At 37.4% G+C, this 61853-nt stretch overlaps 3 protein-coding genes across 3 annotated transcripts; 2 read left to right on the top strand and 1 right to left on the bottom strand.

Moving 5' to 3' along the window:
- The first annotated feature begins 34182 nt into the window (after window positions 1-34182).
- LOC127086064 (uncharacterized) lies at window positions 34183-36812 on the top strand. Its single transcript, XM_051026751.1, has 4 exons — window positions 34183-34365; window positions 35140-35279; window positions 35723-35860; window positions 36468-36812. Exons 2-4 carry the CDS (start codon window positions 35151-35153, stop codon window positions 36660-36662), a joined length of 462 nt encoding a protein of 153 aa, XP_050882708.1. The 5' UTR covers window positions 34183-34365; window positions 35140-35150; the 3' UTR covers window positions 36663-36812.
- A 1674-nt stretch (window positions 36813-38486) lies between these two features.
- LOC127086063 (uncharacterized) lies at window positions 38487-45797 on the top strand. The gene is made up of 9 exons (XM_051026750.1): window positions 38487-38640; window positions 38821-38882; window positions 38974-39083; window positions 39501-39541; window positions 39650-39726; window positions 40365-40473; window positions 40890-40903; window positions 41007-41108; window positions 45492-45797. The coding sequence occupies exons 2-9, from the start codon at window positions 38838-38840 to the stop codon at window positions 45606-45608; spliced, it is 615 nt and encodes a 204-aa protein (XP_050882707.1). The 5' UTR covers window positions 38487-38640; window positions 38821-38837; the 3' UTR covers window positions 45609-45797.
- Window positions 45798-51251: 5454 nt separating this feature from the next.
- LOC127081812 (uncharacterized) lies at window positions 51252-52130 on the bottom strand. Its single transcript, XM_051022038.1, has one exon. It carries the CDS (start codon window positions 52128-52130, stop codon window positions 51252-51254), a length of 879 nt encoding a protein of 292 aa, XP_050877995.1.
- Between the last annotated feature and the right edge of the window lie 9723 nt (window positions 52131-61853).

Raw genomic sequence — 61853 nt, 5'->3', positions numbered from 1 at the left:
ACGGACGGAAACACGCATCCAGAGGGAGAAACACAGAAACCCTGCTGATCCAAAGAGTTAAGAAGGCGGAAACCCTGAAGGCCGCTTACCCGCTCCGAAGCTACCGTCGCCCAACTCAATCCGGCTCGCCAATTCAAGGTTGCAACTCGATTTGCAAACAGGTTTGCATCACTATTATCGCTTTAGTTTCTTACTTGGCATATGATTTAGGATTCTTAATCGGCATGTGATCATCACTTTAGGTTCTTATTTTGCATGTGGTACCGCTTTAGTGTCTTAATTTGCATGTGATGTCGTTTTGTGCTCTCATTTGGCATATGGTACCACTTCATGTTCTTAATTTGTGGAGGATATTATAATTGAATTCATAAACATTTTGAAGTTTTGCATGAGAATTTAAATGTGCTTGAATATTGTGAAACTGAACCATATAATTATGTGTTGGATGCCATAAGCCATGCTGCAGGTTGAGGTCATAATGTTCTCAAATTTCAAACCCGTGGCCGCTCGCTAGCTCATCGCTAGGCGAGCCCGCAGCGAGCCTTCGCTGAGCCTTCGCTAGGCGAAGCAGAGGCGACCGGACCAGGGGCTGCTTTGCCTTTTTGCTGCCCATTTCATGTTTACCTGATGATGATTCTGCATTATTTGGCTTAAATTTCTGACTGTTATATTTATTTTATGGGGCAATTTCCAATTGTATTTTGCCTCAATGCTCTAATCCGTGTGTTGCATGATGTAAAGGCCAGCATACTTCCAAAGAAATAACCGGCTAGGCATGCCGCTTTAGGTGTGGACATTCTTGAGGAGATGGCTTTTGGATGACCTAAGTTTAATATGGAGATTCATCTTGAATCACCAAGCTTGATTTTTAATGTATTGATTTCATTGATTTCCGGTGGACCTAATTACCTAACTGATTACGGCTATTTAATTAATTGTTAAAATCCGGACTTTAAATAAATGATATCGGACCTCTCTTTATTACCCCACGATTACGTAATACGGTCATGTCCCGCGAATATGGGGATATCCTTAGCAAAGACCCTTCGGTTAAATCATCATAGTCCCTCGGATGTTGCCTTCGGAAATACGACTTTGTCCCTCGATGACCCTTCGGTGTAGCCTACGGTTAAATGATGATAGTCCCTTCGAATGCTAAGGTATCCTCACAACTGTTGCCTTCAATGACCAATCGATGACCCTACGATGACCCTTCTACATCCCAAGGATAAAACTACTTACTTCTCAATAGTAAGGACAGTTTTACCCTCATAAGGATAGGAAACGCCCGGAAAGACCTCGGACAGGTATAACCTTAATTGCTCATTCATAACCAAAAAATATACTTTTCACCTCACACCTTTCAAACATCTTTTTGGAAAATCACCACTTAGCATACATCCGCACTAGGATCATTGCCGAGTTATATTTTTCTAAACTATTTTCTAAATTAAAACGAGATAACCACTTTGTACACATTCATGCAAGAATCATTACAAAGTTAAATTCTCATTTTGCAAAACATTTTTCACACCTTTCTCAACCACCTTTTTCAAACTAGAAAACATAAATGATTGAGCAATTAAGAGCCCATGGATAACCATGGATACAAAGGGTGCTAATACCTTCCCTTTGTATAAAGTACCTCCCGAACCTAAGAATTTAAAATTAAGGTCTTTCCTGTTCTTTTCCACCTTTCCTTATGGGATAAAAGAAAAGTCGGTGGCGACTCTTGCTAACCGCGACATTGCGATTACAAATCCAATAAAGTCCAGTTCACCGTATGACAGAACTGGCGACTCTGCTGGGGACATACAAAGAGAGGTCCATCTTAAAAAAAAAAAAAAAAAAAAAATCATTTATGTTTTATTGTTCCTTCTTTTAAGGGGGCTTTGAGTGAAAGATCCTACACCCGGATCTAGTGTACCTTAGGTAAGTAGCAATAGATCATCGCGACTATCCGGCGTATACTGGAATGGTTAAAATGATAGCTACGGTTAATGTGACACTTTGGTTGTCCTGATGTTCCTCATGTTACTTGAGGAAAAATTTGGCTTCCGCGTGGTGTCATCAAAGCATTAACCAGACCTTTAGAACCCTAATTGACTCATCCTAGCCATTAGAAAGTAGTGAGATAACTAGCTTCGGTTCCGACTGAGGTTGGTTGATACTCGATACTACGCTCTTTGAGATTGGACTTTAGGGAAGCTTCGGTCAACCACTTGGCGTTGCACTGAAGTGGACTTAAAGAAAGGTCGATGATCTGAGATCCTTCTAGAACCCGGTTACTATTCTAGGACAGGTTGAACCAACCAAACTTCAGTGGGGAGGGTACTTACCTATGGAACTCATGCAAGCCTTAAAACCTAGGAATAATTGCTGTGTGACATGCTTGCGCTTGCATAACATCATAACATCATAACATCATAACATCATGGCATCATACTAACCATTTCAAGGACTTAGGATTTTAGCTTTGCTCTGTTGAACAGGTTATGGCTTCCAGGAAGACTATCCGGATCAATCTTGTAACGATCTCTCCTCAACTCAAGGATTTGGTGTTAGAACTTCCCGATCATGCTCAGTTCAACAAGAAACATGGTCATCTTCTCAACTTAGTTACCACTGGTTTCAAAGAAGATATGATGAGAGTCCTATTCCAGTTCTTCGATCCTAAACATCATTGCTTCACTTTCCCAGATTATCAGTTGGTACCCACATTAGAAGAATTCTCCCAGCTGCTCGGGATACCTATCCTGGACCAAATACCTTTCAGTGGTTTAGAAAAGATGCCAAAGTCTGAAGAAGTTGCCGCAGCTTTATGCATGACAAAATCTGACATTGAGACCAATTGGGTAACAAGGAGTGGAACGAAAGGTTTACTTGCCAAATTTCTGATAAGTAAGGCCCGAGAATTCCTAAAAGTTGTGAATGTCCATGCTTTTGAAGATGTTTTAGCATTGCTAATCTATGGTTTGGTGCTATTCCCTAATCCGGACCAATTCATAGATGTGAATGCTATTAAGATATTCCTCACACATAATCCTGTGCCTACCTTGCTTGGAGATGTCTTGCATTCCCTTCACACTCGTACTATGAGGAGGCAAGGGACTCTCATGTGCTGCGTACCTTTGTTGTCTAGGTGGTTTATTTCGCACCTCCCTCAATCAGTCTTGAAGAATGATCAAAATCTGAAATGGTCTCAAAGGACAATGGCACTCTCCCATTCAGACATCCGTTGGTGTTCCAATCTCAGAGAAAACGTCACCCTCATCGACCGTTGTGGAGAATTCCCTAATGTACCACTCCTGGGGATAAGGGGAGGTATTACTTATAATCCTGCCTTAGCCCTACGTCAGTTTGGGCATGCTCGAAGAGATGGTCCACATGAAATGATTATTCAAGGTACAGTGTTTGACTATGACAATGACTCTCAAGGTCTCCGCCAAAGGTTTGTACGAGCTTGGGGCATGGTGAAAAGAAGCAATTTAGGAAAGAAAAATTCTATTCCTATGGAGCCTTATCTCAGATGGGTGCGCGCCAGAGCTCGCGAACTTGTCATGCCATATCTTGCAGTCGGACCATTGACTGTTGAATCAGAGGCCGAAGGAGCTACTTCCCAGATCATTCCTTATCCAGATATGCCTACTGATGTTGAGGAATTGAAAAGATCCTGGACCCAGTTGAGAGAAGAGAGAGATACTTTCGAAGCTCAGTTCAATGCAGAAAGGAAGAAAGTGTTAGAGCTCACCAGTCAGCTTAATGAGGAACGAAGACTCAATGCATATCTTCGCCCGAAAAGAAGTCGCCCCTGGGAGACTTGAGCTTTGTATTTTTACTATTATTCCTTTTGTAATGAACATTGCATCGCATAACATAACATTGCATAACAGGTGTTCTAAAGGACCATATTCTCACGGTCTGCCTCTTAAACAGAAAAATGGATCTCGAACAGACTGTCAAAGATCTCCAGACTCAGAATGCTCAATTCAAGGAGATGATGCTAAGCTTGTCCAAGGGGCAGGAGGAGCTGAAGGCTCTTTTGGCTGAAAAGAAGAAGGACAAGAAAGCTGTGAGCTTCATTAACCTGGGCAGAAGGCGTAAAGGACAGGCTACGGGAATCAAATTTGGAATCCCGAATGGCCCAGAAGAGGGGGCGGAAAATGATTCAGAGGAGGAGAATGTTGATTTCTCTAACCCTGAGGATGATGATGAGGAGTATGAAAATGAACAGTACTCTCCAAGAGATGATAAGTACAAATTGCTGGAAGAACGCATGCTAGCCATGGAGGGTCAGAAGACACCTGGTCTGGATTTCGAAAGTTTGGGTCTGGTCTCCGATGTGACCATTCCTCGCAAATTCAAAATCCCCACTTTCAATAAGTACGATGGTGCGTCTTGTCCTCAGATGCATCTAAGGGCTTATGTGAGAAAGATCCAGCCGCATACCACTGATAAGAAACTGTGGATCCATTTCTTCCAAGAGAGTCTATCTGGCACTCAGTTGGAATGGTATTATCAGCTCGAGAGCTCTGACATCCGCACCTGGACTGATCTAGCAACGGCTTTCTACAAGCAGTACCAGTACATTTCTGAATTAGCACCTACTCGGCTACAGTTGCAGAATATGGCCATGGGATCTAAAGAAAGCTTCAAAGAGTATGCTCAGAAATGGAGAGATTTGGCCGGCAGGGTCAAACCCCCTATGACTGACCGAGAATTAGTAGACCTGTTCATGGGTACTCTGACTGGCCCATTCTACAGCCACCTACTGGGGAGTTCTTCATCAGGTTTCACTGAACTTATACTGACAGGTGAACGGGTGGAGAGCGGCATTCGAAGTGGAAAATTACAGGCAGTTACTTCTACAAGCAGTAAAAAGTCCTACCATGGGAAGAATGAATCGAATGCTGTGTATGGTCAAAAGAATCATAATAAGAAAATCGGTGACCATGCCATCGGAGCAGTGGCGATCGCAGCCCCGCCAGCTCAAAACTTCCAGCAAAGACAAGACAGACCAAGAAGGCAGTTTACCAAGCTCAATATGACTTTAGCACAAGCACTGCAAAGTATGCTGAAGGTAAACCTAATCACTCTCAGAGGTCCTCCTGCAAATGTCAACACTGCTTCGCCTCGTTATAATCCCAATGCCAGGTGTGCATATCACTCCGATAGCCCCGGGCATGATACAAATGATTGTTGGCTGTTGAAGAATAAGATTCAGGACATGATCGATGCTGGGGAAATTGAGTTCGAGCCTCCGGAGACTCCTAATGTCATCAATGCACCTATGCCTAATCATGACAAGGCTGTTAATGCTCTCAATGACGATTCTCTCATCACTACTGTAGCGGACTTAACATCTCCTCTCCCGATCATAAAGCGGAATTTATCGCAAGCTGGTTTATTTCCAGGTTGTACTGAAGATTGCAATCTCTGCACACTTTGGCCCGAGGACTGCTTGAAATTGAAAAATGGCATTCAACGGCTGATGGACGACCGTACAATTCTCTTTGAAAGGGTTTCTAAAACGGAAAACCCTATTGAAGAAATATCTATGATTGCAAGGTCCAAAGTTCCGGTTAAGATTACCGCTCCCAGGGTACCTGTGAAGATCATTGCTGAGCCCAAGGTAGCTCCCCTGATCATTACTGCACCTGGCCCAATACCGTACTCCTCAAGCAAGGCCATTCCGTGGAATTATGGAGGTGAGGTTTACATCCATGGCGTAAAGCAAGTTGGTGACTCTGCTAATCCTAATGACATTGTTGGGACTAGTAAAGTTACTCGAAGTGGAAGGATCTTCTCTCCAGAAATCTCACCCCCAGCTCCTGAGACTCGAGGAAAGGAACCAGTCAATCCTTCTCAGTCAGAGACACCTGTCGAAGATACTACTGAAGACGTTGCCAAACGAGAAATGGAAGAAGTGTTGAAAATCATCCGCAAGAGTGATTTTGATGTGGTAGAGCAGTTGGGGCACACTCCTTCCAAAATCTCGATGTTGTCCTTGTTGTTGTCTTCTGAATCTCATGCCAATGCCTTGATAAAATTCCTGAAGACTGCCCATGTACCTCAGGAGACCTCCGTCGATCAGTTCGAAAATTATGTTGCTAATCTGACTGTCGACGGTGGCCTAGGTTTTTCCAATGCTGACCTGACACCAGCGGGAAAGGACCATAATAAGGCTCTGCATATCTCCATTGAGTGTAAAGGGATCACCCTATCTCATGTGCTGATCGATAATGGCTCTTCTTTGAATGTGTTACCAAAAACCGTGCTCGAGAAACTTGACTGCAAGAGCGTTGAACTGAAGCCTAGTGACATTGTGGTGCGGGCTTACGATGGTGCAAAGAGTGTTGTCCACGGTGAAGTTGTTCTCCCTATCAAGATAGGACCTCAAGTTTTCAACACTACCTTTTATGTAATGAACATTCGACCTGCCTACTCCTGCCTACTGGGGCGCCCTTGGATTCATGAGGCAGGTGCCGTGGCTTCGTCCCTCCATCAAAAGCTGAGGTATCCAATAGAGGGCAAGATCGTCACTGTGTGTGGGGAGGAAGAATACATTGTCAGTAGTGTGCATACCTTCAGATACGTTGAGATGGATGGTGAATTCTTCGAGACTCCAACTCAGTCATTTGAAGTGGTTTCTCCGCCCGATCCTGTCCTTAAGCCAACTCCCTGTGTGCCCAAGGTTACTCGTGCTCCTCCTGCTATGATTTCTCTGAAAGATGCTCAAGCTGTGGTTGAAGATGGTGGCTGTACTGGCTGGGGTCAACTGATCAACGTACCGTACAAGTCTGACAAAGCTGGTCTGGGATTCAACTCTGAGAAGACGGTCAAAGATCAAATCAATGTTGTAGAAGATGCTGACAGTGATTGCGACCTGGATAGTTGGATCTACCCAACAATTGGCGACGGACTCAATAATTGGAAGGCTGAAGACACTATCCCGATCTCCTTTAGTCAGGAGTAATTGTTATTGTCTATTTAGCATTGCAAATTCTAATTGAACTTCTTAAAGCATTGTGTCTATACCCGGGGCACAATAGCTAATTTGTTAAGGGTTTTGTCATTTCATAAGCATATTTTCATATTCAATAAATCAATGGACATTTTCGCATTCAAATGTTGCGCTCTTTATTTTTCCTGTCGTCTTTCAAACAAGCTATGCTTTCTTACACACACTCACGTAACAAATTGCAGATCCGTACTCACTCTGGATCCTATTGATAATAATTCCGCTACTGTTCATTATGACTTTGAAAATCCAATCTACCAAGCCGAAGATGGAAGTGAGGAAGATTGTGAAGTCCCTGGAGAGCTTGCCAGATTGTTACTGCAAGAGGAAAGGACTATACAGCCGCATGAAGAGTCCCTCGAAATTGTAAATCTGGGTACTGAGGTAGACAGAAAAGAAGTCAAAATAGGAGCAGGATTGGAAAGCAGTGTCAAGGAAAGATTGGTTCGGATGTTGCATGACTATGTAGAGGTTTTCGCCTGGTCTTATGAAGACATGCCTGGGTTGGATACTAATATAGTGGTGCATCGGCTGCCTACGAAGGAAGACTGCCGTCCTGTCAAGCAAAAGGTTCGCCGCATGCGTCCCGAAATGTCTGAGAAAATCAAAGCCGAGGTTATGAAACAATTCAATGCCGGTTTCCTAGCCGTTACTTCCTATCCTCAATGGGTTGCTAATGTGGTGTCAGTGCCAAAGAAGGATGGTAAGGTGCGAATGTGCGTAGATTACCGAGACCTGAATAAAGCAAGTCCCAAAGACGACTTTCCACTCCCGCACATTGATGTTCTGGTAGATAACACCGCTCAACACAAAGTATTCTCATTCATGGATGGATTCTCGGGTTATAACCAGATTAAGATGGCACCTGAGGACATGGAGAAAACTACGTTTGTGACGCAATGGGGCACTTTCTGTTACAAAGTAATGCCGTTCGGTCTAAAGAACGCCGGGGCAACATACCAGCGTGCTATGGTGGTTTTGTTCCATGATATGATTCATCATGAGATAGAGGTATATGTGGATGACATGATAGCTAGATCTCATACTGAAGAAGAGCATCTCGATCATTTATACAAACTGTTCGAGAGGCTGAAGAAGTACAAGTTGAGATTGAATCCGAACAAATGCACTTTTGGAGTAAGATACGGTAAACTCTTAGGCTTTATTGTCAGTGGTAAAGGAATTGAGGTTGACCCGGCTAAAGTGAGAGCTATTCAAGAAATGCCAGTTCCCCGTACGGAGAAAGAAGTCAGAGGTTTCTTGGGACGCTTGAACTACATTGCTCGATTTATCTCCCACTTGACCGCTACCTGCAAACCCATCTTCAAATTACTGAGGAAAAATCAAGAGATGACATGGAATGATGAATGCCAAGAAGCTTTTGACAAAATCAAGAACTACCTCCAGGAACCTCCAATTCTGATACCACCAGTTGAAGGAAGACCTCTAATCATGTATTTGACCGTGTTAGAAAATTCAATGGGGTGCGTATTGGGGCAACATGACGAGTCTGGTCGAAAAGAGCATGCCATATACTACCTGAGCAAAAAGTTTACCGACTGTGAAACAAGATACTCACTGCTCGAGAGAACTTGCTGTGCTTTGGCCTGGGCTGCTCGCCGACTAAGACAGTATATGTTGAATCATACCACTTTGTTGATTTCTAGGATGGATCCCATCAAATACATGTTCGAGAAGCCCGCTCTCTCCGGAAGAATAGCGAGATGGCAGATGATCTTAACAGAGTACGATATCCAGTACACTTCCCATAAAGCAATCAAAGGAAGCGTGCTGGCTGATCATTTGGCTCATCAAGCGGTGGATGATTACCAATCTATGAATTTTGAGTTCCCAGATGAGGATGTCATGTTTGTTGCTGATAATGAAAAACCTAAACCAGATGAAGGACCCGAATGGGGATCCCGATGGACTATGGTCTTTGATGGATCTTCTAATGCATTGGGCCATGGTGTTGGGGTTGTACTCATTTCTCCTGGAGGTTACCATACGCCTCTCACTGCTAGACTATGTTTTCATTGTACCAATAATATGGCTGAGTATGAAGCATGTATTTTTGGACTCAAAGCTGCTATAGATTGGCGAATCAAGCTTTTTGAGTGTGTACGGAGATTCGGCCTTGGTAATCAGTCAGATCAACGGAGAATGGGAGACTAAACATCCAAATCTCATCCCTTATCGAGAGCGGATGATGACATTAATCCCATACTTTGAAGAGATTACATTTGAACATATTCCACGAGAGGAGAATCAGTTGGCAGACGCATTAGCTACCATGTCATCTATGTTCAGAGTCAGATGGGACGGTGAAGCTCCCATGGTTACCATTGGACGGTTATATGAACCAGCATACTGTTATGGACTTAACACTGAGAAGGTACAGGAGAAACCTTGGTTCCACGACGTAAGAAGATATTTAGAGACTCAGGAATACCCTGAAGGGGCATCCATCAAGGACAGAAAATTCCTGAGGAAGTTCTCCGCTAAATTCTTTCTGAGTAATGGAGTATTGTACAAACGTAATCATGATTCAACTTTGCTTCGCTGTGTGGATAAAAAGGAAGCGGAAAAGATTATGGAAGACATGCATGACGGTATTTTTGGGACTCATCCTAATGGACATACCATGGCCAAGAAGATTCTGAGATCAGGGTATTATTGGTCTACCATGGAAGCTGATTGCCACCATCACTCCAGAACCTGCCACAAGTGTCAGATCTATGCGGATAAAGTACATGTACCTCCTGCTCCATTGAACGTGTTAACAGCGCCTTGGCCCTTTGCAATGTGGGGCATCGATATGATTGGAGAGATTAAACCTACGGCTTCTAATGGACATCGCTTCATTCTCGTCGCTATTGATTACTTCACGAAGTGGGTAGAGGCAGCCTCCTTCGCTTCTGTCACCAAGAATGTGGTGGCACGGTTCATCAAGAATAGCCTTATTTGTCGATATGGCATCCCTGAAAGAATTATCACTGACAATGGTACCAATTTGAATAACAAGATGATTACTGAACTCTGCACGCAGTTCAAAATAAAGCATCATAATTCTTCTCCGTACCGGCCAAAGATGAATGGCGCCGTGGAGGCTGCTAATAAGAACATCAAGAAGATCATACAAAAGATGACGGTAACGTACAAAGACTGGCATGAGATGTTACCATTTGCTCTCCATGGTTATCGCACTTCAGTACGCACTTCGACAGGGGTAACTCCTTTCTCTTTAGTCTACGGAGCGGAAGCTGTTTTACCAGTGGAAGTCCAGATTCCTTCTATAAGAATCATGAAAGAGGCGGGCTTAGACGAGGATGAATGGATTCAGACTCGGCTCGACCAAATAAACTTGATTGATGAGAAGAGACTTGCGGCTGTTTGTCACGGGCAGATATACCAGAAGCGCATGACCCAAGCATTTAACAAAAGGGTCAAGAGACAGGTGTATCAGGTAGGCGACTTGGTGATCAAGCGTATCACTCTACCACAAGGTGACCCCAGAGGCAAGTGGACTCCCACATACGAAGGACCATTTGTGGTTAAGAAGGTATTCTCCGGTGGAGCCATGATACTTGCTACAATGGATGGCGAGGACTTCCCGCATCCTGTGAACGCGGACATAGTTAAAAAATACTACGCATAAAAGAGATCCGCTAGGTCGACGTACCTAGGCAAAAGTAAGGGCATCCCGGCGAACCAAAAGGGTTCGGGCAAAAGTTAGGGATAAATATATAAAGACGTATACCCGACAAGTCGAAAACCTGAAAAGGCGGCTTGGGCAAAAAAGGGTATCCCGGTGGACTGAAAACCTGAAAAGGCGGTCCAGGCAAAAATTAGGGATTAAAGCGTATGACTATGTCCCGTTCTCTGCCACCTTCACCCAAGTTCAAGGGGCTGAACAAGCCAATCACCTCTATCCGACAGCAGGAGATGAGATGCTTGAAGACATAATGACAGTAATGGAGTCAAAATCAATAGGGCTTATTCTGCATAGCTTTCTTTTTGTTGTCTTGACAACTTCCTCTTACTAGGATTTCTGTCTCCTTGTACACAAATTGCCTGTTTATAGGCCCTCTTTCAAAATCAATACAATTTCATTTCCAAAAAGATGCTTTTGTTTTTACCTTTTCTGTTTTGTTTGCGTAAACGTCCATTAATTTAACTTGAATTGACTTATGCACTTGAATATGACCCATGTTTACAAAAATGCATGCCTAAAATAGCAATAGCAATTACGACACGACTTCAGGATCGAGGAGAAGGTCTAACCACGCTTTCCAAGGAGGCTGTTACTAATTCGATTCCCCGGCAACGCCAATTATTCCCCAGAAGAGGTCGGCATCGCCCTACCGAAAGGTCATCCCTTCTATCCCCAGCCAGGCCCCGTTGGACAGAACCCGAATCCCCAGCTAAGGAAGGGCCATCAATACCAATGTCTCCGACCAGCAGACTGGGATCTATCTCCCCAGTAGAGTCCCCTGGAAGAATGTTTCAGACGCCTAATGCATTCATTACATCATTTCATACCTGCATACAACGCTCACATTTACTTCATTCCGCGTCATACACTTTACATCATTTCATGATATATACATGCATACACATGCATACCAGGTTCGCGAGCATAAAACATCTCATGCATCATGACAGTGCATAAAACTAACTTTATTTTTCAGGTCAATTATCCTCCTGACATAGCCAAAACAAAGGTCCATTCAGACGGACATCCTCATCAATTACATTCAAAATTCAACTATATCCCTCAGATACTGCCTAGCGTACGGTATATTCCGAGGTGTAGTCTAGCCCCATCCCAGATATTCATTGCAAATACAGCATACACAAATACAACCCAACGTACGGCTCATTCTGCAACTCCAATACGGTCTAACGTACGACCCATTTGGACCTCCAGCTCAGATAGGATCTAGCGTACGATCCCTTCTGATCTTCAACAACTCAAGTATGGTTTAATGTACGACCAAGTTAAACCTCCATCTTCTCAGGTGCTACCTTCGGACAGGTACATTCCTGAATGGTAGTCTAGTATACGGCTACTCCCTTTCTCAGGTGCTACCTTCGGACAGGTACATTCCTGAATGGTAGTCTAGTATACGGCTACTCCCTTTCTCAGGTGCTACCTTCGGACAGGTACATTCCTGAATGGTAGTCTAGTATACGGCTACTCCCTTTCTCAGGTGCTACCTTCGGACAGGTACATTCCTGAATGGTAGTCTAGTATACGGCTACTCCCTTGCTCAGGTGCTACCTTCGGACAGGTACATTCCTGAATGGTAGTTTAGTATACGGCTACTCCCTTTCTCAGGTGCTACCTTCGGACAGGTACATTCCTGAATGGTAGTCTAGTATACGGCTACTCCCTTTCTCAGGTGCTACCTTCGGACAGGTAATTCCTGAATGGTAGTCTAGTATACGGCTACTCCCTTTCTCAGGTGCTACCTTCGGACAGGTACATTCCTGAATGGTAGTCTAGTATACGGCTACTCCCTTGCTCAGGTGCTACCTTCGGACAGGTACATTCCTGAATGGTAGTCTAGTATACGGCTACTCCCTTGCTCATGTGCTACCTTCGGACAGGTACATTCCTGAATGGTAGTCTAGTATACGGCTACTCCCTTTCTCAGGTGCTACCTTCGGACAGGTACATTCCTGAATGGTGGTCTGGCATACGACTACTCCCTTTTCAGCAGATTCAGCCTAACGGACGGCCCATTCTGCAACTCAGAGACGATCTAGCATACGATCCATTCTGATCTTTCATCCCCATCAAAGTCATCCGCCTAACAAACAACTCACTCTGGTATCCAGACACGGTCTAACATACGATCCATGCTGATCCCATATCCCCAGCAGTATATAGCATACTCTGACTCCCCAGCGAAGTCGACGGCATAATGGATGACTCACCATACGGTCGGATGTATGACCCGATGTGACACCCATGTCTCTAGATATCGTCTAACGTACGACACCATCTGGAAATCTCCTCGGCAAGTTTCTTGGATGGCATCTCTAAGCCCATCTCCGTCAAGACTGATGGACAAGCGCAAATTTTCGGGGCATTCTAGTGTTCAATAATCTTTCACCTCCAGACCACGAACGGCACATACCATTCTACTCTCTCGGTTCAAGAGTATTGAACAGGGGCAGCTGTCATACCCCAAAATTTGCCCGTTGATATTACAAAGCATTTTCCAAGACCCTCTGACTTGTTCTGCAAGGCACTGATATCAAATGGACAAAAGCCCACTCACAACAGGCCCAATCCACAGGCGGCCCAAAATAACTGGCTCGCTAGGCGAGCAGCTCCTTCGCCTAGCGAACATTGCCTCATGCCACTCGCCCAGCGAAGAGTTGGACCCAGGAAAAAGCCCAGACCTAGTTTGCTCGCTAGGCGAGCAATTCCTTCGCCTAGCGAAGCTCGCGAAAGTTTGAAGTTTTGGACCTCATTCTAAGCCCATTAGGTCACCACTACCACTACTATAAATACCTACTCCTCTGCCACGAAAAAGAACGGACAGAGACGGACGAAGACGGACGGAAACACGCATCCAGAGGGAGAAACACAGAAACCCTGCTGATCCAAAGAGTTAAGAAGGCGGAAACCCTGAAGGCCGCTTACCCGCTCCGAAGCTACCGTCGCCCAACTCAATCCGGCTCGCCAATTCAAGGTTGCAACTCGATTTGCAAACAGGTTTGCATCACTATTATCGCTTTAGTTTCTTACTTGGCATATGATTTAGGATTCTTAATCGGCATGTGATCATCACTTTAGGTTCTTATTTTGCATGTGGTACCGCTTTAGTGTCTTAATTTGCATGTGATGTCGTTTTGTGCTCTCATTTGGCATATGGTACCACTTCATGTTCTTAATTTGTGGAGGATATTATAATTGAATTCATAAACATTTTGAAGTTTTGCATGAGAATTTAAATGTGCTTGAATATTGTGAAACTGAACCATATAATTATGTGTTGGATGCCATAAGCCATGCTGCAGGTTGAGGTCATAATGTTCTCAAATTTCAAACCCGTGGCCGCTCGCTAGCTCATCGCTAGGCGAGCTCGCAGCGAGCCTTCGCTGAGCCTTCGCTAGGCGAAGCAGAGGCGACCGGACCAGGGGCTGCTTTGCCTTTTTGCTGCCCATTTCATGTTTACCTGATGATGATTCTGCATTATTTGGCTTAAATTTCTGACTGTTATATTTATTTTATGGGGCAATTTCCAATTGTATTTTGCCTCAATGCTCTAATCCGTGTGTTGCATGATGTAAAGGCCAGCATACTTCCAAAGAAATAACCGGCTAGGCATGCCGCTTTAGGTGTGGACATTCTTGAGGAGATGGCTTTTGGATGACCTAAGTTTAATATGGAGATTCATCTTGAATCACCAAGCTTGATTTTTAATGTATTGATTTCATTGATTTCCGGTGGACCTAATTACCTAACTGATTACGGCTATTTAATTAATTGTTAAAATCCGGACTTTAAATAAATGATATCGGACCTCTCTTTATTACCCCACGATTACGTAATACGGTCATGTCCCGCGAATATGGGGATATCCTTAGCAAAGACCCTTCGGTTAAATCATCATAGTCCCTCGGATGTTGCCTTCGGAAATACGACTTTGTCCCTCGATGACCCTTCGGTGTAGCCTACGGTTAAATGATGATAGTCCCTTCGAATGCTAAGGTATCCTCACAACTGTTGCCTTCAATGACCAATCGATGACCCTACGATGACCCTTCTACATCCCAAGGATAAAACTACTTACTTCTCAATAGTAAGGACAGTTTTACCCTCATAAGGATAGGAAACGCCCGGAAAGACCTCGGACAGGTATAACCTTAATTGCTCATTCATAACCAAAAAATATACTTTTCACCTCACACCTTTCAAACATCTTTTTGGAAAATCACCACTTAGCATACATCCGCACTAGGATCATTGCCGAGTTATATTTTTCTAAACTATTTTCTAAATTAAAACGAGATAACCACTTTGTACACATTCATGCAAGAATCATTACAAAGTTAAATTCTCATTTTGCAAAACATTTTTCACACCTTTCTCAACCACCTTTTTCAAACTAGAAAACATAAATGATTGAGCAATTAAGAGCCCATGGATAACCATGGATACAAAGGGTGCTAATACCTTCCCTTTGTATAAAGTACCTCCCGAACCTAAGAATTTAAAATTAAGGTCTTTCCTGTTCTTTTCCACCTTTCCTTATGGGATAAAAGAAAAGTCGGTGGCGACTCTTGCTAACCGCGACATTGCGATTACAAATCCAATAAAGTCCAGTTCACCGTATGACAGAACTGGCGACTCTGCTGGGGACATACAAAGAGAGGTCCATCTTAAAAAAAAAAAAAAAAAAAAAAATCATTTATGTTTTATTGTTCCTTCTTTTAAGGGGGCTTTGAGTGAAAGATCCTACACCCGGATCTAGTGTACCTTAGGTAAGTAGCAATAGATCATCGCGACTATCCGGCGTATACTGGAATGGTTAAAATGATAGCTACGGTTAATGTGACACTTTGGTTGTCCTGATGTTCCTCATGTTACTTGAGGAAAAATTTGGCTTCCGCGTGGTGTCATCAAAGCATTAACCAGACCTTTAGAACCCTAATTGACTCATCCTAGCCATTAGAAAGTAGTGAGATAACTGGCTTCGGTTCCGACTGAGGTTGGTTGATACTCGATACTACGCTCTTTGAGATTGGACTTTAGGGAAGCTTCGGTCAACCACTTGGCGTTGCACTGAAGTGGACTTAAAGAAAGGTCGATGATCTGAGATCCTTCTAGAACCCGGTTACTATTCTAGGACAGGTTGAACCAACCAAACTTCAGTGGGGAGGGTACTTACCTATGGAACTCATGCAAGCCTTAAAACCTAGGAATAATTGCTGTGTGACATGCTTGCGCTTGCATAACATCATAACATCATAACATCATAACATCATGGCATCATACTAACCATTTCAAGGACTTAGGATTTTAGCTTTGCTCTGTTGAACAGGTTATGGCTTCCAGGTTATAGCTTTTTTTAATTATTTTGTATTAAATTGCATTCAGTATTTGAGTTATCATTATGACATTGTTTTGTTTCTTCCATTATCTCCTCAGATCTTATTGGAATGGTTGCCAACATTAGTTACACTCAAATACAAACTGGGAACAAAAAACAACATATACATTTGGTCTTGAAGGATTTGGAGTATGTCTATAACAAACCTGCATCAGATATAATTTGATTTTCATTGTTATGTTGTTTTAACTTTTCTAAACTTTCTTGATTTTTATGTGTGTAGTAACAACATCATAAATTGTACCTTGTGGGACGGTTACACATTACAATTTCATGAATACATTAAACATAGGAAGAATTTCTCTTTACCAATAATTATTCTTTTGCAATTCGCCAAGGTCCAAGAGGAAGGTCAATAGTCTATCTTAATATATAACTTTTTCTTACCATCTTTTTTCGTTATTTTGGTACACCATATTTGATCAATATTTTAAACTATTATGTAGGAAAGTATCCATTATGTGTTTCAAACACATTTATTGTAACTAAGTTGTACATCAATGATAAATTACCTGAGATTATAGATTTTCTAAATAGGTACTCCATTCCTACAAATACTATGCTTTCTATTTAACTTAATATACATATCTTTTACATTTCATTCACCATACTCATCCCTTTGTATTTCTTTTGACTTAGTATCCTAAAAATGTCTTTCATCGAAGGTTTAAGTCAAACGATTCACAATCATAAAACTGGTCTCAAATTTTTGATAGTTCTCAGCTAAGCCCTTATGGCAAATTCATGTATAATTCTTCCTCTCAGTCGGATTATAAAACTTAGATATAACAACTAATATTCTTATCTCATTTTTCTTACTATTCATTGGCATGTCATGAGAATAACCATGGAATCATTAATTTTCTGTCGTCTTTCCCTACAGATCACTAAATGTGTTACTATAGCTAAAACCGACAAACTAAAAGAGTTGCACGAAGGTTGGCATTAACAGGCATGTCATGAGTGTCTAAGGGTTGCTAAGGGACATCAAACTTCCGGTTCATTATAATATTTACCTTTGCATAAATTCCTTATTATAGATGACTACTCTTCTTACCTCGATAGGTATAAAATTATAATTGAAGTTGTAAGTAATGGATGTCGTGCCAGATTTGTTCTATAGGACCGTGAATGTTCACAACTCTTGAAACTTTTAGTTGCTCAAATGTGCAACAACGTTCTTGAGGTCGGTTTATATGTTTTGATCTATATGTATACATTTTCATGGTGTTATACTTGATTACAATGTACATACTAATATTTTTGTTAACCAATTGTAAATAGGTTGGAGTGACTGAACCCTTAGAATATCCTTTAGCACTTGAACCTTTGGTGGGTGTGACGATGGAGTTTAAGGTCAAGTGGAAACCATCACGGGAGAATGCATTTGTTGTCTTCTATCTTTACTTACTTAAATCGGTTATCAACTAAGTCAACAACATTGAAATGGACAATTCCATCTCATACTGAAAACTATTTTCATATTATATCATTTTAATTTTATTATTTAATTTAATTAAACATTTGTTTTTCCACATGAACATAAACATACAATGGAGTAAGCATATCAATATTTCACAATAATATTTGCAAAATTATTCATGTCTTACATGGATTCCTCGTACTTTTCAATACTACCTTCCAACCTTCAGCATCATTACAACATGAGGTTAGTCATGTTTTCACCTTCAATCAACAATAGCAACAACATGAAATTATCAAATGCATGTTTGTAACATATTTGAAACACATTATATTCTTTCTTCATCTTCATTAAATAATACTGCATCAATATTTGTTATGAAATTTGGTAATACTTATTTTATGAAAACCCATCACTTACCAGTCTACAGTTTACAAATATGGTAACACATTCATCCATTTTTTATATCTGTTGTACTAACCATCATTATGCTTGATGAGTATGAAAAATAAATCTATATAAGGAAACAAAGAAAATGTTAACCCCCCTCAGCCATTTTAATTCAACATATAACTCCCATTGCAACCTGTCGTTCTCAAAAAGTTACACCTCTTACAACAAATTTAACAAATATAATTCACACTGCTTCACTTGATCATCATCACTACGAAAGAAACACTTTAAAGAGAGAAAGATATCATATGCATCATGGAGCTAATCTTATCAACATCTTAAATGCGGTCGCACCTTCTCATAAGAGCAATTTGGATGAACCTCAATTACAGATGTCTGCTATAACATCTTCATTTAATGATAACATTATATCTGGAAATTATGACAATATTAACAATGTGACATACTCATATAATGACACATCCAACAATTAGGAATCATACAACGCTTTTGATCATAATTATTGGGAGATATTGGATCGAACTCTAGTATGGTCGAAGGGTAACTTCTTGGTTTGATAAATTGACAAGACCTTAGCATGTTGTCGAAGTCTGCTCACATGTTATAGTCAAAGTATCCTAGGATTGTTAGCATGTTGAATTAGGCTTGTTTGTTATGCTCAATTGTTTAAGTTAGCTTGTTTTCTAAGTTAGCTTGTGTAATGGATTTGTGTGTAAAAACTCATTACGTTAGTGTGTTAGTTTTCTTACAAATAGCATACTAGTCTCTTATCATTGCATAAGAAAAATCCTAATTAGGGTGTGAGAGGTTATTTGCTATTCTATAACACTTATAATCTTGTTTCAAAGAGAAACTAAAGAATAACATTTTATAACCAATTTCATTGTGTTCTTATTGTTTTTCTTCTTTCTACCTGTGTGGGTTTCTTACTGATCAAGAAACCAACTATACTTTGTAATTCCGGCATCTTCTTCACGCTCACCATATCAAACGGTACCAAATTAGTCTGTCCATGTTGAATTGCGTATCTCAAATCAAGTTGAAGAAGAAGCACAAGATGTTGTAGATACTGAGGAAGATGAGGAAACTGTCGATGACTACCTGTTGGCAATAGATAGACCGAGAAGAGTCATCAAGTCACCTGTAAGACTTGGGTATGCAAATCTTATAAATTATGCCTTAATCTTTGCAAGTGAGGTTCTAAATGAATAACCTAGAGATGTAAGGAAGTTATGAGGAGTTGAAATAAGACTGAATGGATGAAGGCCATGGATGATGAAAGGAAGTCTCTTCATGATAAACACACTTGGGAACTGATCAAGAAATCTGTTGGAGCCGGGTTAGTCAGCTGTAAGTGGATTTTTAAAGTTAAGGAAGGAATTGAAAAAGTGACGTCGAAGAGATACAAGAAAAGATTGGTGGCAAGGGGTTTCACTCAGAAAGAAGGTGTCAACTTCAATAATGTGTTCTCTTATGTTATGAAGCACATGTCCATTCGAATGTTACTTTCTATAGTGGCACAATTCGACCTAGAACTAGAACAAATGGATGTGAATACTGCTTTCTTGTATGGAGATCTAGATGAAACAATCCTGATGAGGCAACTTGAAGGGTATGCAGAAAAGGGTAAGGAAGATTATGTGTGTAAGCTAAATATATATTTATATGGACTGAAACAATCTCCTCGACAGTGGAATAGGAGATTCGACAAGTTCATGGTACACATAGGTTTCATTAGAAGTTAGTTCGACCACTATGTTTACTTCAGATTTCGACCTGGAAAATTCATTTGTTATTTTGTTGCTTTATGTGGATGATACTATCACAACAAGCAATAATGTCGAAGATGTAATGGACGTGAAGGTTGAACTCAATAAAGAGTTCGATATGAAGGATCTGGGGGTAGCATCCAGGATTCTTGGGATTGACATCCGAAGAGACAGAAAGTAGTTGAAATTATGCTTATCTAAAGAGACATACCTACAGAAGATTCTTAACAAGTTTGGTATGTCGAATTCAAAGCATGTTGTGACTCCAACAAACCCTTAATTCAAGTTGAGTAGATATCACTGTCCTAGTACTGAGGTCAAAAGAGCTTATATGAATAACTTTTCATATGCTAACATAATAGGTTCTTTGATGTATACTATGGTTTGTACTAGATCTGACATAACATATGCAGTAAGTCTTGTAAGCAGGTACATGGAGAATCCTAGAAAGGCTCACTGACAAGCATTAAAGTGGATTCTAAGGTACATAAATGGGTCTCTGAACATAGTCCTGATTTATGGTGCAACATGTGGTGAAAATAGTAAAGTAGAAGTCGAAGGGTATGTCGACTCTGATTATGCAGGTTGTATGGATTCCAGAAAATCTATTTCTGGATATGTGTTCACTATGTTTGGCACAACAATCAATTGGAAAGCAACACTTCAGAAGGTTGTTACCTTATAATCCACTGAAGCGGGATATATCGCCCTCACTGAAGTTGTGAAAGAAGCATTGTGGCTTGAAGGTTTTTCTAAATAACTAAAACTTCAAGGCCGAGTAATCACTGTTAAATGTGATAGTCAAAGTGCTATACACATGTCGAAGAATTCAGCCTATCATGAGCGAACCAAGCACATCGATGTGAGGCTGCATTTCGTTAGATGGGTAATCGAACGTGGAGAAGTCCAAGTGCTGAAGATTTCGACATATCACAATGCTAATAATACGATCACCAAGACATTACCAAGTTGCAAGTTTTCCCACTGTATGCAACTTGTTCCAAACATAGTGAACAAGTTAACTTGTTCCCTTTGATGTTATAGAGTTTATTCCAAGGTGGAGATTAGTGAGATATTGGATCAAAATCTAGTATGGTCGAAGGGTAGGTTCTTGGTTCAACAATTTGACAGGACCTTAGGATGTCGTTGAAGTCTATTCACATGCTGTAATTGAAGTATGTTAGGATTGTTAGCATGTCAAATTGGGTCTGTTTATATGCCCAATTGTTTAAGTTAGATTGTTCTCTAAGTTAGCTTGTGTAATGATCTTGTGGTAAGAATCCCATTAGGTTAGTGTATTAGTTTTCTTATAAATAGCATACTAGTCTCTCATCATTGCATAAGAAAAATCCTAATTAGGGTGAGAGAGGTTATTTTCTATTCTATAACACTTGTAATCGTGTTTCAAAGAGAAAGTAAAGAATAGCAGTTTATAACCAATTTCGTCGTGTTCTTATTGTTTTTCTTCTTTTCTACCCATGTGGGTTTCTTACCAATCAAAAAACCAATTATAATTTATAATTCAGACATCGTTTTCACAATAATTATGAGGAAGATGAATATGAAAACTTTGTTCCTTTAGGAAGTTCTCACCTCCAAGGTTATTTTTTCCCCTTTTAAGTCCATAATATATACTGCATTACAAATATAAACCTAACATATTTCATTCAAATGATGTTGTTACTTTGCATCTACTGTGTTTTGCAACATTGTGGGGCATCTATATGGTATGAAGAGCGTAAAAGGAAGTCAAAACATACAATTGTTCCAAAGTTCCAACTCTATTGCAAGGGAGGAAAAATTGTACTTCCAATGCTGTAAACACCACCACTTATATTAGAAAGACTTCTGTTTAATCACATCCATTCGAATGCTAATTTTTTTTAGAATAACATTCGAACATACAATGCAATGTTTTCATTCACTTCACCTGACATGAAATTTGACACAACCAATACTAAGAGGAGAGGTCCACCTACTTTGAGACTACGTGGTCAAAGTTTCCACCGAATCAGAAGTTTGCTCCCTGAGATAGGACAACCTCCAAAGTATACTCAGTTGTATATCTTTGACACTAACAATGAAGTTGATTACATAATAGGTTATTTTATGTATTCCTATTTTTATTACCAACTTAATTTATTTCATATTCAATACTTTTAATTTTACTACTTTTTACTCAATATCACAAGGATAATAAAAAAATCGAAAAAGCTATAGTAACCAATTTGAAGTTGATGTTAGATGACAGTAACATCATGCAAAAGAATTTAGAATGGCAAGGGACATATTGAAAAGTAATGCATACCAATATTTGAAGTTGAGACCAATATATGATAGATCCATAGACGGGCGCATGTATAACATCCTACTGTTTCAGAAGTTGTTGCTCTAATAGTTGGGGATGTAGATTCTGCATCAAAGAGAGACATAATTGTTCAACATCGTGATGGTCACTTACAAAGAATAAATGAGTGTCATCCAAGTTACCTGGCCTATCAACACCCTTTGATTTTTCCATATGGTGAAGGTGGCTGCATGACAAACATACTCCACAAATATAAACATGAAAAAATTGTTACAAAGCAAAATCGTCAAACTATCAAAGATTGGTTATCTTTCCGGTTAAAGGAGTAGAAAAATGAAGCTAAAAATTTGTTCCATTCTAGAAGACTCTTCCAATAATTTTTAGTTGATGGGTACACAATGATGGAGATGAAGCATCTTAATTGGTTGAGGAAGAATCAATCTAAGCTAAGAGTTGGAAAATATAAAGAGTTTAATGAACAATACGGAGGTAGTCATCATAACTAACAAATTAAAACAGGCAATCAAGTTGTATTTCCTTCTTCATTTATAGGTAGCAAGAGATACATGGGATCAACTTTATTTTTATGGTATGTGTCACATCTCAAAAAATACGATCCTCCGCGATGGTCGCGGAAAAAATGATTCTAATAGAATCACCACCAAACTTTATTTATTCCAATGAAGGAAAGGGAAAATATCGATAAAACCTCTTAAAAAAATAATATGGTTGTGGCAATCGAATTCAGGTTCGGGAGTCGATTACATAAATGGAAGGTATTAGCACCCCTCACATCTGTTGTACTCAATGAGAACCTTTTAGTTTAACTTACGAGTGAATGTTAGCTTATGTTAATTATTTTCTTCAAGTGGAAAAAATGCAAAAGGAAAAGAAAAGAGGTCTCAAAAATGTTTTTATTAGCGTGCTTGACAAAATTGGGAGTCTTGCTCATACGCATCTCTAAGTGCGATGGAGAACTTAAAGCGACGTAGTTATGGGCAAGAGAAAATATATTTTTGGTGTTTTTTGTTATAGTGTTTTTTTATAGTTCTTGATGATATTTTGAATCTCGTTCCTACGTATCTCCAGGTGCGATGAAGAACTCAAAGCTACATAGTTCTTGGTAGCAAATGAGTGTTTGTTGATTGATTTTAGAGGACGAATGTTTATGTCACATTCTAACAGTAAATGGAACTGTATAAAGGAAGAATAGAACCATCATGAGTATGGTGAGAAGTATGTTGAAATACAAGTATTTACCCAAATAATTATGGGGAGAAATTGTAGCGACAACAACATATATTTTGAACAGATGTCCGATGAAGAAGCTAGAAGGAATTACGCCAGAAAAATGTTGGTCTATTGTCAAGCCTAGATTGAGTCATCTGAAGGTATTTATATCTATATCACATAGACATGTTCTAAATTAGTTGAGAAGAAAACTCGATGACAAGTCAAGTCAGATGATCCTAATAGGATATTATTCGACTAAAGGTTATAAGTTGTTCGACCCAGTGAACAAGCAAGTAGTGATCAACATGAACATGATCATAGATGAGCTTAAGGAATGAGATTGAACTCAAAATGTCAAGAAATATTCAATGAGAATCTTATATGAAGAACTATCAAGTGAAGTTGAAAGAGAAATTTGACAAGAAGTAGTTAGAGGTCAAACAAGCACAAGGAGACCTCAAAGAACAAGACACATGCTTGCAAGTTTTCAAGAATGTGTGGTTACATCAGATGAGGTGGTTGATGATGAAGGTGAGATGGTACACTATGCTTTCTATGCAGATGTTAAATTAGACAATGCAGCTGAAGCATTGAAGAATTCAAAGTGGGTGAAAGCAATGAATGTGAAACTGGAGTCCATCAAAGTCAACAACACTTGGTCACTTTTCGAATTTCCTAAAGGCAAGAAGGAAATCGATGTGAAGTGGGTATACAAGGTGAAGTTGAATCTCAAAGGAGAAGTAACTCGACACAAGGCAAGAGTTATGGTGAAAGGACTTCTTCAGAAGGAAAGAATCAACTTCAATGAAGATTTGCACCTTTTGCAAGGATCAAAACAATCAGGTTAGTTGTTGGTCTAGCAAACACGAACAACTGGCACACATGTTAGATGCATGTGAAACGTGCATTCCTGAATGACCCCTTAGATGAAGAATTTTATGTTGCACAACAAGTTGAGTTTGTGAAGCAAAGCAAAGAAGACAAGCTATATAGGCTGCATAAAGCCCTGTATGGACTCAAGCAAGCTCCAAGAGCTTGAAATAAGAAGATAGTTAGCTTTATAAGGGAGAAGGAATTTGTGACGTGCACAACTGAGCATGGAGTACATGTAAGAAGAAGTAATAGTTAATTTTTTATACTATGTCTCTATGTCGATGATCTGTTGATAATATGAAGTTGCAAAAAGGAGATCGAAGACTTGAAACATGACCTAAGCGAGGAGTTTGAAATGTCAGACTTGGAAAATCTCTCATACTTACTTGGTATCGAATTCTACAAGAGTAGTCGAGGATTAATGATGCACAAAAGAAGATATATGAGCGAAATACTCAAGGGATCTGAGATGCAAGATTGCAACCCAACTTCAACTCAAACTGAGCTCAGATTGCAACTGTTGAAAGACACATATGAAGATAATGTCGATCAAACACAATATATAAGACTCATTGGATCACTTCGATATCGTTGTCACACAAGGCCTGAACTAGCATATAATGTAGGTATGGTTAGTAAATTCATGCAAAAGCTAAAGGTATCACGCATAGCAGCGAAGACTAGGATACTAAGGTATCTGAAAGGAACTCTCGACTACGACATTTTGTTTCCTACAACTAATGAAGGAAAAAATGCAAGTTAGTGGGATACATCGACTCAAGTTGGTGTAGTGATGCTGAGGATAGAAAATTCACACATGGCTACGTGTTTATGCTACTTGGAGTTCAAGAAATGAACCAGTAGTCAGATTGTCTCATCTGAAGTAGAATACATAACTTCTTCTCTCCGCGCATGTCAAGCAATACGAATGGTGAATTTGGTCAAAGAGATTACAGGGAAGAATCATGGAGAGATTATCATGAAGATCGACAACATGTCCGCTATCAACCTGGAAAAGAATCCGATAGCACATGGAAAAAGCAAGCACATCGAAATGAGGTTCCATTATCTTCGAGAGCAAGTAGCATAAGTGAAGTTGAACTTGGAACACTGTAGAACTGAGAATTAGATTGTATACATCATGATGAAAGGAATGTAGGTCGAAGTATTCAAGAAGTTAAGATCCATAATGAATGTAGATAACTTAGACACAATGAATTATGTGGTGTATTGAATTGTAATTCATGGCGTCGAAACATGTTGTTGTCAATGAAGGAGAATGGCGATCCAAAACGCAGCGGAATTTTAAAAAATTCTCCTTTAATGATCCTTACGAATGGGCATGATCAGTGATAGAATCATTACCTCTTGTGGCGATCACGAACGTTGAACGATGACAACGCCTCTACTCAGTCCATACGAATGGATTCCTTCAATCTCAGCGCTAGCTGCTACGAATGAAGGCTTTGAGCGAGAGAGAGAGAAACGAAATGCACGAGTGGCAATGCTTCTACCCAAGGGTTCTATTTATAGAACCACTTGTGTGGGCTTCAAGCTAAAAGCCCACTTAAGTGTATTTTGGCCCATATCTTATAATATGCCCAAAATCACTTAAGCGTGTGGTACCTTACCATTTAAATGCACCGTACCTTACGGTGTTCCTTAGTTACTCTATCTCTCATCAATCCGTCCTTTGTGTGTGACCCTGTAGGTTTTCGCGACGTTGGCAATTATATTAAATCACGTATTTAACATAATAAACAGTGAGCGGTATCTAGCAACACATCACTGCTACCCAAGTCACGAAAATGTCATGTGATCTGACAAATTCTTCTGTGATAATAATTATGTGTATAATTACCATTTTGCCCTTATGTCTATATTGAACACAAGGCATAGACCGTGCCATCCTTGTCCAGTTCAATATTGGGCCCATAGACATTTATCCTGTTACGCAGGATGGGCAAATTCCATCTAGGTCACTCATGTCCCTTAGCATGCTTTGTGGAGTACTCATCAATTGTCTTTATGGTTATCCAGTTACGGACAACGTTGGATCAGCAATAAAGCACTCGACTCTACATCTAGGGTCCATAGTGGTTTCAGGTCGAAGAGTGGTATACACCATTATCATCATGAGAATAACTTATGACACTTTGCATAATATTCTATATAGTATTCTCATAGCGGGTCAATCCAGTATAAATATTACTCTTAATATTCATACCTATGTTTAAGACTTGATAACTCTTTATCCATGATCCATGAGATGTGATCATCAGTCTACAAACATAATAGTTTTCATGCTTTAATGTTATCCCACTTCACAATAAAGCTTGACTACGGATACTTTAAGAATAGTGTCCTTATGTTTAATGTGCTCTCATGATTAAGTCACACTTGATACATTAAATGGACTATCTATTCCAGGGACTTTATTAAACAAACATAATAAAGAAAAAACCTTTTATTATTAATAAATAATTCGATACAAGTACCAAAAGTATTGGCCTCTAGGGCTTACACCAACAATCTCCCACTAGCACTAAAGCCAATCAGACATACCCCTAATGCCCATAGATCTAGTATGGCCATCATGCTTCTGCTGCGCAAGAGGCTTTGTTAGTGGGTCAGCAATATTGTCAAGTGTAGGTACTCTACATATTTTCACATCTCCTCTATTTATTATCTCTTGAATGATGTGATAATGCCTAAGTATGTGTTTGGATCGTTGGTGAGATCTAGGCTCCTTAGCTTGTGCGATAGCACCATTGTTATCACAATAGAGACCAATGGGATCCACAATGCTAGGAACTATGTCAAGTTCACTAATGAACCTTTTGATCCAAACAGCTTCCTTTGCTGTACTTGAGGCAGCAATATACTCGACCTCGGTTGTAGAATCAGCAACTGTATCTTGCTTTGAACTTTTCCAGCTCACAGCGCCACCGTTTAAGCAAAACACATAACCAGATTGCGATCTAAAGTCATCCTTATCTGTCTGGAAGCTGGCATCGGTGTATCCAATTACAGCCAACTCTTCATGACCTCCATATATCAAGAATGAGTCCTTAGTCCTTCTCAAGTACTTAAGGATATTCTTGACAGCTACCCAATGGGCATCGCTAGGATCAGATTGGTACCTACTCGTTGCACTTAAAGCATACGAGACATCTGGTCGAGTACATAACATGGCATACATGATAGATCTTATTGCAGATGCATATGGAATCTTATTCATGCGATCCCTTTCTTCCTTAGTTGAAGGGGATTGTGTTTTTGATAGACATAGGCCATGTTGCATAGGTATGAATCCTTTCTTGGAATCATGCATATTAAAGCGTCTCAGCACTTTGTCTATGTACGTACTCTGACTTAGGCCAAGCAGTTTTTATGATCTATCTCTATAGATTCTGATTCCTAATATATAGACTGCTTCACCTAGATCCTTCATAGAAAAGCATTTCCCCAACCAAGACTTTACTTGTTGCAGGGTAGGGACATCGTTTCCAATGAGTAATATGTCATCTACATATAATACCAGGAAAACGATCATGCTCCCACTAACCTTCTTGTAGACACAAGGCTCATCTTTGTTCTTGATGAATCCATATTGTTTTACCGTTTCATCAAAACGAAGATTCCAGCTTCTGGAAGCTTGCCTCAATCCATAGATTGATCTTTGTAACTTACATATCTTTTGGGCTTCTTCTGGTATGTCAAATCCTTCAGGCTGTGTCATATACACATCCTCAAGAAGATTCCCATTAAGGAAAGCAGTTTTGACATCCATCTGCCATATTTCATAATCATGATATGCAACGATAGCAAGTAAAATCCGAACAGATTTAAGCATTGCAACTGGTGAAAAGGTTTCATCATAGTCAACCCCATGAATTTGTTTATATCCTTTTGCAACCAGTCTTGCCTTATAGGTATGTACCTTACCATCCATGTCAGTCTTCTTTTTGAAGACCCACTTGCATCCTATAGGGTTAACTCCTAAAGGAGGCTCTACCAAGGTCCAAACTTGGTTTGTGTACATGGAATCCATTTCAGATTTCATGGCTTCTAGCCACTTCTCAGACTCGGGACCAGTTATGGCCTCTTGGTAGGTCAAAGGCTCATCTTGGTCCATGAGTAATACATCACCTTGATCTGTTATGAGATATCCATATCTCTCAGGTAGGTGACGTATCCTACTTGACCTACGCTGGTCTTGTTCTACTTGAGCAGGTTGCTCTTCCACAACTACTTGTGTTTCCTGCTCTAATTCCTTCATAGGTGTATCGATGCTTTGTGATTCTTGAATTTCTTCAAGCTCTACTTTCCTCCCACTGATTCCTTTGGAAATAAAATCATTTTCTAGGAAAACTCCAGTTCGAGCGACAAACACTTTGCCCTCAGAAGGATTGTAGAAGTAATACCCTATTGTTTCTTTAGGATACCCCACAAATAAGCATTTGTCAGATTTGGGCTCAAGCTTAGTTGAAATTTGTCGTTTCACATAAACTTCGGAACCCCAAATCTTCATGTAAGACATATGTGGTTTCTTACCACTCCATATCTCATATGGTGTCTTCTCAACCTTTTTGGATGGAACACGGTTAAGTGTGTAAGCTGCTGTCAATAGTGCATCTCCCCAAAAGGAGTTTGGAAGATCGGCGTGACTCATCATGGATCGGACCATGTCTAACAGGGTTCGATTTCTTCTCTCAGATACACCCTTCCATTGGGGTGTTCCAGGAGGAGTAAGTTGGGATAGGATCCCACACTCTTTCAGATGGTCATCAAACTCTAGGCTTAAATACTCACCACCTCGATCTGATCGAAGAGTTTTAATATTCTTACCTAGTTGGTTTTGTACTTCATTCTTGAATTCCTTGAACTTTTCAAAGGACTCTGATTTGTGTTTCATTAAATACACATAACCATATCTACTGAAATCATCAGTAAATGTGATGAAGTACTGAAAACCTCCTCTGGCTGGTATGTTCAGTGGTCCACATACATCAGTATGTATGAGGGCCAAAAGATCATTAGCTCTTTCACCTTTTCCTATGAATGGAGACTTTGTCATCTTTCCAATTAAACAAGATCTGCATGTCTCATATGATTCATAATCAAAAGAGTCCAAGAGTCCATCTTTATGGAGTTTGGAAATGCGCTTCTCATTTATGTGGCCTAATCGACAATGCCAAAGGTAAGTTGGATTTAACTCATTAGGTTTCATCCTTTTAGTATTAATGTTATAAGTAGGCATTTAAAGATCAAGGACATATAATCCATTGTTCATTTGTGCAGTAGCATAAAATATATCAATCAAATAAATTGAGCAGCAATTGTTCTTTATTATAAATGAAAAACCAAACTTGTCCAAACAAGAAACGGAAATGATATTCCTGCTAATTGCAGGTACATAATAACAGTTCTCTAACTGAATTATTAAACCACTAGGTAAAGTCAATACATAAGTTCCTACGGCTAAAGCATCAACCTTTTCTCCATTGCCAACTTGTAGGTCGACTTCACCTTTTGCCAAATCTCTACTCCTTTTTAGTCCCTACACATTTGTACAAATGTGAGAACCGCATCCAGTATATAATACCCATGATGCAGAAGTAGATAAATTAATTTCAATATCAAAAATACCTGAAGTTGAAGTCTCTACTCCATTCTTCTTATCTTCCAGGTACTTTGGGCAGTTTCTCTTCCAGTGTCTGGTCTTACCGCAATGGAAGCAGGTGCCTTCTTTTGCTATGCCTCCACTAGGCTTTAAAGCAGCAACGGTGGGTTTGGGTTTGGCAACTTCCTTGCCTTTCCCTTTATCACCCTGCTTAGTGGGCCTTTTGTTCTATCTCTTTCCATTTCCGATCATCAGAATGGACTTCCCTTTTGACTTCAGATTCTGCTCAGCAGTTCTTAACATGGCGAGCAGTTCAGGAAGAGATTTGTCCATATCATTCATATTAAAATTTATGACAAATTGACTGAATCTATCTGGCAACGATTGCAAGATCAAATCAGTTGCAAGTTCCTTTCTGAGGGGAAAACCAAATCTCTCAAGGTTTTCCACATACCCAATCATCTTGAGCACATGGGGACCTACAGGGGCTCCCTCAGCTAACTTGCCTTGAAAAGGGCTTTTGAAACTTCAAACCTTTCATGCCTTGCTTGCTCTTGATAGAGCATCTTCAGGTGTTTGATCATATCGAACGTTGCCATGTTCTCATGTTGCTTTTGCAATTCTGAGTTCATGGTAGCTAGCATGAGACAAGCAGTTTCACTGGCATCATCGACATGCTTCTTATAAGCATCTCTTCCTGCCTTAGGTGCAGAACTGGGAGGTTCCTCTTCAGGAACAGGTTTCTCCAAGACATACAACTTTTTATCATGTTTGAGGACAATCCTAAGGTTTCAGTACCAATCCAGAAAATTTGTCCCAGACAATTTTTCTTTGTCAAGGATTGATCGCAAGATGTTGTTAGAGGTGTTTGTTGTCATGGTAATCTACATAAGAATTAATGAAAATATAAGTATCATGGACATATTTAATTAGGCCTTTAATTAAATATACTTCCACTATTTTACTCAAAACAAATGACCCTCATCATTTGATTCGAAAAATCCCGTTGGAAGATTTTCTAGTGGGTCGAGATCCATATTTCACTTTGTTCTAAGCCCGTGTAGGCGGATTACACAAAACTAGGTTATTTAGGTAGGAACTCCTTCCAATTGTATCTAATACAACTCTCGAATATTTTAGTTGGGTGAATAACTCCTTATTCCAATTCATCACATGGATAATTTCCAACTCTTGCTTCTAAACATTTATAATCTTATTATAATTTGTTCAGTCAAGTTTGACCCATTGTTTTAACAATTGGATATTACAATTATCCCATCGCACCTTACTAATATAGAACATGCACCTCGCGTAGGCGAAACCTACATTATCCGATACTAGTCTTGATGAGTGTTAAAACTTGGAGAGCATAAACTTAATATTTAATTTGAGGGAGTTTGCAATAATTCTGATCTCACCGGCTTATTTATCATATAAATCGTCTCTCACATGCATCGACATACATACACATGCATTAACATACATATATAATGAAACAGTTATGGCCCCTAGCGTAATTGTTCTCCCAAGCCAATGAGAGAACCTAAGCTAACCTAATAACGATCTAAGCTTCTCCAAGCAAGATCTTCAAGGTTGTCCTCCTCTGGCACTGACTTCTTTGATTTCTTCATAACATTACATTACATAAAGAAACTCGTTTTACATACGAGGGAGTGAGATGAGAAAAAAAGTTACATTGAGAGATTAAAAGAGAGGCACGACGCGCAGGTCGTATTTTAAAACCCAAAACAAAATAAAGGAAAACTAAGGCCATAACCGATCACCACAAGACAATAATAAACACATTATTATTATTATTATTATCAATTTTAATTCTTTTAATCAATTAAGACCAAATTAAATCTCGACGACCGATCACATTACGCAGAGTTAGCCGAATGGGTGAATTTTGCCTTGCGTTAACCGGTTAACCATATGCGTTAACCGGTTAACACTGTTTGAAAATCTGTTCATAATTTGTATTCTGTTTTGCGTTAACCGGTTAACCAAATACGTTAACCGGTTAACACTGTTAGAAAGCTGTATTCCGTTCCCCGTTAACCGGTTAACCATATGCGTTAACCGATTAACACCGTTCGAAAAAGTGTTTAGAAAGCATAACTCTTGTGCAGTCACAACCCCAATCGCATAACTCTCTGACAACACAACCCTTGTGCCGTCACTAACCCTAATGCACCAATTTCAGACCGTCAAACACATCTCGATTGTTGATTCAGTATGATTGATCAACACGTCATTGCTTCACCAGGATTACTTATATCATATATATAACTTGATCGATCTCAATTTAATCTTTGATTCATTCTGTCTTTAATTGTATTAATACAGAAAATAAACAGTTATCAGACTCATGGTTTCGTAAGTGGCTCTGATACCACTGAAGGAGAATGGCGATCCAAAACGCAGCGAAATTTTAAAAAATTCTCCTTTAATGATCCTTACGAATGGGCATGATCAGTGATAGAATCATTACCTCTTGTGGCGATCACGAACGTTGAACGATGACAACGCCTCTACTCAGTCCACACGAACAGATTCCTTCAATCACAGTGCTAGCTGCTACGAATGAAGGCTTTGAGTGAGAGAGAGAGAGAAACGAAATGCAGGAGTGACAATGCTTCTACCCAAGGGTTCTATTTATAGAACCACTTGTGTGGGCTTCAAGCTAAAAAGCCCACTTAAGTGTATTTTGGCCCATATCTTATAATATGCCCAAAATCACTTAAGCGTGTGGTACCTTACCATTTAAGTGCACTGTACCTTACGGTGTTCCTTAGTTACTCTATCTCTCATTAATCCGTACTTTGTGTGTGACCCTGTAGGTTTTCGCGACGTTGGCAATTATATTAAATCACGTATTTAACATAATAAACAGTGAGCGATATCTAGCAACACATCACTGCTACCCAAGTCACGAAAATGTCATGTGATCTGACAAATCCTTCTGTGATAATAATTATGTATATAATTACCATCTTGCCCTTATGTCTATATTGAACACAAGGCATAGACCGTGTAATCCTTGTCCAATTCAATATTGGGCCCATAGACATTTATCCTGTTACGCAGGATGGGCAAATTCCATCTAGGTCACTCATGTCTCTTAGCATGCTTTGTGGAGTACCCATCAACTGTCTTTATGGTTATCCAGTTACGGACAACATTGGATCAGCAATAAAGCACTCGACTCTACATCTAGGGTCCATAGTGGTTTCAGGTCGAAGAGTGGTATACACCATTATCACCATGAGAATAACTTATGACACTTTGCATAATATTCTATATAGTATTCTCATAGCGGGTCAATCCAGTATAAATATTACTCTTAATATTCATACCTATGTTTAAGACTTGATAACTCTTTATCCATGATCCATGAGATGTGATCATCAGTCTACAAACATAATAGTCTTCATGCTTTAATGTTATCCTACTTCACAATAAATCTTGACTAGGGATACTTTAAGAATAGTGTCCTTATGTTTAATGTGCTCTCATGATTAAGTCACACTTGATACATTAAACGGACTATCTATTCCAGTGACTTTATTAAACAAACATAATAAAGAAAAATCATTTTATTATTAATAAATAATTCGATACAAGTACCAAAAGTATTGGCCTCTATGGCCACACCAACAGTCAAACACCTAGTTGTCGAAGTGTCGAAGAGTTAGCCTCGACATGAATTTTTTATTTAGGCCCAATTTTACAGTGTTAGCACAATTAGGTATTTGGGCTTTGCTTGAGGAGCAAGCAAACCCAAAGTCTATAAATAAGGAGTAACCCTTATTGATTATGAGACAACAAATATATTTATTATTGCAAAGGAATAAAATCTCAATTTAAGAGCAGAGAGTTACTCTGCAAAAATTCTTTTTCTTCTTCTTCCTATATTTTGATAAAATCCTAATTCTATTTCTTCCCCAATTTTCATCTTTTATTTCTTTTTCAATTATCAATTGTGCAACAGTCTTTTTTATATAAGTGTGACCCTAAATTACAATTAAATATGATTCAACTCATACTTGTAAAGTCTATCCTCAATCTCAAACTAACTTAAGCATGAGAATGCTAACCTTTTAATTTTATCAGATATAATCTCTGACTACTGAAAAAATATTACCATCCCACCAAAAACATTTTTATGGTTGTCGTCATTAATATACAGTAATCATCTATCACTAAACTTATTTCAATATTTCTGAATCACACATTTTCTCTTAAAAATATTTTTCTTTCAAAGATAAAAATAAAATGTGAAAAAAAAACTTAAAATTTGATATATTGTACTTTACTTTATAAAATTTTAAAATATTGAATATAGATAAAATTGTTAGGATACAATACATGCTAAATTTTTTGGCAAGAAATAAGTAGAAAAAACATTGACTAAAAAAAAAAAAAAAAAAATTCTCTTACAAGCTTAAACCCTTAAACCCTTTGAAACGGAATCGGAGGACAAAGCCGCATCAAAATTTTCAACAAATTTGTGAATTTTCAAAGAGAATCCAAATCCAGTTCAATTCGAACCGAAAATTCTCAGGTTAGTAAAATCATCTTCTTCTTCATTCTTCATTTCTGTTGCTCTATTCGAAATTATGCATTTTTGTTTTTGTTTTTGTTGTTGCAACCTTCAATTAAATTGCGTCTTTTAGAGAATTTAGGATAAAACCCTCGATTTCTAGTTTTTCCCCAATTTTTTTTTCTGCTTGCTTGTTCGTAAATTTGTGGGTCTGAATGATTGTTTCTTTTGTTTATTTGGATTTTTTTTAGTACAAAATATTGTCAAATATTTGCTATAGCAACTCTAGTACTATTGCATAGCAGAATTTAAACAATCCACTATTTTCCTCTATCCGCAATTGACAACACTGGCCAGGGCCAGAGACACTGACACATATCAGACACCAGACAACTGATGTCAAATTTGCGTCATGTCTTTATAGCATGGCAGATTTTTGTGTCATCCGCTATAGCCTACTGGCCACAACACCTATTATATCTGTCATCGGCTCCGATGTTGTGTTCATTTTACAGATTTTTGGTTGGCTCCTATTATCAGTTAGAAAAGTTGGTGCTATATTGCTCAAACGCATATCTACTAGATTTTGATCCTCAAGACAAAACTAGGATTCGGCTTCTCTTAAATTTGTTATTCGCTTTAGAGTCTAGAGTAAGTAACTTCAATTATCAATCACAGTTGATGTTGAAGGCACTGCACTGCAATTCATAAGACATTATAGGTTTTTTCCGTTTACTACTCATTTGAAAGTAGCCAAATCTCAAAAACTTAGAGTTTCAGACCTGTCTTTGGCAGTGGTATATCAGATGGATCATTTTGCAGCAGCTGAAGAACAATTAGCTTCCCAGAGACTTAGGCAAAAACTTGAGGAAGTGAATGTAGCTGCTCAAACTCAGCTTGCCCCTGTTCAAGACCATGTCAACTACACTCTTCAGGTTCTTTCTAGTCTCATTCTGTCGTAAATACTACCATGATTTTGACTTTTGATCTTAGAACTCTATCTTTCCTTGGAATATCGGATCATTTTATTGTGACAACTAAAATTATATTGCAAGAGGTACCTAGAAATTTGATAGCATCTGACTAGCTGATTTTTCTTTTTTTTTTTTTTTGAATTTTGATTCAAATTATTTTACTAATGACATTCTATTGTGCGTTGAAGTCATAAATGAAAACTAGTTGATAGATTGACTTTTATATTTATTGGTATTAAAGGTTTTGACAATCTATATATATTTTTCTTTTACACGAAATGCTTTAAAATTGTAAATGTAGATATTTAATGCTTTGGCATATAATGGTAATATTTGAATTTTTTTTTGCTTGGGAAATAGAACTTCTATTCTATATATTTGATTGTTTGATTGAATATTTGCAGAAAGCCTATTTTAAATGTGCATATGAGTGCTTTGATAGAAGCAGAAGGCAGGAGGAGATAAGCCATTGTGTTGAAAATTGCAGTTTTCCTATTACTAATGTGCAACAAGCGTTTGATAATGAAATGGCAAAGTTTCAGGTAAGCTACAATGCAACTCTGTGATCGTATTCTCTCTCCCTCGCCCCCTCTCTCATTTTGTGATCTGCTATTACTTCCTTATATTTGTAACTTGTGCATAAAATTATGAAGAAAAGTCTTATGAATTATAGAGGCCTTAAGCCTAGAATCATGGATGCTTAATTGGGTATTGATTCTACTTCTAAGTGACGATTGAAGCTTGACTGATTGACATTACAAATTTATACTTTTCCGTTTAAATCCTCTATACTTCATCGAACAGCCTTTTCTATTGTCTCCCTTTCGTTGTCTCGCACTTGCTAACTTTTATGCATGCTATTTTCTGTCTCGATTTCTGAAGTGGTGCCATATACTTTGATTTTATAGAATAGAGCTTAACTCCACTCCAACTCTAGGCCAACTCCCTAGGGACTTCTGAAATGGTGCCATATATTTTCATGTGTATTTTCACTCGGCTTGAGATAAAACGTATAATAGAACATTATGATAGTTGTTTGATTGACCGAGTTGGTTAAGGATTGATTGTTGTTGACAATGCTTTTTAAAACATTCAAAACACGATTGTGTAAATAAGCTGTTGATATTCAAAACACGAATGTTTTTGCAGGAGAAGTTGAATAGATCTCTGATGGTTTGTCAAGATAAGTACGAGGGAGCTAAGCTCCAGCAGAAAACCGGAGCTATGAATGTCATGGTTTCCTGTGCTGACGATGCAATTCAAGACAGCATTAAGATGCTGCCACTTCTTACTAACAAGTTGAAGACTTCCTTTGGCATTCGCGACGACACCGGTTCTTCCTAGCAAAATTTGCTTTTCTCAGCATTTATCTTCAGTTGGCAAAGAAAATTGGTGCTAGACATTATTTAACTATTTATGGAACACAAAAGTTAGCATACTTTATTCATGTAATTTTATTGGTGATGCATCTTGATCCACAAAAGACATTTAGAATTGTTTTGCATGCATAGATACTAGAATTTTATGCTCTAATCATATAGTAGTATCTCAAAGACTCTTATGGTCAAATTCTTCATTTCCATGGTCCCAAATGGAGATTATATTGTTGAATTTGATGACATTAAAAGTCTATTTACCTCTTAAATTATGATCTCAACAACATTAGGATTAGACAAATGTCTGGATATGATGGTACATTTGTGCAAGAAAACAGACTATGAAGGTAAGACAAGGAACAAGAATTCCTAATAGTCAAACATTTATATAGAAAAATTAAGAGAATTGTTTATCACATTAAGTGTGTAATCAACCGAGCGTAGAAGATTTGGGGTTACTTTTTCCACCCTAAGCTTCCTCTTACTATTCAGTGAAAAATCTAAAATGTCTTTCAACATTAGAAATACATTTTTAAATGCTCTAAATCATAAAAATCTATAAGTGTATTTTTCGGATGTTCTAAATCTATAAAAATCTAAAAATGTATTTTTAGAAACTACTAACAGATACAGAAACATATGATAATCTAACTTCAATATTCATTAAACACAATATATTACATAGATAATCGTTATATTTCATCATCAAGCATGACATTTTAATTTTAGCATCTATCTCGATCAGTCGGTTTGCTATATGCTACTTTTGGTGAGTTTAGGCTATTTGGTAGGTGAATGAAGAATTAAAATATACTATTATTTAGTAAGAGAGAAGAGAAAAATTGTTTTAGAGAGAATCGATTTAGAGAGAGATAGAGGGAAAGGTATCAAATTCCAAAGTAAGCTAATCATTTTCCCTCGAGTAGGGAAAGGTATCAAATTTCAAAGTAAGCTAATCATTTTCCCTCGACTGGGGCCTTTAGTTTTGTATCGGCGAAATGTACTCCATATAACATTCACATAACAATTAATTTTTTCATCCGTCTTCAACTAAAATTTACCGAACTGTATCTTTATTTCGTTGTCAATTGAGGGTAAATGATAATAAACTTTCACAACTTTTTGATTGTTTGGGTACAAATTCTCTAGTATTGGTTTTAGATTGACAAGACGAGTGATCTATCATAACCTAAATAAAGAAGAAATGAGATATGTCTTGAAACATTATATGTGTGTTCTTTGTGTGCTTGTGCTAACAAGTAGTGTCATCCATATTTATACAAGTTTTAGATTAATATGACCTTAGAAACTTAATCATGTCTCAAAAAGTATTTTAGAGATGTACTTCCGAATACACTTTAATTTTTTTATTGTCTTTTCCAATACAAATTATCTATAAATGAATTTCTTATCTTATGCCCATAGGACACAAGTTAACATTACCCCGTTAATATTAATCCAATATTATATATTTATATGTCTAATCAGGTTTTGTTGGGAAAAAAAACTAAAATGAATAAAATGCACAAACTAAGAAAGACTCCAAGACTTGAAATTATCATGACAAATGTAAATATGGAAATGTATGAGAAATGAAAAATATATATAAATGAGTGTGGACACTCTGCATCAACGGTTGCAAACGGTTAATAGTAAAAAAAATTAATTATTTTAAAACATAAACATTAAAATTAAAAATAAAATAATATATTATAATAAAATTATTTTAATAACTATTTCTCTAATATTTCGTTCTCATCCTCCATATTTATAAATCAAAATAATTAATTTGAATTGAGTTACTTTAAAGTGAATTTCAATTAATCTCTTAAAACAACTGAATAGTGCATTTTCACTCTACTTCAACTTTTCAATTTTTCACATCTCAAACAACAAAGCAAACATAATACGAACTGTTCTCTTCTCTTGTTGAAGATAATAGAAAGGTTTGTAGTTATCACTTGTTCTTTCATTTTTCTTTATCCATTTCATTTTCTTCTACAAAAGAGCTTATATCTGTATATGATGAATTTGTGATCAATAGTTGTGTTTTTGGTGTTTTGCTGTTTGTTTTCTTTACTGAATTTCTTGTTCTGACTCTTATGTTATCTTTCATGGTGGTGCAGATCAAGTGTTTGTAAGAATGCATTCAATATCTCAAACCTTCATCTTAAATCCAACTACACAGGTTAATTATCCCTTTCTCTCTTTCCTTTCTTTGTTGTTTTTTTACCCCCATTTTCCTGTTCTTTATTAGTAACTTGAATATTTGCTTGCAGATTATCAGATACAAGCAGAGAGTAGACAATTTTGTTTCGCGGAGCTTAAATTCTAGACATTTCGGTCTTTTATTAAAGCATAGACATGATGGAGTGAGGATTTTGAAAAGGCACTATGTTTTTTCTTTTCTGATTTTTGTTTGAGAAAATACTATGTGATATGACGTAACCATTTGAGTCGTGTGTGTGAGTTTGTCATTATAGTGTCAGTGTTTTCTCTTTACTGAGTTCAACATCACTTTCTTGATATAGGACTTGTTTGGACTAGCTTTTAGCTTTTGAGAGCTTCTTAATTATAGTAGGTTTACCGTTTTTCTACTAAGAAAAGGTCTTTATAAGCTTATAGATGTTCATGGAGAAGTTAATGAGAGGGATTCTAAAAGTAAGAGATGCAAAAGCTAGTTTCAACTTAAATGAGAAGCTGTTGTTTAAAAAATTCATAGTCGATGTAATATTTTAATTTAACATTTCATTTTTCCAGAAGCTCTTATTGATAAATTTATCCAAATTGACTCATAATTTTATAGGGAACAAAGGAATTGGCTTCCTACTGCAGCTGTGTTATCAGGTGCTAGTTTTTATTTTTCTGTCTGTGTTCCTATTAAGTTATTTCAATCTTAGATCATAATTTACATGTTAGTAGTTTCTCATGAACTTTGATTTTTCGTTTTTCTAGACGCCGAAATTTCTTCTACTCGTTTTGAGGAGTTCTCTGTCTCTACTGCTGACACCAATGATGTTGGAGAACTAAAGGTATCATGCAATATATGATTGAGAAAATGTAAATAGTAAAAGAAAAAGAGGGGGAAATAATCCATAGTATATAGACAAAAGGGGAAAAAAGTCATAATACGAAAAATGCAAACAAAAACAAACAAGATTTGATCATGGAGGTCGGTCGGTGGTGTCTACGTCTCCGACTGGAGAGGAGTTGTAATACCTTTCTGTCATTCAAACTTAGGGTTATAGATTGCAACCTGTGTTTAAATGGATCATAGAACCACGGTCGTACCGCTTACAAGATTGCCCCTAAACCGTAATGCGGGGACTGCTCACTTATAAGTAAACTATGAGCCATATCCAACAGATAGCTCAAAAAATTGTACTCCCTCTGTCCCAAAATGAAAAAATTGTACTCCCTTTTCCAATTCTACCCTCTAATTAATATTATTTTTATCATTATCAATACTTGATAAAGGGTACTTTAGTAAAAATATCATTCTCTTTTTTTAAATTTTTTTTTTATTGGGTTACTCATTGTGAGACAGAGGGAGTAAATGAAATCAGATTATGGATCAATCTGAAGTTGAATTTATGAAGTAGTGTAGGTTATGCAATCATTATTTTCACATGTTCATAAATTTTGATTGATCCTTAGCCCTTTTGTCCAGATAAGCATCGAGGTATCTGGAAACAAAACACAGAGGATCTTTGATGATGTATTTCAGAATATGGTTGAAGCGGCACAACCAATTCCCGGATTCCGTAGAGTAAAAGGAGGTGAAGTATTTATGTTGATTTTAAATTTGCAGGGTTTATTCATCAGATCGATAACCTTAACAAGATAAAAGTCTTTTTACTTTTTTTGTCCAAGATTTCTCCTAGGTTGTGAATATGATGTCCTTTGCATCAGAAACTTCTGCTATATCAATATCATCCTACAGTTCAATGTTGAATCCTAAAAATACCGATTTTGTTTTTAGCCCAATCGAAAATAACAGTTACAACAGAACCAAAAACATCAGTAATCATGATAACAATAGTAATAATAGTTAGCATAATGACAATGAATGTTCCAAAAGATTTTTCTTTCTAATCTAACTATATTTTATTTATCCTTATATTGAAAGATTTTTGACAAATTTCATATGTTTGTTTGTCAATTCAATTGCTGCTCAAAAATTGAGGACAAGCAGGAAAAACGCCAGATGTACGTTTTTCTTTATATGATTATTTTTGAATTCTGATGCAGAAATTTGGATATAAACGAGATTAATTCATTTTTATGATTGTTTACATATCATGTTTAACAGATACCAAAAGACATTTTATTAGAGGTGTTAGGACCTTCCAATGTGTTTAAGCAAGTTATCAAGGAAATCATCAACTCAACTGTAGCTGAGTATGTGGAGAAGGTATTCTTCCATTCGCTAATTTATATATCTTACAGCACAATTTTGCAGTGATTTTTAAATATAGATATCATGCTCTTTCGAATATTTGTTTTCATTAGATCTGTGTTGTCAAATAGTTGCTTTAAAATTGCTATATGTTAGCAAAATTTGAAATAAATTGCTATTGTTTAATGATATGTCATTTAGTATAAAATGTAGTCGTTGAGAATCCGTATATAATAAATTAGTATTGATTGATAATCAATTAGTCAAAAGTGTAAATTATAATATTATATATTGTGTATATCTCTTTTGTATATAAATATACAACATGTGTGATCATATTCGACACACAGAAATACAATTACAATATGGTATCTAGAGCGGGTTGATCTACTGTCTTCCACAATTTTCTGTTTTTCGATGAATTTTTGGGCCATCAACGACATTGATACGAGCGCCCCACCGCTCCCGAAGACATTCGGCGAGATCACCACACCGCCGGACTCGTCTCCTTCCGATCGGTCGAAATCTGAAAGCCCGGTCACCTTCCGCCGTCCGACGCGCCCTCCGGCCTACCACGCGTGGATCTCACGCGCATCCTTTCCAACCGCGCGTGGCAGCGCATCCTAACTATGAAGCAGTTAGTGAACAACTGTTGCGCTTGGCTACCTCGTGCTTTTGGACCGGTTTCTACCCCATCTCCCACTGAATCATCTGCTCTTGCTTCCCACTATCATGGTCGTGGTGGACGAACTAGAGGACGGGGTGGACATTGTCATGGTATTCGTTGTAACTATTGCAATCGTTACGGTCATATTGAAGCTGATTGTCGTACAAAGGCTAGAGACCAACAACGACAACCACGGGTCACTGCTGTTGCTCAATCGGATATCACTAAAACGCCACTATTCCCGCCATTGATTACAATGATTTCCTTCAATTCAAAGCAACCCATCAACCATCATCATCTGCCGCTGGTGCTCAGTCGAGTAATCCTGTAGCTTTTGTCTCTACATCTTCTCTTGGTCCGTGGGTCCTTGACTCTGGTGTCTCTGATCATATGACTGGTAATAAATCCCTTTTATCTCACTTGTCTTATTCTGATTTTTTGCCTTCTGTCACTGTGGCGGATGGTTCTAAAGTCAAAGTTCATGCCTTGGTCAGGCACATCCACTTCCAAACTTGTCTCTAGAGTCCGTCCTTTACATTCTTAGTTGTCTTTTTAATCTAATATATGTTCACAAGCTTACTCATACTCTTGATTGTTCTGTCCTTTTTAATGATAAATCTGTTTATGTTTAGTATCGACGTACATGACGGACGGTTGGAGCAGGGAGTGAATCTGGAGGATTATATCACCTATCTCCACCGGTGGCATGTGCTTCTATGGCTTCTCATGATCTTACACATCAACGTTTGGGTCACCCTAGTCTTACTAAAATGTGTCTTTTAGTTCCTAGTTTTTCTAAGCTTTCATCTTTTGAGTGTCAGTCCTGTCAATTAGGCAAACTAGTACTTATTGTCAACGAGTACATAAAAGTGTTGCATCACCTTTTGCTTTAGTTCATTCTAATATTTGGGGTCCTAGTCGTGTGAAGTCTACTTTGAGATATTATTACTTTATAACTTTCATAGATGATTTCTCTCGATGCATTTGGTTATTTCTAATGAAAAACTGTTCATATGTTTTTCGTATATTTCAAGAGTTTTATGCCGAAATTAAAAACCAGTTTAACACTTCCAATAAAAATTTACGCACTGATAATTCTCGTGAATATATGTCATCCCAGTTTCAATCCTTTTTAACATCACAGGGAATTATTCACCAATTATCATGTGCTCATACACCACAACAGAATGGTGTTGCTGAATGGAAGAACCGTCATTTAGTTGAAACTGCACAGACTCTTTTACTTCACCACAATGTACCCTCTCGTTTTTGGGGTGATGCTCTACTCACAGCACGTCACCTTATCAACTGAATGCCTTCATCGGTCCTTCAAGATCAGATTCCTTACTCTATCTTGAATCCCAATATGATCTCTACCCCATTCCTCTCTGCGTTTTTGGTTGCACATGCTTTGTTCATGATCTTAATCCAGGTAAAGACAAACTTTCCGCCAAATCTCTCAAGTGTATTTTTCTAGATTACTCACGTATACAAAAGGGATATCGTTGTTTCTGCCCTCAACTTCAACGATACATTGTTTCCTCCGATGTTACATTCTTTGAAGGTTCCCCTTTTTTCTCTGCCTCGGTATCACCCGATGAGATTTGTAATTTAGATGTTCGAGATATCCCTTCTGTCATCCCCACACCCATTAAACCTCCATTGCAGGTTTACTAGCGACAGACGCCCCCTCCATCGGAAGTTAGAGATGATATTAATCCACCAACACCATCTCCTGCTCCAACTGTTCCTCCAACTACGTCACCTGAACTTGACCTTCCAATGCATTACAAAAAGGTATTCGATCTCATAATCCAAATCCTAAATATGCTTGTGTTTTAAATTATGACCGTCTATTTACTTCATATGTTTCTTTTGTGTCTGCTTTGGATTTTGTGTCTATTCCTAAGTCTACATGTGAAGCTATAACTGATCCCAATTGATGCGGGGCGATGGTGGAAGAAATGACTGCATTGCATTCGAATAACACTTTGGACATTATTATTTTACCTTCTGACAAAATTCCTAAGTCTACATTATACAGTGAAAGTTGGACCAGATGGTTAGATTGATTGTTTCAAAGCTCGTTTGGTAGCCAAGGGATACACACTGATATACGGTCTTGATTATGGTGACACTTTTTCTCCAGTGGCCAAGATTAGTTCAGTTCGTCTCTTCCTTGCAATGGTTGCTATTAATCATTGGTCGCTTCATCAGTTGGACATTAAAAATGTCTTTTTACACGGAGAATTGGAGGAGGAAGTGTATATGGATCAATCTCCAGGTTTTACCGTTCCTGGCAACTAAAGACTTGTTTGTTGGCTTCATCGTTCTCTTTATGGGCTGAAACAGTCTCCACGTGCTTGGTTTGACCGCTTCAATTCTGCCTTGATATAGTTTGGTATGACTAGATGTGAAGCAGATCACTCTGTTTTCTTCCTTCATTCCTCCACCAGTCAGCGCATCTTTCTTGTGGTCTATGTTGATGACATTGTTATTACTGGAGATGATAATGGGGGTATCCATTGACTCAAAAGTCATCTTTTAAAAAAATTTCAGAAAAAAGATTTGGGTCCACTAAAAAACTTCTTAGGTATTGAAGTTGCTCAGTCCTCATCAGGCATCCTAACTGAAACTGGTATGTTTGACTGTCGTCCGATTGATACCCATATGGATCCCAGTGTCAAGCTTCTTCCGGGTCAGGGGGAGCTGTTGAAAGACCCAGGAAGATATCGACGTTTAGTGGGTAGACTCAATTATCTTACCGTCACCAGACCGAATATTACTTTTCCAGTGAGCATTGTGAGTCAGTTCCTGAATGCTCCTTGTGATACTCATTGAAATGCAATTATTCAGATTCTCAAATATATAAAGAATGCACCAGGAAGAGGTCTATTATATGAAGATAAGAGTGATTTAGAATCACATGTTATTTAGATGCAGATTGGGCATGATCACCGTTAGATAGGAGATCCACTTCTGGATATTGTGTTTTTATTGGAGGAAATATGATCTTATGGAGGAGCAAGAAACAAAACACAGTTGCACTCTCTAGTGTTGAAGCTGAATATCGTGCTATGGCAGCAGCATTAAAGGAACTTGCATGGCTTAAGAATTTGCTCTCAGAACTTAGGTTGGGAGACCTTCAGGCCACAAAACTCTTTTGCAACAATCAAGCGATACTTCACATTGCATCCAATCCGGTTTTCCATAAATGGACCAAACACATAGAAATAGATTGTCACTATGTAAGAGACAAGGTACTGTCAGGAGAAATAATCATAGAATTTGTGAAGTCTGAAGATCAATTGGCTGATATGTTTACCAAGTCTCTCAAGGGTTCTCAAGTGAATTATATTTGTAACAAGCTCGGATCATACAATATATACAATCCGGCTTGAGGGGGAGTGTTGAGAATCGTATTTAATCAATTAGTATTGATTGATAATCAATTAGTCATTAGTGTAAATTATAACATTACCTATTGTATATATCTCTTTTGCATATAAATATACAATCTGTGTGATTATATTCGACACACATAAATACAATTACAACAGTAGATAAATTGTGGCAATAGCGGTGCTATAACACTCTGTATTGTAACGAAGTTTGAACAAACTACTATTTTCTGCAATCCACAAGTGAAAACATTGTATTAAACATAAACTTCTTTCTTTTGCTTTACTTGTTCTGTTAATACTGATATTTGCAAAAATAATTCGTTGCAGGAGAGTTTAAAAGTCAACAGCGACATGAGAGTTGAGCAAAGCTTTGAAGATCTTGAAACTACATTTGAGGTAGGAGAGAAGTTTAGCTTTGATGTTGTACTTCATCTTCTAAAGTAGAATTGACATGCATTGATATGCTAAAATCGTATCGGATAGAATGATGTTGCTCAATCAGCAAGTACCAAGGAATCTCTTAAATATATATGATTCTAGATGGATTTTGTTTGAATGAGATAATTCAATGTCATCTAAATGTATGTTTGTAATCACTGTTAGTTTTATGAAATGAAGGTGACTGTGACACTATGATTTTGCTGATATAGAATTCAAGGTGGCACTGCATGGTTATCACATACTCATTGCAAATCCGAGCATGCACTATGAAAAGAAAATAATTCTCTCTGAAACAATGAATTTTAGCATGCATATAATTTTAAGGCTTCTGTCTCTGCGTTCTATTAATGCATGAGAAAATTTAGAACAACTCTTTAAATTTTCTAGAGCTGCCTCAGAGATTCTGAAAACTACATTAATGAATTTAACTTTGGAGTGTGAAATCTCTTGAAAACAGTGTATGTGTTTATCTTGGAGTGAAAGTTATCTATGATTGAAAAGTATTTTCATTCTAAAGTGGGCTCTGATACGGTTGAAGTGTTTTTTCTATTAGGGTGTTATTCTAGGGAATTTCTTATCTTATTATATGGGGTGGAAAAATATCCTATGAAAAATCGAAAATACTCCTTAAATTTTGGAGATACATCTTCGGAGCACGATACATCACTTTTATGACGCACCAAACAAGTGTCATCTCATATTAAAACAAAAAATTATTCCGGAGATATATCTTCAGATATTTTCAACAAATATATTGATAGTTGAACAACTCAATAGATTTTTCGGAGATGCATCTACATAGGTTTGGGATGTGATTTTGAATTTTCTGTCACCTTTGCATGTCATATTTTTGTAATCTCTCAAAGTCTATTTAAAATTATGCATAAATTCAAAAATGCATCATTTCTTCCTTAAATAAGTCTTGATTATTGCATTGAGAGCTTCACATTGAGAAGTAGTTCTGATACGATCAAAAAACTTATCGCGTAGATATGCACTTGTCAAAATGACTTGTTCTCATATGTTTTGATAACCCCAACCTCTGGCCAAATTCTTCAAACTGTGACTTCTTTAAAACCATCCAAAAACTATATGTGTAAAATTTGAGCACATTGTTTTTTTTAAAACCATCCAAAAATTGTGACTTTTTTACATTTTCATATGCATTTCTGTTCAAATGACAAGCACAAAATTGATGGGTCACATCAGGAAAAAATTATTTTATAGACTCCCTCATAGCCCCATCTCCATCTGTTACCACTGCTTTTGGATATTTATTTTCCATGCACTCTAAGAAACACCTCAACGACCACTTATACGTCTATGTCGTTTCATCATACACCAATGCAACACCAAATATAACCGTTTGTAAGTGGTTGTTGCACCTAAAAAATATAACCAAAGGATAATTGTATTTGTTCTTGTAAATTGTGTCAAACGCAACAACATCACCAAAACATAAATAGTCCGGTCTACTAGTGTCGTCCACCCAAAAAAGTGATTTAAATTTTCCATCATTATTGACTGAATATTCTGCATATAACATAGGATTCACAGATGATTTCAAGTTGAGAAATTTAAAGCAACAACAACATCACCAACTTTAATAACATCACACATTTTTTATTAGAATAATTGTACAAATCTTTCTTTGTAAAAACAACATCATTGTATCCACCCTTTTGAGCAACCATATATCCCTTTATATGACACGTTCTGATTCCATGTGACTGAAGACTGTCAATTTGAGCTCTATCTGTTTCAAATATTTGACGATAAATGGGGTGTAAATGCACAAACTTTGATGGGGTTAATTCATGGTTATGAGCCTCTTCAAAAATTGACATTACATATTTTTCCTTTTTGGATTTGTAATGCAAATGGAGCCTAGTTGCGCATCTAGTACTGGTTAGACGTCGATGATCTCATTTCCCATCTACCTTAGCTAAGTGCTTATTGTCTATTAATCCATGTTTGTTGCATACATACTGCCTCATTGCTATTATTTCATTACCTTCGGGCCTTGTTCGCCTAACATCGTTTTTCCTAATGGTATCGTTTTTCCTAATGACAAAACCTTTACATTTTCCATATCTATAATAAAAGTCATAAGCTTCACTCATGGTTCCAAATTCCATCACACAGATTTCATTTGAAGTAATGGAATTAATACTCACCAATCTATCACTTACAACTGCTTAACTATTTGACCACTCCGCTCAAACCGATTCCTCATTATCAAAATCATCTTCATCATTTGTGTAAGATAATGGAAATCGTGTCCTTCTCATTGATCTGAATATAATATATATACATCAATGTGTATAATTTGGTCAACTATCTAATTATGATACAACATAATTATAGGAAACTAATTATGACTAATTATAACAAAATATTCTATTCTATCACCCCCCCGCAGTCGAAGCGGGAGGTTCACGGACGCTTAGATTGGTCCGAAAACCATCAAAGAGAATGAGAGGAAGTCCTTTGGTGAAGATGTCTGCGATATGATGTTTTAAGGGAACATGAAGGACGCGAGCCTAACCACGAGCTACCTTTTCCCGAACAAAATGAATATCCATCTCAATATGCTTAGTGTGTTGATGCTGCACATGATTACCAGATAGATAAATGACACTAACATTGTCACAATACACCAAAGTGGCATGAGGAATAGGAAAATGGAGTTCCAGGAGAAGATTGTGAATCCAACATGATTCGGAGACAACATTGGCAACCCCCCTATATTCGGCTTCAACACTGGAACGGGAGAGAGTTTGCTGCCTTTTGGAAGACCAAGAAATAAGGTTGTCACTTAGAAAAACATAGTAACCATATGTAGAACGTCTGGTGTCAGGACATCCACCCCAATCAGCATCAGAGTAAAAGATAAGCTTTGTAATTGGAGATGAGGATAAGTGTAGTCCAAAATGTAAGGTGTACTGAACATAGCGCAAAATGCGCTTAAGAGCAAGCATGTGTTCCGTGCGAGGGGCATGCATGTGAAGACAAAATTATTGAACAGCATATGATATATCAGGTAGAGTGAAGGTGAGATATTGTAGGGCCCCTGCAAGACTCCGATACAAGGAGGGATCCTTATAAGAAGTGCCGGAGGAGGTGCTGAGTTTCTGCTTGGTGTCAACAAGAGTGGCTGATAGTTTACAGGACGCCATGCCAACACGTTCAATGATCTCTGAAGCATAAGTGCTTTGATTGAGAAATATGCCATCAGGATAATGAGATACTGCAATACCCAGAAAGTAACTCAGAGGGCCCAAATCCTTCATTGCAAACTCAGATGCTAAGAGTGACATAATTGATTGGCGGAGGACCTGAGTGGAGGTGATGAGGATGATGTCGTCTACATACAACAGAATGTTGGCCCTGTTTAAACCTTGTCGATATATGAAGAGGGAGTGGTCTGATGTGCTATGGTGAAAGCCAATGGTGGCGACATAGTCAGCAAAACGTTGGTACCATGCCCTAGGCGCTTGCTTGAGACCATACAATGACTTCTTCAACCGACATACATAATCTGGATGACGGAGGTCGCGGAAACCCAATGGTTGATGCATGTAAACAGTCTCATGAAGATCTCCATATAAAAAGGCATTCTGGACATCCAGTTGATGAATGGGCCAGGATTTGGAGAGAGTAATGGTAAGCACTATTCGAATGGTAGCGGGTTTCACCATGGGGCTAAAAGTCTCATCACAATCCACACCTGTAACCTGTGACCTGCCATCACCTACAAGACGAGCCTTATAACGCTCAAAGGAGCCATCAGAATTTTTCTTATGCCTAAAAATCCACATACATCGAATAAGATTAGCATCACAAGGACGAGGAACTAAATCCCACGTCTTATTTCGAATAAGAGCATCAAATTGAGATTGCATTGCGGATTTCCAATTCGGGTCTGATAAGGCTAGTTTGGGGTTTTTAGGCATGGGAGAGATGGTGTGGTTAGAGTGAGATATTGATAAGTTAAATATCGTGCGGGGTTTGACAATGCCTTTCATGCTTCGGGTGGTGATGGTTCGTGTAGGTGGAGGTGGATGCGGGTGAATTGATGTTGGTGATAGAGAGTTTATTGTAATGGGAGTGTTGAACGAAGAGGTAGGAGATGATGATTGTTGGTTTATTGAGGGTAGTGGTTGGTCAATTGGGATTACGGGTGTTGGTTGGTTATGTGCAACAGGTGGTGAAATTTGACTTTGCCACTGATGTATAAGGTAGGGGTGAAGGTCATCATCTAGGAATTGATAAAAGTGAGGTGAAGGGGAATGTATCTTGGCGAAGGGAAATTGAGTTTCATCAAAGATAACATGCCTCGAAATTATTAATTTTCTATTAGACAAATCAAAACACTTGTAACCTCTATGATTCGACGGATAACCCAAGAAGACACACGGAGTAGAGCGGGGTTGTAACTTATGAATGGTAGATGACGAGAATAATGGATAACATAGACAACCAAAGACTCTAAGATGTGTGTAGATGGGATCACGATGATACATGAGTTGTGTTGGTGACTGATTATGAAGTGTTTTACCAGGAATAATATTTAACAGGTAAGTTGCCATGTGGAGAGCATGATGCCAAAACGAGGGGGAACAAAAGAATGAGCTAGCATAGTGCGTACCATATTATTAATGGTTCTTATTTTGGGTTCCACTTTCCCATTTTGTGAGGATGTGTGGGGACAAGAGAAACGAAAAACTATACCATGATCAGTGCAATATTTTTGAAAAAGCTCATTATTATATTCACTACCATTGTCACATTGAAATGTTTTGACTTTTTGAAAAAATTGAGTTTGAATGAGTTGAGTAAGTGACTTGAACATTTCAAACACATGAGATTTTCTGCTAATAGGAAAAGTCCACAAGAAGTTTGTAAAATCATCTAAGAATAAGACATAATATTTATGACCAGCAGAACTTAAAATTGGAGACGTCCATAAATCACTATGTAAAATGTCAAAAGGCATCAAAGTCGTAGTTTGAGAATAAAAAAAATGATAATTTAACCTGTTTTCCTAAAACACAATAGTCACAAACGACAGAAGAATTAAAAGGTTCACAACATATGAACTTATTTTTACGAAGGGAATTCAAAACAGACACGCCAGGATGACCAAGACGACTATGCCAAAGACTGGATGTGAGACCGGCAAAACTGTGAGGAGTGGTAACTAGATAAAGATCTCCATGACTGTCACATCTGAGAAGAGTGATCCCCGTCTGAAAATCAGAGACAGTAAAACCAAAAGGATCAAAGGAAACATAAACATTGTTGTCAGTGGTGAGTCGTCTCACAGAAATTAAATTTTTAATAATTTCTGGGGCATGCAGGACATGGTTAAGGTGAAGTGGTTGGTGAGATGTGGTTATTTGTGTGTGTTAGGTGCGTGAATTGGAATTCCATGGCCACTTCCAACAATGACTTTCTGATTTGAATTACTTATTGGAAAATAAGACGAGAGATTACCTTGTGATGCGGCTGTGTGAGATGTTGCGCCTGTGTCCATGTACCACTGATTGTCAGAAGTGTGGAGTGACATGGTGTGCATTTCAGTCTCAATGTCTATCGATATCTGAGATGAGGTAGAGGTTGCATACACTTGAGGACGCTGTCCTAGAATTCCTTGTTGCTTATGAGGACCGGTAGGGCGTGTCCACTAAGAGGTGGGATACAGACACAGTGGCATAATCCATGGTGGTGGAGTCCAACCCCATGGTTGCCAGGTTGGGTATTGTTGTTGCTGTTGCCAAGGAGGAGCGGACCAAGATGAGGGTGTGTTGGGAGCTTTAGACTGAGGTGCTCTGCGGTTACCACATTCCCCCCCGCGACCTGGTTGCCACGGTAGCGAGAACGGTTGTCGGGGCGGAGGTTGCCACGCTGAGAGGTGTCTTCAGTAGGTTTCAGATGAGTAGTGTGCATAGCATCATGAGATCCCGTGTTTGCCATCTTAGCCATACCAGCTTCTTCCAAAGTGAGCATGGAACGAGCCTGATAGAATGCCGGAAGAGGGTTACTCTGGCGAATTAAAGTAGCAACACTGTGGTAAGCTTTTGGGAGACCAGAGATCAGCTGAAGGACCAGACGATGATTGTTGACAGGGGAGACGACATTTCTCAACTGATCAGAAAGCATCTTAAGACGCTGACAGTAAGCTAAGACATTGGGAAAATCCTCCATACGAGTGTTAGAAAACTCTTGCTCAAGAGTGACAGCTCGAGCATTTTGGTTGTCCTGAAAAATATTTTCCAAGCGATTCCATGCTTCCATTGCAGTGGAGTTGGGTTGTAGAATAATGGTCAGCAAATCGGTAGAAATAGTGGAATAAATCCGCTGAAGAACGGTGGCATCAAGAGTGGACCATTGTTCATGGTTGGCGTCGGTAAAGACTGGTGGCTCTTTTCCGATAGATGAAACGATGTGATGCAGCACTCGATGTGAGCGAGCATGGATGCGGAAAAGCTCGAACCAGGTACCATATTGATCTTTTTCCATCTCAAGAATAATAGGAATGTGGTTCCTAATATTGGAGACGGTAAGAGAGGTATGAAACTCCGATTTGGAACCTCAAAACGTGATGTTCTTGGGCTGGCCGGAATCACAAGTATCGGTGGATTTGTGGGTATCTGCATCACTGTGATCTGAATGGTCTGATTCAGACATGGCTGCAGGTGCGACGACGGCGGTGCGAACAGAGGCGGAAGGCGAGAGAATATGGTGGTTCTCGTGTTCGGCGACGGTGACGGTACATAGTACGGTAGTCCTGTTAGGGCGGCAGCCTTCAAGGAGGGAGAAGAAGCATGCGGTGGCGGACTGTAATGAGGGAGAAGAAGAAACGCGTTTCTGTGTTTGCTTTTTTTAGTGAGAGGGATCGGTTAGGATTGATACCATGTAAGATAATGGAAATCGTGTCCTTCTCATTGATCAGAATATAATATATATACATCAATGTGTAACATTTGGTCAACTATCTAATTACGATACAACATGATTATAGAAAACTAATTATGACTAATTATAACAAAATATTCTATTCTATCAATTTGAACTTTTATGTAAACAGGATATAACACCATTAACATCTTTATCTCCACAATATTCAGCATCAGATGAATCAGTGTAATGAACAATGTTCAAATCAAACTCAACAAAATCACTATAGTTGTCCATTTGAAATCGACCATTATAAGACATAACAAAAGTCAACATCAATTATAAAACCTAACTTCTAAAATGAAATAAAATCTTAACCAACATATTGAGTAACTAACAAATTTAAAATTGAAATTCTTAAATTAGAAATCCAAATAAAGACAATGACATCAATCATAAAACCTAATTCCCAAATTGAAATAAAAATTATCTAACATAATGAACAACTAAAATATTGAAAACAGAAATCCTTAAATTTGAAATCCAATTACAGATTACAACATCAATCATAAAAACCTAATTCTTAAATTGAAATGAAATCTAAACCGACATGTTGAGTAACTAACAAATTGAAAATTGAAATCCAAATAAAGACAATGACATCAATAATAAAACCTAATTTCCAAATTGAAATAAAACTTATCCAACGTGATGAACAACTAACATATTGAAAATCGAAATCCTTAAATTTGAAATCCAATTACATATTACAACATCAATTATAAAACCTAATTATCAAATTGAAATGAAATCTTAACCAACAAATTCAGTAACTAACAAATTAAAAATCGAAATCCTTAAATTTGAAATCCTAACCAACATATTGAGTAAATAACAAATTGAAAATTGAAATCCTTAAGTTTGAAATCCAAATAAAGACAATAACATAAATCATAAAACCTATTTCCCAAGTTGAAATATACAAAGTAGATGAACAACTAACATACTGAAAACCGAAATCCTTAAATATGAAATCCAATTACAGATTACAATATCAATCATAAATCTTAATTCCCAATATGAAATGAAATCTTAACCAACATATTGAATAACCAACAACCTTAAATAGAGTTCCCTATTTCCCCATAATGATATTCACATTGTGCATTGGGATCATACCCAGGTGGATAAGAGGCATGAGTTGGTCCGAGGGATTTAGGTACCATCAGCAAATTTTGAGTTAAGTATGGTAGAAGTTGTCCACATGGTATGGGAATGGGGTCGAGTGTAGCGCACCATATTTCCAATCTATAACATGGCTTGAATTGTTTGCGATACCTCAAGTTTTGATTTTCATAAATTTGGGCAAAATGGTAAATTTTTGGTGATCTGGGAGCTTGAGAGATGTTGTCGTTGCAACCATTACTTGATGACATACAATAGACGACTTCCCCTTGTCATACTTTAGATCCTTTCTCTCATTTGATGATTTCACTACAACTTTCCCAACTTCTCTGGCAACAGACATTGGATTGTTCCAAGTTGCTCAATATGTTTCCGGGATGTTGATAATGTGAGTTTCCCACAGGTTATGTTCTTTGAAAAAAGTAAGCACCATGGTACTGTGATTCTTGCTTGGCTTGTTAAATAAGACGTTCACCTTTGGGCCATCTCTCTGGAAAGTCAATAACTTTTGTCAACCAACTCTTTTATCTTAAATAAGATTCCCTTGGAATGAGAACTACATCTTGAAGACCCATACTACGTAACCATCGACTTCAGGTTCTAGACAAGGTTCCCAAAGTCATGGATTCACCAAGAATGTTTGCCTCTTACGGTGAATTACTTATCGGGTGTCAATTCCTTCAAGAGAATCTATTATGGGTGAGGTTCTCGTATCGATCCCATGAGAAATACATCTCACATACCCATACTACACAACCATCATTTATAGTTGGCCAAAGATTCAATGTTATACAAAGGTCCTTAGAGCCACGAATCATAATGAAAACATTGAAGCTTACGACAAATTATTTGTCGGGCGACAACATCCTCAAAAGGATCTACTATAAGTGAGGTTCTCGTGCCGAACCTAACGAGAAATACATATCACGGACTCAGACTACGCAACCATCGCCTCATCTTATGTTTTTCCTCTAGACTCTGGTAGAGATTATTTCCCATAATGTTTGAAGCAATCAAGGTATATGAAGAGCTCATGAGACCCAAACAACAATACATGATAATAATAAAGTAAAACACACGATATAATAAAGGCAAAAATATAGAAGAAAACGAATAAACAAAGCTAACAAACATCACAAATCGAACTAAATAATGCTTGAATTTCTCTAGCTTGGAGAAAATTCCCCAACAGAGTCTCCAGTTGTCACATCTCAAAAATATGATCCTTCACAAAGCGTTCGGCGCTCGCGGAAATTGATTCGAACAGTGACGCCACTGAATTTTATTTATTCCAAAAGAGGAAAGGGAAAATATCGATAAACCCTTTAAAAGAAAAGGAAGATGTTCGTAGCAACCATAGTCAAGTTCAGGAGTAAATTACACAAGGGGAATGTATTAACACCACTCACGTTCATTGTACTCAACGAAAACCTTTTAGTTAAACTTGCGATTGAATGTTAGCTATCGTTATTTGTTTTCTTTAAGTGATAAAAGTGTAAAAGGAAAATAATAGGTGTCTAAAAAAGGTTTTTATTATGGTGCTTGACGAGATTGTGGGTCTTGCTCCTACGCATCCTTGGGTATAATGAGGAACTCAGAGATTCATAGTTTGAGGTATAAAACTATGTTTTTGTTGGTGTGTTTTATTAAAAAAGTGTCTAGATCGCGCTCTTAGCGGTTAAAGATTGGCTTGTATGCTCGCGAGGGAGGCTTAAACGTTTGTTTGTGTTTGCGATATAATTGACTAGATAATGTTCTTTTTGAAAAGGTTTTTGATCGCACGAGGGCGATATAATAGGTTTTATGTGTTTTTGTATGTTTTAGGGTTTGGAAGACGAGTATTTATGACTTGCAAGTTATTACAACTTGGGTCTAATACTTGGGACTATGATTGGAAATTTCATCCAAGTAGTCTTTTTAATCCAATTTGTTGCGAAAAAGTTCGAATATTTACAAGTGTTTTGAATGAAAGACAAACACGACGGATTGCAAGTTATTACAACTTGGGTCTAATATTTGGGACTATGACTGAACCTTTCACCCACGTAGTCTTTTTATTTCCATTTATTGCAAAAAGGAAACACATTAGAATTTTGGTGAAATACGAGTATTTATGACTTACAAGCTATTACAGATCGGGCCTAATAATCGGGGCTATTGTTGGAACTTTCACCCAGGTAGCCTTTTTATTTCATTATCGTTAAAAGTGTCAAAGTATGAATTAGTCGTTTTGATTTTGATTATGAAAAAAGTTTGATGTTAAGTAAAGCATTTGATTAGCGTTGCGAAGCGAATTAGAAAAATGGTTTGTAGTGAATCGAGTTTTAAAAATCCACTTGGTGTTGGACCAAGGGTTTTTAACTTAGAAAACATTCATTACCCTTATCAATCTTTCATTCAATTTAACAAATAAACAAAATAATAATGATAAAACAAATATAATCCTAAATGAGAAAAAATGGAATGCATGGTCATGAAAGATATGTGGTGAAACAAATGACATAATCAAGTGGTATTAATTAGCCAATATTTGATTTAAATTAATTTATTAGGTTTATTAGAATTAATTACTTTAATTAATCAATTGAAAATTAGCTTAGGAATGAGTACATGCTTCCAATTGATAAAAATGGGTTTGGGCCAAAGGGAGTGGCCTAAACCCTAAACCAAATTAACCAAAAAAACCCTAGGAGACTCACATATGGACGACCTCCTCAGTTATTCAACTCACTCTATTTTCAGTTTTTTTCTTTTGTTAAATTACTCTTTCTCTCTCCTCCTAGTAACAAGCTACAAGCATTAATTGTGAATTTGTCTAATGAAATGTGAATTTCATTTGCTTTATCTGAAATTGAATTTCATTTGGTTTTGGGGTGAGAAAAGTGTGAGTGTTGTGGTCTTGAATTTCATGATGTATGAATGCGTATGTATCCTGTGTGAATGTTGATTAATTCTCACTTGTTCTTTTGTGTGTTTGGATGTGGCATGGATGAACACAGGGTATGGAAGAGATGAATGGAACACAATTGTAGGAACACGCTACAAGCATGAAACTCGTTTTCTTTCTTTTTTATTTTATTTTGTAATCATGTAATATTATTATTATTATCATTATTAATGATGTAATGCAAATAAAGCAAATTATTTTGTAATTCTATCTTTTTTGAAAATCTTTTATTGTTTAATAAAATACAAAATGGATGTGGTAAAAAATGACTAATAGAAAACAAACTTATTTAATCTATTTTTTTAATTATATATTTTTGGATAACATGTGCCAATGACACAAGTTAATGATACACTTATAGAAATATTCTCTTGGAATGCGTGTATTGAATTTTTTGAAACTTAAAATTTTGTTTTATTCCACACAATTTTTTTAATAATAGTAACCTTAACTTGTGTCCCAAGGGCATAAGTTAACAAAACCCTTAAAATAAAATGCTTTATTTATTTTGAAATATTCAATTTTAATTAATGCAATGACACATGATTATATGTATAATAATAAAAGTTACTCCCTCCGTTTCTTTATAAGTGTCACTTTCTTGAAAAAAAGTTGTTTCTTTTTAATTGTCACTTGCAAAGTTCAAGGTAATATTAATTGTAATTTTGTCAAAATTACCCCTAGATAATGATTGCAGAGAGAGAAAAAGTAAAGTGAATGTAATAAATAATTAAGGGTAGTTACTCCCTCCGTTTCTTTATAAGTGTCACTTTCTTGAAAAAAAATTGTTTCTTTTTAATTGTCACTTGCAAAGTTCAAGGTAGTATTAATTGTAATTTTGTCAAAATTACCCCTAGATAATGATTGCAGAGAGAGAAAAAGTAAAGTGAATGTAATAAATAATTAAGGGTATTATAGGTAAAAAAAGAATTATTGTTTGAAAAGTAACAATAATGATTAGCTTCCTTGGTAGGGATAAAAAGTCAAAAAATGACACTTAAAAAGGAACGGAGGGAGTAAATAAAAGGAAATGTCAAAACTGAAATGCAATAACACCTAAATGGACAAAGTCAATAGTCAAACATTAACTTTGACTTTGCTTTAAAATGCAACCTAATGCACAGAAAATTAAGGAAATAGTTAAACAAGGTCAACAAATCAAACTTACATAGATGAATGGTTTTTAAAACGGATGAAAGCACATGACCAGATGCAATGATTATGTTGATACAAATGAAAAGAAATTAAATAAAAATTACAATAGAATTTGGATAGGACAAAATTGAGGTATGACATATACAACATTTATTTTTTTGATTGTAAGGCTATTAAACAAATATTAAGATAGGTTATAGATTGGTTGCAAATTCAACATTCCCCAAGGAATTGGAACATGGAGCTCAACTAAATTATTTAGAGATGTAATGACAAGGGTTTGAAGACTTATTTGCTTAAGACGACATTTCACTTGAACCATTTAAAAAAAAGTTAAAAATATAAAAATGATAAATGTTTTGAAAATATTATAAGTAACACAAATATATAATAAAAAGTTATAAATGTTTTGATTATCGGATTTGGATGAAACCTAAACTTAAGATTCACGTAGATTAATGAAATGGATCGCTATTTATAATCAGCTGATTAATAAAATTGTGAATGTTTGCAAGTAAGAAAAGTAAGAAAATATCCAATGTATCAATAATACAAAATGATATATATTAATTTAAATATTTATGGGCCTAATTTTTTTTCTATAGTTTAAATTTTTATTTATTGAATAAAATTAAAGTTTTGAACGAAGAAAAAAGAAAGTAAATCTAACTTAGGCAATAAATAGAACTTTTTTTTTTTGAATTAACCTTTTGATCCTAGATATTTTCATTCTCAAAAGTTAAATTACAAATATTCTGAAGATATGATTTTAGTCGTCGCCTTCCCACCGTGAGACTCTTTATTATAAACCCTAGTTCCAATAACGGCAGCAATATATATAACGATTGAATTCCAAGCTCTACCGACTGCACTCAGATACTATGGAGAAACATACTTCTCTCATCGCCAACCCTATCACACGTCATTAGAATAACACATTTTAACAATAAAATTAACTAACTAAGATAAGTAACTGTTCATAACTGCCCATAACTGAATTTAACTAACTAAAATTTGATAAAGCAAACTATAAGTATTGGCAGAGCTTGTTATTTTAATTTTTCATTTCTAGTCCCTTTACTGTATTTTCTTTTCTTCCATCTTGTGTATTTTGTTTTCTTCATTTTGCTCTTGCACACACAATCTTGCACACACACATTTGTTTGACTAACCAAGTAGTTCTTGGAATGCATACCAGAAAATTTGATTCTACTGTGGCTACTCAACAAGTTTCAGATATGAATGAAACAAAACAATCTGCTGAGTCACATTTGGAACAAGTTTTGGGAATGAATGAAACAGACCTTGAATCGGTTGAGTTTGGAAAAGAAAGGGAAAAGGTAAATCATTTTTTTTTAATATGGTGTTTAGTATTTTATGGGCTCTGTGCTTCAGGCCTTTGTTAAACTGATATAAAACTTTCATATTATTACAATCGTATATTACAAGGAGGGAATAGGTTATATTTATATACACAGAAAACCTATTTCTAATTATAACTAAATCAGAATAATTATAGTCAAATCATGGTAATTAACAATTAATAACTATATTTCTATTATAGTTCCTAAAATCTTGTTGACAGCTAACGCCAACACTCCCCCTCAAGTTGGTGCATAGAGATCTCGAATGACCAACTTGTCAAGTGCGTTGTAGAAGTCTCTGCAACATACAACTTTTGTGAGTATATCTGCTAATTGATCTTCAGATTTAACAAACGGGAATTGAATTATCTTGGTCTCCAAATTTTGCTTTATGAAGTGTCGATCTATTTCCACGTGTTTTGTCCGATCATGTTGAACCGGATTATGAGCAATTTCAATTGCAGACTTGTTGTCACAAAAAAAGTTCATCGCATTGTTCGGAGCAAAGCCAATTTCAATTAACAATCTTCGAAGCCAAAGAAGCTCACAAAGACCTTTAGCCATCCCTCGAAACTCTGCTTCAGCACTTGATAATGCTACAACATTTTGTTTCTTACTTTTCCATGTAACCAAATTTCCTCCAACAAAGGTAAAATAGCCTGAGGTGGATTTTCTGTTGGTGATATCTCCTGCCCAGTCAGCGTCTGTATAACCTTCAACTTGTACATGATTATTCTTTGTGAACATCAAGCCTTTTCCAGGCGAGGACTTCAAGTACCGCATGATTCGAATTACCGCGTCCATGTGATCTTTACTCGGGTTGTGCATAAATTGACTTACTACACTTACCGCATACGCTATATCAGGTCGTGTATGAGATAAGTAAATAAGTCTGCCAACCAATCTCTGGTACCTTCCTTTGTTTGTTGGCACTTGGTCTGGATATTCTCCAAGTTGGTGGTTCTGGACAATTGGAGTATCTACAGGTTTACAGTCTAGTAGCCCAACTTCTGATAAAAGATGTAGGATATATTTTCGTTGAGATAAAAAGATGTCTTTCTTCGACCTAGCAACTTCAATACCTAGAAAATATTTGAGCCCACCTAGATTTTTCATCTCAAATTCGGTTGCAAGTTGTTTTTGAAGTTTTGTTATTTCCTCAGAGTCATCTCCTGTAATAATCATATCATCTACATACACAATCAAAGTTGTGACCTTATCTTGACGATGTTTCAGAATCAACGTATGATCTGCGTTGCTTTGTTGGAAGCCATATTTTTTCATTGCCAGGTTCAATCTTCCAAACTACGCTCTAGGAGATTGCTTCAAGCCGTACAAACAGCGTTGCAATTTATACTCCACCTTAGTCTCATAATTTGTCATGTATCCCGGAGGGATATCCATATATATATTTCTTCTTTCAAGTGCCCATGGAGAAATGCATTTTTCACGTCTAACTGATGCAATGGCCAATCCAGATTTACTGCAAGAGATAAAAGAACTCTGACAGTGCTTAACTTGGCAACAGGTGAAAAAGTTTCTTGATAGTCTACGCCATATGTTTGATTTAGTTATAATTAGAAATATGTTTTATGTGTATATAAATATAACTTATTCCCTCCTTGTAATATACGATTGAAATAATATGAAAGTTTTATATCAGTTTAACGTGGTATCAGCCGCCAGGTCTTAATCCTGACCTACGGTAACACTTTCCATCCTTCTTCCATGGCCGATTCGGATTCAAACTCCGATGAGATTAGCTCGTCTTCCATTCTTGCTGAATTGACGACGAAAATGACGGAAGTTCTAAACCGTGCGTCAACCCCGTCACAAATTGGCTCTGATACCATGTTAAACTGATATAAAACTTTTATATTATTTCAATCGTATATTACAAGGAGGGAATATGTTATATTTATATACACAGAAAACCTATTTCTAATTATAACTAAATCAGAATAATTATAGCCAAATCATAGTAATTAATAATTAATAACTATATTCCTATTATAGTTCCTAAAATCTTGTTGGCAACTAACGCCAACAGCCTTGAGCCACACTGTTCCCCTTTCGATGACAATTTTGGATTGTTCTCATACACCTCTTAACTATAAGACTTTTTATACTTTTTTCTTTATTTCAAGTTTAAAAAGTTTTGAAATTTAAGATATTTGTATTCTGAAATGAAAACCTGTTTTTTACTCCCAGGTTCTATTCATGGGTTTTGTATTGTTTGTTCATTTAGAAGACACATTATCAAATCAATGGATAGTTCTGGAAACTGCATTATCCCCACACCCTTTGGCCATAATTTGTCATGTATCCATTTGGTTATGTTTTTATGTTATAAATCGAAATAATCAATATTTAGCTGTACTTTGTTTTTGGCCCATTCGAAAATGACAATTATAACCAAACCAAAACATCAGTAATCATGATAACAACATTAATATTAATTTGTATTGTCAAATATGATTCAAAATGGATATTGTTTGAATGAGATAAATATTCAATATCATCTTGGTATATGTTTGGTTTCGTGTTAAAAAACCAAATCACGTTAAAGAAAACCACATCCAAATTCAAAGAGATCTAATAAATAGTCCACGGTGGTATAAAATTCAATAGATATTACTTGCAATAAATTGTTTAGCAAACTCGTTCATTATAGATTGATATGTTTAATTCTGT

The sequence above is a fragment of the Lathyrus oleraceus genome, chromosome 5 (genome assembly GCF_024323335.1).
Source record: "Lathyrus oleraceus cultivar Zhongwan6 chromosome 5, CAAS_Psat_ZW6_1.0, whole genome shotgun sequence".
NCBI lineage: Eukaryota > Viridiplantae > Streptophyta > Magnoliopsida > Fabales > Fabaceae > Lathyrus > Lathyrus oleraceus.
The sequence above is the reverse complement of the archived record's forward strand: the minus strand, read 5'-3'. Positions and strand labels throughout refer to the sequence as shown.

Bases quoted from the DNA above. Each gene is read 5' to 3' on its own strand.
- LOC127086064 (XM_051026751.1), top strand. From the start codon at position 35,151: ATGGATCATTTTGCAGCAGCTGAAGAACAATTAGCTTCCCAGAGACTT. The intron at 35,280-35,722 runs GTTCTTTCTAGT...GAATATTTGCAG, and splicing joins ATGTCAACTACACTCTTCAG to AAAGCCTATTTTAAATGTGC. The intron at 35,861-36,467 runs GTAAGCTACAAT...ATGTTTTTGCAG, and splicing joins ATGAAATGGCAAAGTTTCAG to GAGAAGTTGAATAGATCTCT.
- LOC127081812 (XM_051022038.1), bottom strand. From the start codon at position 52,130: ATGGAAAAAGATCAATATGGTACCTGGTTCGAGCTTTTCCGCATCCAT.
- LOC127086063 (XM_051026750.1), top strand. From the start codon at position 38,838: ATGCATTCAATATCTCAAACCTTCATCTTAAATCCAACTACACAG. The intron at 39,727-40,364 runs GTATCATGCAAT...CCTTTTGTCCAG, and splicing joins ATGATGTTGGAGAACTAAAG to ATAAGCATCGAGGTATCTGG. The intron at 41,109-45,491 runs GTATTCTTCCAT...AATTCGTTGCAG, and splicing joins TAGCTGAGTATGTGGAGAAG to GAGAGTTTAAAAGTCAACAG.